Source organism: Mercenaria mercenaria, chromosome 3, assembly GCF_021730395.1.
Source record: "Mercenaria mercenaria strain notata chromosome 3, MADL_Memer_1, whole genome shotgun sequence".
NCBI classification, from domain to species: Eukaryota; Metazoa; Mollusca; class Bivalvia; order Venerida; family Veneridae; genus Mercenaria; species Mercenaria mercenaria.
In genome coordinates this window covers 95591174-95663262 of record NC_069363.1, presented here as the reverse complement: position 1 = coordinate 95663262, position 72089 = coordinate 95591174, and the positions used below count along the sequence as shown (strand labels likewise).

The 72089-nt window shown below is 35.7% G+C and overlaps 3 protein-coding genes across 3 annotated transcripts in view; 2 read left to right on the top strand and 1 right to left on the bottom strand.

Annotated features, from left to right (window-relative positions):
* The window catches only part of LOC128555982 (uncharacterized), a 4673-nt gene extending 3062 nt beyond the window's left edge, over positions 1–1611 (top strand). The window contains exon 3 of the mRNA XM_053539856.1: positions 621–1611. Coding sequence (XP_053395831.1) covers positions 621–1284 — 664 coding nt within the window. The 3' untranslated portion in view covers positions 1285–1611. The remainder of the gene's footprint in view (positions 1–620) is intronic.
* Positions 1612–17019: 15408 nt separating this feature from the next.
* LOC123544659 (ATP synthase subunit delta, mitochondrial-like) lies at positions 17020–36055 on the top strand. The gene is made up of 4 exons (XM_053539855.1): positions 17020–17241; positions 33753–33909; positions 34447–34535; positions 35640–36055. Exons 1-4 carry the CDS (start codon positions 17020–17022, stop codon positions 35769–35771), a joined length of 600 nt encoding a protein of 199 aa, XP_053395830.1. The 3' UTR covers positions 35772–36055.
* A 7705-nt stretch (positions 36056–43760) lies between these two features.
* On the bottom strand, positions 43761–70178 carry LOC128555793 (diisopropyl-fluorophosphatase-like). The gene is made up of 5 exons (XM_053539365.1): positions 69994–70178; positions 58397–58537; positions 57394–57525; positions 51677–51893; positions 43761–49985 (listed from the first exon to the last, which is right to left on the bottom strand). The coding sequence occupies exons 1-5, from the start codon at positions 70165–70167 to the stop codon at positions 49720–49722; spliced, it is 930 nt and encodes a 309-aa protein (XP_053395340.1). The 5' UTR covers positions 70168–70178; the 3' UTR covers positions 43761–49719.
* Between the last annotated feature and the right edge of the window lie 1911 nt (positions 70179–72089).

Genomic DNA, 72089 nt, shown 5'->3' with positions numbered 1-72089 from the left:
CTTTGTCTATATGAAAAAACATGAAACTCCCGAAATCGTCTTTAAAACACATACTAGTACAATAGTGAAAATCACCGCATAAACGAAAAAAACACGTTTATGCGGCGATGCTGCTATGCGGCGTTACAAAGCGTGAATATATATTCAATATAGATCCTCTATGGTAAAAACTATAGCTTTACAGGCCTACCGAGATGTGTAAAAAAACAAAGGTTTTATGCAAAATTCCGAATGGTATTAGAATGAATAAAATTTGGCTAAGATTTTCATTGGATATATCTTCTTAAACCGGTTTCAAAAATACTGAAGATGGCCAAAGAAAAACGTTTTTTTTTTTTTTTTTAAATGGAACTAGATTCTCTATTTGATGATAAATTTACGAAGCACATATTATTATAGCTAAATTATATTATTAGAGCTATTATTATTATTATAAATTCAAATAGTCGAGCTAAAAAGCGTATATCCGTTTAAACATAGTCGGGTAAAACAAACTTAATGTGTCGGACCTAATTGTTTATAAATCAGTTGTAAGCAGAGATATTTTTATATAGTTCATGCTGAAAGCGCAAATGATATATACAATATTTGTTTTCTATTTCCCTTTTTTTACGTTACAGAACCAACATCTACGTCAGACGTCAGGCAGTGGTGGAGGATCTGACGACGGTGTTTCAGGACGACAACCTGGTAACTTCAGGGGTTCGTGTAGAAGTTCTAGGGGAGGATGCCGTTGATGAGAATGGAGTATTTCGAGACGTTTTGACGGAATTCTGGGGCTGTGTGTTTGGGTCGGCAGCATTTGAAGGAGGAGATCAGGCTGCTCCACATCCAGACGCCAACACCACACCAGCGATGTGGAAAGCCATTGGAAATATTTTAATTGTCGGTTACCTCCAGGTAGGGTACCTTCCCGTACGGTTTGCCGTGGCATCCTTGGCATGGGCAATGTTCGGAACAGTTTCAGAGGGGACTTTGCTTAAAAGCTGGCTGCACAGTTTAGATGGGGTTGATCGCGCAATGATGAAAGCAGTGCTACATCGAGGCCTCGAACCAGATGACCGAGAGGCAGTCGTCGACATACTGGATAGATTTCGCATAACGTCACTTCCGTCACCTAGGAATATCCGGAACCTTTGCATACGAGCGGCGCACCTACTGTTTGTCGAGTCGGCGGCATTTCCACTCCTTCAAATGAATATAAAACGACTTCGGCAAACAGTACCGAGATTGGAAGATCTCCTGGAAATCCGCCGAGCGCTAAAACCTGACGGGCAGAGGTAGCACGGATGATTTATGCCGAGGTGACAAGTGCGCGACAACAAGAGATTCTAGACTTTCTGGTTAGGAGCGTAAGGACGATGGATTCCACTACAATTAATCGATTTGTCCGTTTTGTAAGTGGTAGTGATGCCATCACATTTAGAACTATTACTGTTCAGTTTGTGAGGATGTCCGGGATTGAACGGAGATTTGTAGCACATACTTGCGGGATTGTTTTAGACGTGCCAATCACATATACATCTTACAATGAATTTAACAACGAACTCAGGACACAACTTTCATCAGGTCACTGGGAAATGAACTTTGCGTGAAACCTGCATTCCAGTTCTTTGGGATTTTTCTTGTATATCATGCAGCAAATGTCTTTTGTTGTCAGAGCATCCAGATTTTAATAAAATGGAAGTGTTTTCCCTATTTCAGGATTTTTACTCTAAATCAGATTATTATTGTATACCTTTTTCGAAAATATACCTTTTAAGATTTCTGTTACTTTCCTTTTACTGAAGGAATTTTTACATGCACACTGATTCAGTCAGAACAGGATATGTTTGAGTTTCATAAAATGACAACTTAAAGAAATAACTCACTAAGCAAAGCAGTACATGACTGAACTGAATTGTTTTCTAAACTTAAACCTCAGTGCCCTGAAATCCGCTTTAGGACGGATTACACCAAACCGGTAGTGACTACTCAGTGCTACATGCAAATTAGTCAAAAATGTTGTTTTATCTGATATAATGACTCGTATGAGGAGGTGACAGTTCTATTTGGCGTAGTAACATTGCTTATTGTATTGAAGAAAGATGTAGACCATTTTCACTGTGAATTTCCTGACATGTTTTATTCTTTGACAAAATATACGCGTGAATATGCGTGGGGTGTTTTTTAAAGAGTGATTTTTCTCAGAACAGATTATTTTTCAACAACAGTATGGCTTATTTACTATCAAACTTTTATTAAATGATTATAGCAAAGGAAAAAAATGTTGTTCAAACAGATTTTCAAATTCAAATTGTAACATGTTTTCAGGAAGAAAACAGGTTTTAAATTTTCAGGATATGGTTTGAGTTAAATAGTTTGTATTATATTCTCATGTGCATGTTTAATAATGTTATAAAATGGTTTACTGAACTATGCATGTATGTACATACTGTAAAATCATTTAATTTCGTGGGCATGAAATTTCGTGGTTTTGGTCAAAACAGCAATTTCGTTGGGATATGAATTCGTGGATTTCAACTTTTGAACATAAAATGAATGGGAATTTTACTTGTTCGTTGGGATTAAATTTCGTGGATTGATTCAACTTTTATTAAATGATTATAGCAAAGGAAAAAAATGTTGTTCAAACAGATTTTCAAATTCAAATTGTAACATGTTTTCAGGAAGAAAACAGGTTTTAAATTTTCAGGATATGGTTTGAGTTAGTTTGTATTATATTCTCATATGCATGTTTAATAATGTTATAAAATGGTTTACTGAACTATGCATGTATGTACATACTGTAAAATCATTTAATTTCGTGGGCATGAAATTTCGTGGTTTTGGTCAAAACAGCAATTTCGTTGGGATATGAATTCGTGGATTTCAACTTTTGAACATAAAATGAATGGGAATTTTACTTGTTCGTTGGGATTAAATTTCGTGGATTGATTCAACTACGAAATCCACGAAAATTAATCCCCCACGAATATTAATGATTTCACAGTATAACTGTTTTAATTTTAGTAAGAATGAACAAAAATGAAATATATTTATCAAAGAACCAACACAAAAGTATTTCTTCTCTTTTTAATGAGTGTTATTCAGATCGAACAAACAGGTATAATTATAAATATTAAAATACTGTTTTGCTACATTTCATATCTGAAAGATGGAACACTTCAACACAAAATATCTTGGTACACAAAATGTATGGGACATGCTTCCTTAAACAAGAGCCATGTTAGACATGGCTAATCCCCCAGCCGGGCATATTATAATTGAAGGCTAAGTTCCTGGCAAGTTAGTGTCTGAAAGTATTAATTTTGGGGAAAGCTTTGAAGAACCGTTTAGTCGTGGCCGCATCAGGGGTTTTAAAGATGTGAAAGAAAGAATAAGTCAATAGTGAGGTGGTTTACTGCTAAATTTTATTAATTTTCATGAACAGTATAGCTATGATGTTTTTCTATACGGCTACTGTAAAAAGAAGGAATGGAAAGCTAACAGGGAACAAGAGTCCCAGAATGTCACAATATACGCCCGTCACAGCAAATTTCTTTACTCTAGCAGCTGTATTTGCAAATGGAATTTTAATTTTGTGGTTGTTTAGTAATCATTCTAAGTCTTTTGTTTTTCTAAGTCCATAAAAAAACTCCTTACAAGGTAGAGTCCTTAAAATACACCTAAAATTGGAAAGTAACATCTATGTTGTACCACAGAAAAGTGAACTTGTTTTTTCCCTATGTTCATAATTTAAAAAAAAAAAATTGAAAGTCCACACAAAAATATTAACCAGGTAGAGATTGGTAAAAAAAACCACCTCAAAACTGGATGTAGCATGCACGTTGTACTACAGAAAAGTGGTCTCGATTTTTTCCTATGACTAGTAATGAAAAAGTTACAATAAAAGCTTTTAAAGTTACAACAAAGGTAGGTAATTCTAAAGAAGGGAACTGCGCATGACACTTCGTCTCATGATGGTGTATAATTGTGCCAAGTTACATCAAAATCTCTCCATGCATGAAGAAGAAATGCTTCTGACAAAGTCATTCTTGTATCTGACCTTTGGCCTCCGAGTGTGACCTTGACCTTAGACCTAGATCTTGCACAAGACACTTCGTCTCGTGGTGGTGAACATTTGTGCCAAGTTATATCAAAATCCCTCTATACATGAAGAAGATATTCTCCGGACAAGGTTTTCATTCTTGTATCCTTTGACCTCTGTGACCTTGACCTTAGACCTAGGGACCTGGTTCTTGCGCACAACACTCCGCCTCGTGGTGGTGAACATTTGTGCCAAGATATATCAAAATCCCTCCAGGCATGTAGAAGATATGCTCTGGACAAAATTTTTTTAAGAAAATATGATAAAGGGGAATAACTCAAACAAGAGGGCCATGATGGCCCTGTGTCGCTCACCTGAGTACCATTGCTCAAAATGATATGTTCGTTTTAAACCAATCTCATTAGAAGCTGCTAAGGTGTATTCATTTAGATAACAAGAGCTGTCACAGGAGACAGCGCGCTCGACTCTTTCGATGCTGGATAGTGAAACTGGGCACATCTGAGGAAACTAAGAGCTGTCACTGGAGTGTTTAATGACTCCAATTGTGGATGAAGATATTGCACAATAGCCTGAGTTTATGTCAAAAATATCAACTTAAAGTAATAAGAGAGGTAAAGATAAAATGTATCAAAACACTATATAAGTATATCCTAAGCAAAAAGGGGCATAATTCATTATGTATTGGTGCCAGAGTTATGCAGCTTGTGTCATATAGTGTGGGTTATGATGCTGAACAACTATTTTAAGTTTGAATCAAATCCATTCAGTAATAACAGAGACAGAGTGAAAGTGCATCCAAACTTTAACCTAAAATTCTAAGTAAAAAGGGGGAATAATTAATGAAAAATTGGTGCCAAAGTTATGCACCTTGCATCATATGGTGTGGGTGATGATGTTGAACAACTATTTTAAGTTTGAATCAAATCCATTCAGTAATAACAGAGACAGAGTGAAAGTACATCAAAACTTTAACCTAAATTTCTAAGTAAAAAGGGGAAATAATTCATGAAAAATTGGTCCCAGAGTTATGCACCTTGTGTCATATGATAAGGGTAATGATGTTGAACAATTGTTTAAGTTTGAATCAGATCCATTCAGTAATAACAGAGATAGAGTGTAAGTGCATAAAACTTTAACCTGAAATTCTAAGTAAAAAGGGGAATAATTCAGGAAAAATTGTGCCATGCCAGAGTTATGCATCTTGTGTCATATGATGTGGGTGATGATGCTGAACAATATTTTAAATTTGAATCAAATCCATTCAGTAATAACAGAGGTATAGTGAAAGTGCACCAAAACTTTAACCTGAAATTCTAAGTAAAAAGGGGGAATAATTTATGAAAAATGGTGATCTACATTGAAGATGAAAAAAATAATTTTAAAAAAATTAAGATGAAAAATGCAGGATTACAGGTATATTTGACCCAAGTTTTATACTTGAAATATTAACAATTACTGCAAGTTTTATATGTATTATGCATCAGATTTAAAATGATACATACTTATATGTACAGCTAAACACAGTAAAAATGGTACATTACCACTAAAACACTGGAGGCATTTTTAAACAAACGACTGGTACTGCATGACATTTGATTATGAATGTAGCTGCACAGAAACAATTAATTTACAAAATGTATATATTTAGTAAAATTAGATACATTCGAGGTAACTATCTAAAGATGAAGTCGTTTACTGGAAGTTGGGCACTACATATCTTTAAAAACATTCATAAACACTTCTTAGATAGTGAGTCATCAGAAAGGGATATAGTTATAATATTTGACGTTATAAGACAATCATTAGTTTATTTGTTGTCCAAAGTGCCCTTGAAACATGCTTTGTAGTTTTTGAATCAGAGCGCTTAAAATAGTTTATACGGAAATTAAATATTTTATGCACTCAAACTCACGGTTCCGTTTGAAGTAAACAACATAGTGTATGTAAAGAAGTAGATGTAGGATTGTATCAATGAAACAGTAATAAAACATAGGTAAACTCGGTTCCAGGTTCAAATCTCATTACATATGTGGATATCAGCCATATACAGCCAAACAAAACGCCGGTAAATGATCTACAAATGTTAAAGGTGTACACCCACATTGAAGCAACATTTTACGTAAATTTTCATTTTACGTATTTTCTATTAGAGATTATATAACAATGTGGAAAAAATACAAGAGTTCAAAAAAAAAACATATAAGAATTAAGTACGTGATAGCGGTGTAGTTTGGTGTGAAATTAGGTGAGAGGGAGCATACTAGGGGGATTTATGGAGAAACACAGCAAGTGAATGCGGAGGAAACTATAGTCGTAAAAAAGGTGTGTCTATGTCAAAGGGCGCATAATTCTGAAATCGCTCATGTGCATTTAGAGCAGCACATGTACATCATCATTTCATTTTGATCACATTTCGCGCCACAAACTCAGTTGTACCATATTTTTCCAAGTCCAAAGACGCTTCATTTTAAAATACTCTGAATGACGCTGAAAAATTCACACAAATCTACGCCATGATGATCACGGGTATGAAATTTTATTGAAACCCAACTGAAACTGTGTGGAAGTATAGCTAGTGCAACAAAATCCCATGTGCTGATAATGCCAGTGTCAACTTTTGGTGAGTCAAATGGCCAGTAACTCTTAATGCTTGATCCGAGCCTTAAAAATATGTAACGCACATTTACACCTCAAATAGACAGTGTTGGGAATCCGTGCAAGGTGTCTATCAATGCTTGAAACAGATCGGTTGTCCGATCGCAAGGCCTTAAGACCATACCAAAACGATATTAAAAAGCAGCACATGGTGTGCTGAAGAAATGGTAATTGGAGAAAGGCGATTTGAAACTGGTAACAGAGTATTTTCTTCGACTAAAGCATGTACAGAGGGTACCTCATTATTTGTTCTGTTAGCCCCGAAACCGAGTTTAGGGTTGTTAGTAGACCTGCAATAGCGGACAAAAACTATTATTTTGGTATTTTTGTTTTATTCTTACAATATGTACTTACATATCACCACGCTCTGCATATATATATCAGGTATAACTAATTCTTTATCAACTGATTCTGGGAAATACTGATATATACATTTATGTTGAAACGATACATTTCACTTTGTCATAAACGTTGATAGAATGCCCCTGAGTGCTTTTGATATCTATTTATATGTAGGCCGGTGTGAAACTAGTTCAACAATAGCTGAACTAGTTCAAATTTACTGAGACTATTTACATTTGAGAGCCCTAATGGTTTGAAACATTATTATTTCACAACTGTAGTCTGTGTATGTTAGTAAGCAATAAAATAGGGTTTTTACAACAGTAGCTCGATCTGGGATGCTGTATTCGGTTCGAGTGGATTTTTGCCAGATCGGATCTCACAAGGCGCGCAAGCGTCGAGTGTGATCCGACCTTGCAAAATCCACGAGAGCCGCATACAAAATCCCAGATCTAGCTATATACTGTTATAATGACCCTTGTATTATATACCTCTACCTTTTGTTTTGCTGTTTTGTTATTGAACGAAATCTTCAATGTTTATCGATATTAAAATGGAACTAATTGAAGTTTTTATGTGCGCCATTTATAGAGCTGTGTCAGGTCATGTATATTAATGAAAGTAGTCCGGCAGCATATAATACGGAAGGTACAATACGGAATTTTAAAGGTACAATACGGATTTTTTTCTGCATGTTCATATTTAATCGTGAAATAAAAGCCAAAGAGTTATATTGTTTACTAAAATGTACAGCTGCGAAATAATGATTCAAACCTTTAGTATTTAAAACTCTGAGAGACAATTTTAGTATAATGCACATAATCATTTGATTAGGAGCTGATATGATAACTGTTCCTAGAGTGTCGTTGATGTCGTCTGCCACTGTCCTCAGAAATGGACGCAGGAGAAATTGTCGATGTACTGCGCAGATGAAATTTATTTCTGCACATTAAAAGAGAAACAATCTCCTTTCGAAATTTTGAACCACTTACAACATACAACACGAAGTTAATGGACGCGTTAAGGTAACCAAACGTGTGGGTGACTGCTTCCCAGAACCACAACTTTTCTACGCCAGTTAAATAGCTTTTGATATCTGAACAGGCCATTTTGTTCAAATCGGCAGCTATGTAGGGATAATACACAAGATATATTGCCAAAGGTGTCTGTGAAATGAAGAAAATAGTATTTAAAAGTATCAAAATGATCATTAGCGTCCTTGCGTGATGTCCGTGTCGATGACGACTGCGTGACTTTCTTCCTTTTCCGGTTTCATCTTCCATCCATTTTTGACGCATGCGCATTTTTCGTAGTCCTCGAATGACGAGAGTATTACCAATGACAATAAAGAGAAAAGGTGTTGCAAAGCCGAAGATAAAGTGTACCCAAAACCAGTTGTAAATATAAAACTTGGAGTACTCCTCATAAATTGGCATGCATCTGCCAATCCCTTTGTACAAATCTGACGAAGAAATTCCGAAACCGTAAATTATGTGCGAATCCATTGCAAACACTGCCATTACAATTCCAATGGTTACAAAAACAGCTATCCGTTGCGTACAGCGGCGTTTCACTTTGTATGGCCAAATCACACTTACAACTCTTTCAACAGTCACTGCTACCAGTATCCAAGCAGACATATGAAAACTTGAGTAAGTGAGATACATATATATCTTACAGCCTATGTTGCTTTCAGTGCCTAATGCCACTCCAAAAACGCTAAATACAAAACGTTTCAATGGAGCATTGAACAGGAACAACGTGTCTGTGAACGCCAGTGACAGGAGATATACGGCAGTTGACGACAACTTCCGGAAGTTACGGAAAATCACTAAAGCTGTCAATACATTACCCACAGTTCCAAGCAAAATCAGACACGGCGGTACAGTTTTCCATATCCATTCAGTGGCTTGTGTATATGGGCCACTTTTAGGTAGAGGTAGCGAGTACGAACATCCAGGCCAGCCCCAAGGTGCATGTGGCGGAGGGTCGCTGCTGAACATATTTCGTGAACTTCCGTTTATTCCAGCATACAGAATTTCAGACGTATTCATCTTCCTAAAATTTGGTCAATATAACTGTATCAATTACAATTGCAAAGACACTCTAAGTTTCACATTGAAATCTACTAGTATATCCGAGTGCTTTATTAGATACTGCAGCAAAACTCCCAGGTTGCATACCAAGACAAACAATTGTAGTTTTTTGTTTACTAATTGATTATATAGCAGATACAATTCTAATTTAGGCATTAATTTGATGTTTTATTGTTCGCATTTTTGCAGAAATAAATGGTGCTATATCCTCAGTTAAAAACATTATAATAGTTCGACAGAAACCGATGACTCTTGTGTAGACACAATATGTTACAACCGTCGTGTCATTAAAGCAATTTCTCCAAACAAATGAAAACTATTGCAATGTAGCCCACATTAAAAGTGGATAAAACAAATAAATGTAACTCAGCCTCTTTAGAAAATATCGATATTACAAAATACTGAAAAAAAACGTTTCCAGTGACGACAGGACTGCAAGAAGAATACAAAAAAATTCATGTCAGACAAAGCCATAATTAGCACCAGATAATCGTAAATTTTAACGGATGCATGATGAAATTAAACTCTGATTTGTTGACTGCCATATATATGAAATTTGTGCAAAAGATTAGTATTTTGTCAAACATCTAAACTTTACCTAGCTATATCTTCATTCAGTTACTATTTTCCCGTTTATGCATGAGACAACTGCTTTCATAGCAATTTAGCAATATGTTACAGACAGCCCTCGTGAATCTTGCTTTATAAATCATTTTGCAACATTTGACATTGTCAACAACATATTTTGATTGCGCATGAAAAAGCGCCCGCAAGGTCAGCAACGAGAGTAAAACCATATCAAATATAAAAGAGTAAAAATGGAACCTTTTGAAGCATTGAGCACAGAATGCTGTAGCCATATAACAAAAGGCAGCCCATCTGCATGCTAAATACGTGTATTGCAGAAAACAGGGGTACGTGAAGCATCCAACAAGGTCATGTTTTATTTTCATTATATGTAAACGATATATAAACGTGGGAGAGTGAATGTGTAGGGGTAAGAATGGGTTAGATATGGGCTAGCAACACCACCATATTTCAAATCAGCTACATCACTTGTAAAACGGTATAGACAAAAAGCAAGTTGACAATGAGAAGACCATTTTTACAATGTCAATATGTCAATGAAAATATGTTTAAAAAAATCTTTAAAAATAAAAAGTTATATTTAGATAGATTTTTTTTTCGGCAAACAGCTTTAACAAATTATTTTCTTAATTGTATATGTACAATGTATTAAAAGGCAACAGTAATGCGTTTTTCAGAAATAAGATGATTTTGAAATGATCGTAAAATTCCGGAAATATGTAACTCAAGTTCGCCGTTATACGGAATCAAAACTGGGACATTAGTAAATTTAACGATTTTCACTGTAATTCTTTGTCATTAAGGTTTTTATCAGTTTTGTTTTTACAAAAGCGTTTGTCAATACTTGTTACATTGTTATAGTGCTACTTTTTGATAAACATCAACATCTGTTAATTAGATAAGTCATACTAATTGCTGCATCATATTTCGTATTTTCAGTAACAGCTGGTACAAATAGGTTCGCACGCTGCCATGTCATCCATAAATTGTCGTTAAAAATTATCTATTAACTTAGCATTGCCTGGTGAACTTGGTACCAAAACAATCATTTATCAACTTAACATCGGTGCAGTCAAGACCAAAACAAATATTTATCAACTTAGCGTAGGTGTAGTCAAGAACAAAACAAGTATTTATCAACTTAGCACCGATGTGCCCAACGATGTAGTCAAGAACAAAACATTTTTTATCAATTTAGCGCTGAAAGCAAGAAAAAAAAAACAATTATTAATCAATTTAACATCGGTGTAATAAAAAACAAAACAATTATTTATCAATTTAACATTTATGTACTCATCACCAAAACAATTTTTTCTCAACTAAGCGTCGTTGTAGTCAACAACAAAATAATTACAATAACTGTATACATCATTTTCAAATACATATATACAGTAGGCATAAAGAAATGCATATGCAAATTTTTACACCTCGCCTTTATTCTGATAGTTCCTAATCCTTTTATCTCTCAGTTGGACGTAGTAGTTTTAGTTCATCTGTCTGTTTTTTCTGTTCCTCACACGTGTCCAGACCGACAGTAGCATCCTGAACATTTTTAATGTACAATATAAATTATATTTCATTTAAATAGAGATGGCAAATTTATAGGGTTGGAAGTTGGTGTATTACTTTAACGAAGCAAGTGTGTTTATCATTTTGTTTGGCTTTTTGTCACAGTTATATTACTAAAGTATGTTTCATTCCATAGGTTTACCTCAACTTCGGTGTCATCTGACAAAACTACAACACTTATCGGTACTGATAATTCAGAAACGAGGTAAACGTAATAGGTGGAATAGACTTTGATAGAACATCGGTGCTTATATATTTTTCAATATTTGAAAAACTGTCATAAGAAGATTTCCTTATATATTGAAATTTATGAAATAGGCATCATAAAGTGAGGAGACACTAGTGACGAGGCATCTGTTCATTTGACTGTCACTCATGAAGTTCGTACTTATGGGATCCTGTTTGGACCGTGTCGTATGTTGTCCGTCGCGCTTTGACAACGCGACACGACACACAACAATGCGATGCGGCATCACGACAATGCGACACGACACACGACAATAATATCATAATGTCGTGTCACATTGTCACCTTTCAAAAGCGCGATATTTCGAATTGTCACGTCGCATTGTCGTGATTAGTGTCATGTCGCATTGTCGCGATGTCATATCGCATTTCCGTGCGTCGACTGCACGGGACGTCCGAGAACGTGACACGACACGCGACAACACAACGCAAAGCTCGACAATGTGAAGCGATATTGCGCAATGTTGTCTTGAAATGCCGTGCATCGTGACTGTGCCGGAACCGCAACACGTGATAATGCGAAATGACACACGACAACGCAACACGACAAACGAAACCCATATTGCAAAAGTCACAGAGACCTGCAGTTAAAACAAAACTAATTTGTTGCAATATTTCTGTGCAAAATAAAAAATGTAATAAAACATTTGTAGAGTGTTATCTTTATAGATAAAAAACAGATTCTTGTATATATTTCAGGCCAGTTAAAAGATTTGTCTGGGAAATGTATCTCGCATTTTAATTGGAACTTTGGTTTAACATTTTGAATTATTCGCCTTTTTTGTTTCTTTATTTGTGTTAGTTTATTGTTTAAAAGGTATGACTCAGTGTTTTTTTTCTAGAATTTATACATATTTATTTTGTCGGAGGTATGTTGTTTTTTTAACTTTACTTTCTTTTCCATTCTTTTGGGATTAATGAGATAAGTCTATGATAGTTTAAGAACTCGTTATTAGGAATGTTGTATTCTATCTGTAATTGGTTGAAAGTTTTGAAATCATTTGTGCCCATATTATAAATGTCTTGAATACGTTTTATGTTTTTACTTTTCCATAGCGTGAACAAAAGTGGAGAGTTATTCTTCTTTAGATATGAATTTTTCCAAACAATTTGTTCTAATATATTTTGAGGAATTTCAGTAAAATTTATTTTACTCCGGGCAACTAATATATCATTTATAAATTTCTTTTAAAGAATGAATTTTAATATGTCTTTTGTATTTATACTGCATTTGAATAGAGATATTCCTCCTAAATGCTGCAAGTGCTTCTTTATTATTTCTTTCCACAGTCCATCATTTGAATTGCTTAATATTCAGCTTGATTTTAACGAGTTTAAAAATATTGGTACGTCAATTATATTCAAGCCCCTGTTTTCAAATTCTTGTATTATTAAATCCCTTTTAACTTGATCCCTTTTTGAGTTCCATATGAATTCATAACAACTTTAAGTAATTCGTTTTATTATTTCATCCGAAGGATTAGGTAGAACAGAAAACAGAAAGGTCAGCTTTGGAAGAATTATTTCCTAAAATGTTGCAGACATCTGCGAATGAAAATGAACCTGTAAGGGGTGTCTATTAGAGGATTAATTCGTTTGGCACTGACTCCTAAAAGTTTGCGAATGTTCCTTAAAACGTTGCAGACCAGTAACAGTTAACGTTATCTATGGGAAAATGAAATAGTTTGGCACGACCTCCTAAAGGTTTGCGAATTTTCCTTTATATATCACAGACCAGGGCAAATAAACTGGAGCCTGCTGGTGTTGTCAACAGTAGAAGGAACTTGTTTGACAACACCTCCTGAAAGTGTGCGAGTGTTCCTGCAGGCGTCGCAGACCATTGCCAACGGATTCTTACCTTTTTGTGATGGATACGGGAGGAAGAACTCCATCGGCACTGCCTCCCGAAAGTCTGCGATTGTTCCTGAAAGTGTCGCAGAACAGTGCAAATGGATTGGAACCTGTTTTGGATGTCTTTATCAGGAAGAACTCATTTCATATCGCCTCCTGAAAGTCTGCGAGTGTTCCTGCAAGTGTCGCAGACCAGAGCACTGTGAAGAAATTGCTGTTCATTAGTTTGTAATCTAATTTAATGTGTAATATAACATTGAATACAGCATTGAACATGAGTTCCACGTGCACGTGTGACAGCGTTTACGCTTTAAAAATTGCAAAATAAAGCGCAATATTGCATCAGATTTAGTGAATAATAATAAATGAATAACAGACTTGTTGCATTAAAGTCGCAAGAATGAAATAATTCCTAATATGTGTGAGAAGTTTAAAAGTTCTTGAGAGCACATATATCTGAGAAATAATGTGAAGAAAAAAAATCGAAACAAAATGTTAAGTCAGTACTTTCATGCAAGAAGAACTATAATTCAAAAATGATTTTGGTGTTTGTTTATGTTTCAGTAACAGGTTTTCCGAAGGCTCAGACAGTTGAATTTCCTCTAATGACTGTCATCTCTCTTTTAATTCAACGAAACTCTAAACGCCCCTCTATATATTTTTGCAATATCTTCTATGCCATAAATAGTGCATTTATGAAATTCATCACGTTTAGAACAATTTGTAGTCACAAATATATTGAAATAGTACAGTGTCAGAGATCGGGGTTCGGGCAATACTGGTCAACTTCATCGGAGTGACTGAATACTGTTCCAGGCTGCGCCATATCAAAGACTTATCAAAGTATCGAAGTTCAAAATTATATAACCCAAAACAAAAAAATCCAATAAACACCATCAAAACCGTGTTCCAATTTTACATGCAAATGAGCTAATGGATAGCTAATTAACAAAAAATGTGTCATTTAACAACACGCTAATGGAGCGCACAATAGATCGCTCAATGGAACGCATAATAGATCGTATAATGGAACGCATAATGGATCGTATAATGGATCGCTTAATGGAACGCATATATAACAGATCGCTTAATAGATCACTCAATGGAATGCGTTTCATCAAACTGATAAATTCCTAACTACAAGCTGTATTTAATTGAAACCTGACGCATTCAGTTTTGGCAAATCGTTTATGTGACTGGGTATATATATAGCCTGGATTTGCAGAGATATGCAGTAACTGTTGAAAAGGTTTTTCTGTTAAAATTATTCAAATATTAATTTGTTAAATAATTTATATAGCAATCATTCAACATTTTCATGATCATTTGGGTGCAGTTTTATACAAATCATGTAATAAATCATGCAGCTAACAGAAATTCCATCTTAAATTTTGTGAAATATGGATAGACAAAGAGAAACATATATTTATTAACTAGTTTCAATATAAGAAAGTAATATACAGGTCATTTGAATCTGCATCTCAAAAACTATTGTGTTATGCATTTGATAAATCTTTGAATTCTAACATACAATGAAATCTATAAAGAATCACAAAGTTAACATGCATTTATTTATACTGAATTGTAAGTACATGTATTAAGAAAATACTTTTAGTTGTAAATCATAGAAATTAAATGAAATAACAACCACCATTTTCTCTTCAGTAAATCCATATGTCCAACCCCTACACTTACAACCTACAAAATGCACTAATTTCTGTCCCTCTATACTATACCTTAGATGAGATTACATAACATAGCCATAGCAAATAGAAGATCTGCTGTTACAGTACATTTGATGGATTAAAACCATATTTTTCCTGATAAAAGAGGAGAAAGCCTTCTGAATGGCTCTGTAAAGTTAAAATTTCGCTTCAAAATCGCGATCCATTTAATGGAACACGTTCCGTTAGCGATCCATTGCAACCATTTCTTGATTGTTTCAATGGATCACTAATGGAACGCACTAACAAACACCAAAAAAGCGGTTTTGATAGTGTTTATAAGGTTTTTTTATAGTGTTTATTAGATTTTTTTTTTTGGGGTGGGGGGGGGGGGGGGGTGGAAACCCAGCAATTGTTTTTGAATAATGATTTGCATGCGTATCATTAATATTTCTCAGTTACATCCCTTTTGGCTTTATTTCTTGCTCTTTATCCTTGTGGAAATGGCATTAATTTCTTCAACCTCTTCAAGTTATTTTCTTCTTTTCTTAATCAAACCTAAATGATTTTTGCCATACCTGGCAGTTTTCACCCTGGGTACTTCTAACGTATTTGCATACCTGGCAGTTTTCACCCTGGGTACTTCTAACGTATTTACATACCTGGCAGTTTTCACCCTGGGTACTTCTAACGTATTTGCATACCTGGCAGTTTTCACCCTGGGTACTTCTAACGTATTTGCATACCTGGCAGTTTTCACCCTGGGTACTTCTAACGTATTTGCATACCTGGCAGTTTTCACCCTGGGTACTTTCACCCTGGGTACTTCTAACGTATTTGCATACCTGGCAGTTTTCACCCTGGGTACTTCTAACGTATTTACATACCTGGCAGTTTTCACCCTGGGTACTTTCACCCTGGGTACTTCTAACGTATTTGCATACCTGGCAGTTTTCACCCTGAGTACTTCTAACGTATTTACATACCTGGCAGTTTTCACCCTGGGTACTTCTAACGTATTTGCATACCTGAAATTGTAAAAAGAGTCTTTAACGTTCTTAAATTTTCTGGTGACATATTACGAATTATTTTAACCCTTAGCATGCTAGATAAATTGTCGTCTGCTGGAAATGTCATCTGCTAAAATTGTAAAGTTCATTCAATTTGCTCCAAAATTGGAAGAAATATTGTCAGAGTAGCAAACAGCTTGGAACCTGATCAGACGCCGATTTAATCGGCGTCTGATCTGGTTCCAAGCTGTTTGCAAAGGCTGTTAAATTCGCCTGCAGCAGGCTAAGGGTTAAATGATAGTTTATTTTCAATATTCCATTAGGCCAAATGGCCCATGAGGATATACAATACATGATATATGGCAAGACAGTGTACATCAAATAAATCTATATGCAACTGAAGTTAATGTGCGGAGAAGGTTTACAATGCATTGCATAATAATATCCTTAATGCGTGATAATATCAATGCCTAATAAATAAATAATATTGAAAATTACAAAACCATGCGTTTTACAAACCACAGAATCTTATGATACATTTTCAGACGAGTTTTGTTTGAAGTCTAGTTTTGCAAACTCTTTAAATGTCACGGTATCAGCGGCAATAGTTCTGAGCCTACCTAAATGAAGCGATGTCATATGAACTTTGTTAAATAATGCGCATGTCGAGTGAGAGAGAGAGTATTCATCAAAAATAATCCTAAGTGCTATATATTGAAGTTTTTCCATTCAGTTTTTCTGTAGTACTTTTGCTACATAAGTGCAAGAGGAAAACTATTAAAGTTGGATTTAATAAATGTTTTCAAAATAACTAACCTAGCATCAAAATTTAAGAATTTACTTAGCCTAATCTTACTCAGGCGGTAAATACTGTTAAAACACTTTTTTGCTAAAAATTATTTCTTAATTACATTTGAGCACTTCCATGTGATACGAAACTAAAAGGTATGAAAAATATTGAGAACGAATGGAATTTGTGGTCCAAGAGTAAGCTCCCTTGCAGATGCCCTTCCTCCATTTTCTGTGCAAACATGTCTCTTTGTCGGCAGTTTTTAAGAGGACCTCGACTGCTTTCTCAGTGTCAGAGGCTTTCAGTATTATCTCAGCAAAAATGTAACGAAAGCACAGATCCAGACAGCATGTCATTCACGTTTGCGTCCCCAGGAAAAGTATGTGGTGACTTAATTTCTAAATGAATAACCGGTGGGTGGGGTAAACATAAATTTTTAATATCTTTAGGCATAAAGACAAAAAATAACTGTTTTTCTTTATTCTGTATAAATTTCAGAAACTTCCAGTGGCTGCCAGGACCCATTTTAAAATGCTGTAACTTACATTTTCTTGCAGAATCAGTTTTCCCACAGGCATTTAAACATTTTAACCAGTTAAAGTTTGGGGTGAAAAATTGAGGAGTTTTTCTTGCACATTTGCACCCCCTCACTAAGAGATACATAAACGCTGTCTCCAAAACTGGGGGAGTAAAGTACTATTTGGGGGTTTCTAGGAAAACTGAGAATATATATTGCCTGTGGCTGTACTGAATCACTGTGACAGGCACGAGTATCCAACCGGTATCAAGACGTTTCACCTCCTAGACGTTTCTCCCCTAGACTTTTCACCTCCTGGTTGTTTCACCCCTAGATGTTTCACCCCCTGATTATTTATAGTGATTAAATAGGTGTTAAAAGATCTACTGTTATACTTGATTGATCTTTGATTAATGGTCTACAAGGTATTGAGCAGTCTCAGATCAAAGAAGCATAACAGCAGAACTTGAGCACATACTTAATCAACATATTCAGCAACTTTGATTATTATTTGGAAATATAAAATGATGTTGATTAAGTTTTAAGAATAATTCTATAGTCTTATAAAAAAATGGTTTATAGGTCTATTGAATTAAATATGTCAATTGTAAATCAAAATAATTTAAGTATTTTTTTTAACAAAACTCACAAAAATATAAAAAAGTTAAATTATAATATTCCTTCTTGTAAGTTATTGAATAAAATGAATTGCTTGAATATTTATTTTAGGCAAAATGTGTAGAAAACTTTGAGTCAAACTGAAAAAAAAAATCAGTAAAAAATTGTTATTTATTTCACTACATAACTTAGAAACTTAGAAAATTTATTATACCTCTTGAATTACAGAATAATTTTGATTTTGTTTTTAATAATAATTCTGTAGTATTTAAAAAGTTGTTACAGATTATAGTTAAATTTGCAAATTATTCAATAAAATGAATTGCATGAATGTTTATTTTAGGCAAAATGTGTAGATAACTTTGAGTCAAATGGAAAAAAAATCGGTGAAAAATTAATTAGTTATATCAATACAATTGACTACATACTAGTTTCTGAAAAAGCATCATTACACAACCAGACATATTTCAATGAATGCATATTTATTTCAGAATATAGAATTAAAAAAAAAAAAGAAGCCAAAAATACCGAATTTTAATGGATGTTAAAGACAAAATGGCAAGCTTAAGGTTTTGCTAGTTGGGTTGGGGAGAGGCTACTCAGGGAGGTGTGAATTCCTATGAAATTCCTGTGAAATTAATGTGTCACTGATTGGCAGCTGACACTTGATACACAGTCTACATTCCAGACAAAGTATAACTAAAGACAGAAAGGGTCATTCTTAATTCATTATTGAATTAAACAAGGAAACAATTGTATTTCCAGATATTTTATTATATTACACATCACTGAACTATTTCCTTTAAAAAATAAGCACATTTGAAAAAAATCACATAAATATCTTAACAAGTATCACCACTTTCATTCATACACATAGTCCTTATGTAATCATCAATGACACATATGTAAGCGTATTTGAAAAAAAACAAAAACTTATATTTAATATCACATAATTTTAACAATATGACCACTTTCATCTATACACATAAAGGCCGTAAAGGATTGGTTGAGCTGGTCTACGATGATACCTGGTTCAACCTCAACATCCATTACCTCTAATTGTAACTAAATAAGTAAAACATAGGTCCTAAAAATTTTGATTATTCATTTTAATAATGAATTAATTCTACAAAATTGGCAGTGAATTCAATTTTACAGCTGAACTCTTCATAATTGTAACTTATACTACATACAGTGAAGTCTTCATTTTTTACAATTGTAATTTAAGGTATAATTTATCATCCACTGTATTTTCTACTTATCTTCAGTGTGAAACAAAATTCTTCAGACGTAAAAAAAAAAATGGTACTAGTAGCTTCCTCGCTTGGTGCTCAGCATTAAGAGGATAGTGCTAGGACTGGTCAGCCCGGTGTCAGTATAATGTGACTGGGTGGGGTATCATGCCACCTGTCTAAGACGTGATATTCCAGTGAGGCAGCACTATAAAGATGGGCATTGTGCTCACTGCTACAAGTAAGACACCATTGTTATATGACTGAAAAACTGTTGAAAAAGACGTTAAACCCGAACACACACACAAATTGATGGTCCCTGTCCTCATCTACGGCTTTCTTGTAATCAGCACGTGTGATACCTATGGTGGCATAGAGGTGACATAGGAAATGTTTTATTTATCACGTGAGCACGTGTTAGCTTCCACGTGCGAACGTGTTAATTAATACGTGCGCATGTGATAACTATCATGTTCGCACGTGTTAGCTATCACGTTCGCATATGGTAGCTAACACGTTTGCATGTGATACCTATCACGTTCGTATCTATATAGGATCTATTTTATTGATCACGTTGGCATAGAGGGGACATAGGACGTTTGATAAATAAAATATTTCCTGTGTCCCCTCTATGCCACCGTAGATACCTGTAACGAAAAAATGTGAAAATTGCCAAAATAATTTTTCATTCATATGCACTATTTAAAAAAAATTCAAATAACTCATTATACTAATCAAGAAACAAAGAAAAATCTGATGTGATTAATATTTTATATGATAGGTTAATATCAACTCAATAAGGGATCCGGACATTTGCCCCCCAGGACATTTGCCCCCCAATGAAAAAGTGGACAGCTGGACACTTGCCCCCCAGTTTAAATGGTAGATAGGACATTTGCCCCCCAGTGCTTATTTCTGAAACGGACGTTTGCCCCCCAATATTTTTGTCCCCCAGTGATTGTTTATGAACTTAATAGAAGATAATTATCATATTGCGGATAACAATGTCTTTGTTTCTTACAATTTTCTAGCACATAATTGCCAAATTAACAAGTTTGAGTGCTAAAAACATTGCACAAATTAAAAAATATTATGTTGTTATGAGCTCTTTTATAACTCAATAATAGGCTATTATTTACCTTAACACCTGGATGCAATTAACATATTCATCAAATTTTTATCAAATTAAAAAAAGTTTTTAGGACGAAAAATTGCCTTTTAGAGTAATTTTGATAATAAAACAACATAATACACAATCATATCTACTGGTATATAGGACATTGATATTGGGGGGCAAATGTCCATTCTAAAAATAAGCAGTGGGAGGCAAATGATATGACTGTGCAATGTTATCTGATCTGATCTGGGACACCGTTTCCGGTCTGAAATGTAAACAGACGGAAGTAACTTTTCTGTTACAAAATTGCAAATATTTGTTATTAAACGCACAATATAATCACGGACATTTATACAAATCATTAACATTATACTAGTGCAAACCACGAACGTTGAGTTTGGTGCTCTACTTCATCGCGCTGTCTGGCTACGACGACTAGAAGTTTCGCCCCACCCAGCTGTATCTACATGCTTTTCCTCCGTTTTATAAATTAGTAAATTTTTAATATATATGATCATATTGGATCTGTTAGGTGTGTTGAGCTTGTTTACCTGTAGAGTGTGTCTACTATTTTTCTTTCTTTCACTTCTTGTTTAATATATTATGAAATAGAAACATATTGTCAGTATAAGCGGCTGTGCCGTACATACACCAACACACAAAATATATATTTACACAGCGGCTGTGCCGCATTTGTATGATGCATAATAAAGTTGCACGAAAAGGTCCGGGTCGACATTTTCTTGATATTTCAAGAATTGTCGGTTCTACATTAGACCCAAAAGAGGAACATCATGTCCGGTATAGTGTGTCAAGGCATATTTGTACTATAAAGGGTAAAACCGTAAACCTCATACAAAACTTAAATTTGAGGAAGATAGCGTCGGATATAGGAAAAACCCTTAGTAACGTAACACGTGTCACACCATTGGCGTCTGGCAGTTTGCTGTTAGAGTTTAAAAGTGCGGAAGCACTGACTATGGCCTTAAACCTCTCTAATGTTTATATTGGAGGGGTTTTTTGTGATATTCAACTGCCGTCCTCAGTTCCGACATTTGATATTGTAATACATGGGGTGCCGGTTTCTGAAAATGCCTCAGATTTTGTCAAACAGTTAGAATTTGACACATCTAGAGGAGCTATTGTACTCAGAGCTCAGCGTTTAAAAACCAAATATGGTAAAGATTCTGGGGCTATCAAAATCACATTTAGTGGAGCGTGTCCCCTACAACTAAGAGTAAAAGATACAAATATAGTGTATCTAACTGAAACCTATATACAGCCCCCAACTCGTTGTTTTAATTGCCAGGACTATGGCCATACGGCCAGTGGCTGTAAAAGACCCCCCCGTTGTTGCCGATGCTCCGGGCAACATAGAACTGACTCCTGTAGTTCGCCGTATATCAAATGCATAAACTGCGGAGATGATCATGCGGCGTCCTACAGGGGTTGTGTTCAATACACAAAAGCTACGGCTATTACAGCCATATCAAAAAATAGAAAAGTCTCTTGGGGTAGAGCAGAAGCTATTTTAGCGGAAGAACTCGCCATTATTGAACAAGAAAACTTAGCCCGGGGTCCGGGGACTGACCCCTCCCCCACCTGTTCACCAATTAAAAAGCAGGGGGAGCAAATGGCACACCGGTTACAGAGCAGTCAAACAGTAAATGACCTGTATAGCAGCAGTGTGCGGGGGAGGGCTGGGTCCCCGGAAGCCAGGGATTCGAACCAGTCCGAAGTTGTACAAAATAATTCTTATGGCAACATACATAATACCGCACAAAAAGCATCTACCCCAGTGGGACCTAAATGTACAAATGAAAATCAGGTTCAAAATAAATTAGAAATCTCTATCCCAACAATAATAACAACAAATAAGAATATAGAGATAGATAGTGAAGTCCCATTTGAGGTACCGGACTCTCCGTCAGTCTCTACGGGATCTAAGGATATCACCGTCAGTGACGACGGAGGGTTCGACATCACAGATGAGGACTCAATAGTTTCCTTACATTCCTCACTTTTTAACTCTAGCACCTCTCCTCAAAAAAATAAGAGTAAAGTTAAAACAGAAAATTATAGTAATTTATCAATTTCTGGCTTGGTGGCTATTGAAGAAACTCCAACAAAAATGGAGTCTATAGCAGTTGACAGATCTGCACAAACTTCACCTCTATCTGGTCAAAAAAAATCTGTCCATTTCAAAATTCAACATCAAGAAAAAGTAAAACATACTACCATTGACGATTTGACCAAAATCATCAAGAACATCATAGCAAGCAAAGCTAGACCGGCAAAAAATAAGTTACACCTTTTTATTCAAAATAAACTAATCAGTAGTTTGGATTTAGAATCAAATAAGGAAGAGGTGCTAGATAGTAAAATCACCAAAAAAACCATATTTAGAGCAACATCTACCCGGGGCACGGCCATGATCGGTGGGGGATGTAATATTCCTAGCACCCCTAGAAAACTAAAATGTGGTAGACAGCAAATTACTAAATTGATCAAGTCTCCATTCATTAAAACAATATTAAGTAATAAAGTAGGGGGAGGTAATACCAACCATGTCTAAGTCTTTAGAACTTATTAGTTTTAATATACAAGGTTTGACCAGTGTCAAACATACAGAATTAAAGCTTTTTTTAGAAAATAACCATCATATTGATATAGTATGTGTCCAGGAAACAAAATTTACTAGTAATTGCATTAGGACTATTCCTGGATACTATTCAGAATTTAAGCACTATTCCAATCCAAAAACAGGAAAAGGGGTTATTGCAGGGGGACTAGCAATATATATTAAACATGGAATTAACTATGAGGTGGTCACTGTAGACAGCCCCAGGGACAAAGATGGGGAGGTGGTCTATGAAATACAATTGATTAAAATATATACACTAGGATCTCCTCTATTCCTGGTCAATTTATATGCAAGGGGAGGTAACCTGGAATCACTGAACAAGATAACAGAACATCTTGTTAAAGATAACAATCTACAAGACTGTGTGATAACAGGTGACTTTAATGCTTATCATGAAAATTGGGGGTCAAATTATACAGATAAGAGGGGTAGGGATATTTGGAACTGGGCAGAAAATCACAGTTTGGTTATTATGAATGATGGTACTCCCACAAGGTTAGACAAAAGTAGAGGTATATTCTCCTGTATAGACCTCACTTTGGCCAGTCCCAAGATTTCGGCACAATTGGCATGGGGAGTAGTTAATGATAACATGGGATCAGACCACTTCCCCTTATATATATCATTAAATACAAAAATACAAGAAAATATAGAACAGAAATATGGGACTAAATATAATTATGAAAAGGCAGATTGGTCTACTTTTCATCAGTTGTGCTTAGGTATTGAACCTGAGGATGTCTACAGTGATAACATTGACACCTTTACCACAAATTTAACGGAAAAGATACTGGACATGGCTGAAAAATCTATTCCTGTCTCTACCTCTGGACCAAGAAAGGACAGGTCAGTCCCGTGGTGGAATGATGCCTGTAAAAATGTGGTACAGGAAAGAAAACAGGCAATAAACCAATTTAAAAGAAACCCTAGTCCTGATAATCTTGACAATTTGACTCAAGCAGAAAATAAAACCAAACAGGTCATCTTGGAAGCTAAGAAACAGAACTGGAAAGAATTCTGTGAAAATATATCAACTAGTAAATGTAGTGCAAAAATATTTTGGCAAAAAATTAAAAGGATTAAAGGTATAGCTTCCAACCCTGTACCACTACTAAAACTAAATAATAATATCACAAAAACTCCCCTTGAAAAGGCTCAGTTTCTGGTGACGCACTACAAACAGGTCTCAAGTGACTCAAATATGTTACCGGAAACCCTTCAATATCAGGCAGATTTTGAGTCACGTCACAGAAATACAGTATATGAGCCGGGGGAAAATGATACCACTTTAAACCTACCTTTTACTCTTCATGAATTAAAAGATAGCATTAATAAAAGGCGTGATTCTGCGGCGGGGCTGGATATCCTGTCCTATCAAATGTTTAAGCACCTGCCCGATACTATATTGGAGTTATGGTTGTTACTATACAACAGGGTGTGGCAGGGGGGTGTGTACCCAGCAGTGTGGAGGGAGGCGTGTGTGATACCATTACATAAAAATGGAAAAGATAAAAACGACCCTAAATCATATAGACCAATTAGCCTTACCTCCCACTCAGGGAAATTACTGGAGGGGATGGTAAAGGCTCGTTTAGATCACTTTCTGGAATTAAAAAATATCATAAACCCCTTTCAATCTGGCTTTAGAAAGGGAAGAAGCACTTTGGATCAGCTTGCGCGTTTGCAGCACGATGTGATACAAGCCAAAAACAGATCACGTTCAGTGCTTGCAATATTTTTGGACTTAACTGCAGCTTTTGATTTAACGTGGCATTTTGGAGTACTATATAAACTTAAAGAATATGGCATCACAGGCGCCTGCTTCCAGTACTTAAGGTCCTTCCTTGAGGGCAGAAAAATTTCTGTTAGAGTAGATGGGGTACTTTCGGATCAAGAACCTCTTGAACGTGGAACTCCTCAAGGTTCGATCCTTTCACCGTTGCTCTTTTCTATTATAATCAACGGTCTCCCAGATACTCTCTTAAACTCTGGGATGGTCATCAGCCAGTTCGCAGATGATTCTGGAACATGGAAATCCAGGGGTCTAGCTAGGTCCAATTTTTTGGGAGAAGTCACTTCTCCCTCAAGCTGATTTAGGGAGAAGTGAGGAGACTTTAGGGAGAAGTGGGAAGACTTTTCCTACTGCAATGATGTTGAGTGATTTGAAAGGTGGCTGTAATGTTCTTGATAAAAAGTATTGATGTGACCATTCATTTCTTAGTTAGATCATTTCCCATACAGTGGTTATTGTTTCGTTAAAAAATTCTGAAAAAAGTCGTTTTCAAAATTCAAGCCGATTCTGTAAATGTAACCCGCCGAATTTTGGTTATATCTTGTATGAAGTGTTTATTATTAACACCGAGTCATTCACCGAGGAATGTCAGTATCTCACTCGAATAAAACTGAAAGTAAACTGTGTAATCTAGAAATACATATTCAAATAAATTCATCGATGGAAGTCAATTTAAACATAGTTTATACATTACATGTCGTTCTTTTATCATAGATAACAAATAATTGTGTACCAAATTCCAATTAATCGCATGGTTAATCAGCAGATTCTTTAAAAAAACTTTGCTTTTTGCACTCAAACATGTTGACAATTAAGAACGAAGTGTCAAAGATGTAAACGCGACGCTAATTGGCTGAACACAATCAACGAGGTGTATCGGATAATTTGATTCGCTTTCACACTAATCGGGAAAATCTCGCAAGTACCTGAAGTAGGCGGAGCTTAAATTATGCTCCCGGCGTGTGTTTGTGTATTCGGCACTCGATATGACACCGTGCAAATTGTAAACAGTCCGGGTAGCACTAATTAGTGAGTGCGGAAATCAAGAAAATCGGGCGACTTGCATTTCGCTTTGAGGTTAGATTTGAGCGAAGTTTGAAGTTCTAGAGCGCCTATTTCGCTCAAGTCGCCCACTCGCGAGAGCCCTGAAATCAGGGTCCAATTTGGTCAAACTAGCCCAGGATGCACAGGCAGGTTTGGACTCTCTATGGGGATGGGCTAAAAACTGGGGATTTAAAATTTCAGAAACTAAAACAGTAGCTATTCTTTTTTGAAATAAAATACAGCACACTTTGAACGTTAATTTAGGCGGCACACCAATAAAATTTGTTAAAGTTGCTCGATTTTTAGGAGTATTATTGGATAAAAAACTCACATTCGAGCAACATATATTAGATTTGGTTAAACGGTGCCAGAAGGACTTAAATGTTATGCGAATGTTAAAAGGCACAGATTTCGGGACAGATAAAAATAGCCTTTTACTACTATATAAGTCCCTTATACGTTCAAAAATAGATTATGGTGCTCAAATCTATTCTGGTGCTAGCAATACTCTACTCAATAAGCTTGATAGAGTCCAAAACAATGCCCTGAGGTTGGCCCTGGGTGCCCTCAGCTCCACCCCTGCACAGGACCTTGAGGTGGAGGCAGGAATACCTCCCCTGAAACTAAGAAGAATGGAACAAACATTAAAATATTGGACCAGAATTAAGGCCTCTAAAACTAATAACCCAGTACACACCTTATTAGGTACAGGCTATTTTGTTAAATCAAAGTTCAAAAATCACAGTCTTCCATTTGGGGCTCATTCCCAGGAATTGGCTGAGAATTGTGGCCTAAGAGATGTAAATGTTGCCGAACACCAGACCCTCGTGGTTCCGCCATGGACTCTCAAATTGCCAGATGTTGATATTCTATAACAGAAAAAGTGAACAAATCTGATTTGCCGCAATTCGCAAATACAGAAACAAAAATCTATTTCGAAAAATATTCAGGTCATGTTCATATATATACAGATGGATCCAAATGTCCGAATTCAGGCAAGGTAGCTTCTGCTGTTATAGTACCATCAATGAATTTCGAACAAATCGATAGGTTAACTAATAATACATCCATCTATACAGCAGAACTCCTTGCCATTAAAAATGCTATGTGCTGGATTTTGGCCAATAAACCAAGCAAAGTGGCCATTTTTTCGGATTCACTATCATCACTGACCTCACTGAAATGAAATAATAGTCAGTCGAGGCCAGAACTGTTGTCAGAAATAATTAATTTATATAATGAGGGCCTGAACGCAGGCCTAGAGGTCACCATAGTATGGTGTCCAGCACACATAGGTATATCTGGCAATGAGAGAGCTGACTTGGCGGCCAAGGCGGGACTGATGTTTGACAGAGTAACTAAACATATTGACCTCTCACCCACTGAAGTATACTCCAGGATTTGAACCTATATTCTGGCCAAGTGGCAAGCAAATGTTTCTATAGGTGACCCGAAAAATAAACACATTAAGACTTCAGTGGGGCTCAGCCGTCCAGTGGTCTATTCGCAAGATAAAAAGGTGGATAAGACCATAACACGGCTGAGACTGGGCACAAACCTGTTGCCCGGGAGTATCGGGCAATATATCAAGAAGATTGAACCGGTTTGTGCCCAGTGTAGAGTGAAATATGATACTAAACATCTGTTACTGGACTGTGGTGAATTTGGCACCAATAGAGAAGCCTTGAAACAATCATTATCATTCTGTGACCTCAATTATACATTAAAAAACATACTAGATCCACCAAAAATTAATAGAGTAGCTGTCTTTAAAGCATTAGAAAAATTTATTCTAGACTGTAGATTAACTGATAAAATCTAAAATAAACATTATCAAGGTTTTCTGCTTCCCACATGTGTTTCTTTTCATAACCTAAATATTTAATACAAAATAGTGTAAGATTTATACTGGATTTTCATACTTGACAAAAGAAAATATGTATAATACACAATATAACCAAAAGATCTGGTTATATAAAGCATTGCATAATTCTTTAATAACCTTTTAGAGTAAAATAATATTAATAGTACATGTATAAAAAATTTAAATAATAATGAGGTTTATACTTGACAACAAAAAATTTGTCAGTATTGTCAGAAATACCTGATATTTCTATATAATCCCATAGAGGGTTTTTTGAGGGAGTGCGGACTTGCCGTACATCCCCATTGTATTTAATATAATGGAATAAGTAAAACTGAAAATTAAATAGTATACTACATATTAATAAGATTGTGTCAGATATTCATTATCTTACTTTGATAATATAGAACACAAAGTTGGGTAAGCAGTAAACACAGAATAATAACAATAACTGAACAGATATAGGGGTGCTAGTATATATTATTCTATTCTATTCAATTTATAATAGATATCCATTGGATTATCAACATTTTACATATATTCGTTAAAAAAAAAAAAACTCTATAACAGTTAATTGGTATTAGAACAATTGTGAGAAAAGATGAAAGACAGTAAGTCTTTTCCTTTGATAAAGCAAAATTTTAGGTAATTACATATATTGTATTGGCATCAGTAGACAAATTATGGGTAGTAATATTAATTATTTCTATGATTTTTATTAAAGGGTACTAAAACAGTAAGGTTGATAACTGGTAAATGTAAGGATCGTGTGAACTGTCTTACATCCCTCTGCATAGCTGGATATCAACCCGAAACCAAACTATAAATAAATGGAAAACAAAAATATTCAGACGGTTAGGCTATACTGTCAACATTTTTTGGTCATATACTGATTGCTGAAAAATATATGTTAGCCGAGCAAGTTATTAGTTAGAATAGTTGAGCAACATTATACTTATATATAACCGGTCACCCCAGGAAACTCTAGTAAATTACCAATCAGCTATAATGGTTATAGCTGATTCAGCAAAGGAGATAAAGACAGCAATAAGCCTTAAAAAAGAACAATAAGAATCAAAAAAAAAAAATATGTTTGTTGCTTCTTGTCCTATCCACCCAATAATACAGTACAGACGCCATGGTATACACGAATTCATATGCTATAACTGTGTAGGTTTTAATTGTTGCCATATCATGTGACCCTCAGGTTTTATCTGTATATATGCCAAATGTAATTATTTTATATAAATTGTTATTTTTTTAACAGTGGCCCTAAAAAGTAAGCCATGAAACGGTGTTTACTATATATTGGATTGTTTTTATTATTCATATCTTAAACAGGGTCACATGAAAGGCATTGTCTTAAATATTGTTTGATTGATGACCATTATTATTCATATGGGAGGAAGGGAGCTACATGTTGCCTGATATGTTAAAAAAGTCTCCATATTGTACATAAATATATACTATTTCTCTTTTATAGTATAAGTAATTTTAGCAGTTTACTGCAGAAATGGGCTCAATGTAAATAATATGGAGCAAAAGTCATCATGAGCCCATTCAAGAGTGAAACTATATTATATATGTTCAACAAGACAGTTTCACCACATACCAGGCAATACAGACATTACTGATAGCTAAATGGGGCTTTAGTCTACAACTCAGATTTTTCAGAGTTGTTAGAATCTCAATGTGATATCTGGCAACATTGTTATTCTTATATGGTCATCATCAATATTCAGTAATAATAAAGTCCAGATAATAGTTAAGTATGCCAAAAATAAAATTTAGGCTAAATGACAGAGGCAGTATATAAAAATGATTATGGTTTACGTAAAAACATATTATTTAACATCAAAAATGATTTATTTTCTATTACAGTAACAATCAGGTGGTTAAATTCGTTTTTTCTGTTTTTCAGAAAAATCGGATTGACCTACTTGATTTGTAAACAACTTTAGGACAGCCAATCACGACAAAGCAGACAACGCGGTTTTAACCAATCAGCGTTGGCCTGCCAAAACCGTGGTTCGGCTGAAAAATGTAAACAAACAGAAGTTTTTCAATAAATTTATGACTTTGCTGTCTCTGTCACACTTATAAATATAGTTTTAAATATAAAATATGTTTTTATAATTGATATAGTATAAATTGGGGAAAACAAAATGCCTTGACACACTATATGAGGTACATGAAAGAAGATACACATATAAAAATGAAGAAGTGAAATAAGTTAGTCTTTTCTTCTAACTGTAGTTTTTATGATAAATGTATGGGATTAAGTTCCCATCTTATTCACAGTCCACTGGAGGTCACTTTGACCTACTTTAGACTGTGAATTATGGTACACACTGTACACGTAGCCTATAAAGTGTTGTTATATAATTGAAGCTATGCTCGCCCATATGGTCTTAACCGGTGGCGAGGGTAAACAAACTCAACACACACACACAAATGTCCTATCTGGCATTTCAACTGGGGGGCAAATGTCCAGAAGTATTTATAGATCTAACTCTTTAATCCCAGAAATATCAAAATTTATTTTATATAAATAGCTCTCTACTCAAGTAGTAAATTGAACTCAACAATTTATGAGCACAATCCATGTTAACATAACTAAATTCTTCAGTCTTGAGAAAAACACTAAACCAATAAAATATGTCTGATTACAGGGTACAATGTGCTAATTATTATCAATAATTTATCAAATTTGAGATCGTGTTTTTCTCAGATTAATTTATTATTTATAAATAATACTGTTTCCTGTTTCTTTCATTTACTATGTATCTAAAACGATGAAAAACACTGTTAACATTTCATATTCAACAAGCCTCAAACCTGAGAGAGAGCTATTTATCAAATATTTACAAAAAACACAAAATATAACGGCAACTTTTTTTCACGAGCACAATCCATCTCTTAAATACTAAGGAAAACAGTAAGTATATTATTTTAATTCATCGGTCCCGAGAAAAGCAAGAATTTGATAAAAGCTTCCAGTTTCGGCGTGCAAATTGCACTATTTGTGGAATTTGCGATCATATTTTTCGCAGGATTAAAGAGTTATAAACACTTCAGAAATACTTTGGTTTGAAAAGTAAAGAAATCGGTTGAAAATATGTTGGTTGAATGACTTCAGTATGGGAGAGCCGTACATGCTAAAGGTTTAAATCCCGATTATGTCATGAATTGGCCAGAAATTCAAATAAAACATGAATCAAAAGGGGATTAAATTCCTCATTGATTTATGTAAAAAAAAATACAAATTTTCTTGTGATTTAAACCTATGTATGTACTGTACACTATTAATGTTTACTATGTTTACGTGCAATATGTGCAAGCAACAAAACCAATAACTTCATATTACTGTGTACTATGATTTATCCTCCAGTATTTTGGTCCTTTGAAGTTTTAGTTTTTACATAATTTATTTTAGTTTGATCGTGAAGGAAGTTCTACAACTTATATTAATCACTCTCGACACCTAATTCCTGATGGAATCCATCGCCACAAGGGTATGAGAGAAGAGGCCAGTTTCCCTTTTAATGCTGAGCGCCAAGCAAGGGAGCTACTGGTACCATTTTTCACGTCTTTGGTATGACGCGGTTGGGGATCGAACCCACGACCTCCCGCACTCAAAGCGGACGCTCTACCACTAGGCTATCGGGGAGGTAGTAGAGGCTTCGAAGTTTTGACGTTTCAATTGCCCATCACAAACCTAAAACAATCAGAACATTGAATTATTTTGACTAAAGAGAGAAGTGACCTCCCAAAAATTGGTCCTAGTTTGAGCTCTGCACTATATACAAATCAGACAGTTGGTGAACCAACAAACTGGCACAAGTCCTATTTTACATAACTTGTTGAGCTAAACAGGCATCATCATAGTGCATTATTCTGCTGCCTAAATTTCCAGTGTTTAAAATGTCAAATCCTATGGGAAAACTTGTTCTGCAGTTACGATCATGTAGCACAATGTGGGTATGCATTTGCAATGAGAAATTTCTGTAAAAAGAAGCCATTGATTTTCTATTTATTGTTTAGTTATAGGGTAAAATATGTGATGCCTTTTTATACCCCCACCAAACATGTTTGAGGGGGGTATATAGGAGTCAGTTTTGCCGCGTCCCGTCCCGTCCCGTCCCGTCCCGTCCCGAAATCTATTATCTCAGTTATTACCAAATGGATTTGATTCAAACTTAAAATACATGTTCCACCTTATCACCCACATCATGTGACACAAGGTGCATAACTCTTGACACCAAGTTTTCATGAATTATGTCCACTTTTACTTAGAATTTAGGGTTAATTTTGCTGTATTTTCACTCTATCTCAGTTATTACTAAATGGATTTGATTCAAACTTAAAATAGATGTTCCACCTCATCACCCACATCATGTGACATAAGCTGCATAACTCTGACACCAATTTTTTTTATGAATTATGCCCCTTTTTACTTAGAATTTAAGGTTGATTTTGATGTATTTTCACTATATCTCAGTTACTACTGAATGGATTTGATTCAAACTTAAAATAGATGTTCCATCTCATCACCCACATCATGTGCCCACATCATGTGACACAAGGTCCATAACTCTGACACAAGTTTTCATGAATTATGCCCCCTTTTAACTTTGAATTTAGGTTAATTTTGTTGTATTTTCACTATATCTCAGTTATTACTAAATGGATTTGATTCAAACTTAAAATAGTTGTTCCACCACACCACCTACATCATGTGACATAAGGTGCTTAACTCTGACATAAATTTTTTATGAATTATGTCCCCTTTTACTTTAAATTTAAGGTTGATTTTGATGTATTTTCACTATATCTCAGTTATTACAAAATGGATTTGATTCAAACTTAAAATAGATGTTCCACCTCATCACCCACATCATGTGACACAAGGTGCATAACTCTGACACCAATCTTCATGAATTATGCCCCTTTTTACTTAGAATTTAAGGTTAATTTTTATGTATTTTCACTATATCTCAGTTACTACTGAATGGATTTGATTCAGACTTAAAATAGATGTTCCACCTCATCACCCACATCATGTGACACAAGGTGCATAACTCTGACACTAATTTTTCTTGAATTGTGTCCCTTTTACCTAGAATTTAAGGTTATTTTGATGTATTTTCACTATATCTCATTCTGATTGGCTTAGAGCCAAAGGGAAGTAACCTTTTTTTAACTTTTGTATGGAGTTTCTTCACCTTAAATTCCAGGAATTAGTCTATTTTTAGAAATCCTATTTTTAGATTTTCAATATTTTAGGTATTTTTCTAACTTTTTTATTATAAGTCCTATGTAAAAAGTAAATACATTTTTCTGTGGTAACATGGGTCGGTAAGACACTTTTTTGTATTCACTTTTAGTGTATCTCTAATATTAGAGATTTAATATATTTACTAGTATTACTATACTAGCATTATACTAGTATTACTTACATGTGGAAGCCCAGGATGAAGTACTCCAAAGACTAAGTTTTTTTAAGATTTCTTATGGTTGCCATTCTTCTGTGACAAGACCGTATGGTGGGGGTATGAGTCACTCCTGTGACAGTTCTAGTTAAATTTATAGGCTGTTTTGAAATTTAAGGACTACAGAAAAGCAAGTACAATGATGTTTGAAAGCAAAATTTACTGTACCAGAAGTAACTTCAGGGCTTTTCATCCCAATTAAAAATAAGGTCATTTTTCCCAAAGTTCAGTCATGTCAGTGGCACAGGAACTTCCCATAAAAAAATAAAAAAAATTGGCAATTATATTTCACAAATAGGAAGCAATGAGCTCATTTATGATTAGAAACCACCAATTGTGTCCTCTGTTACATGCCTCTTTTGCAGAAGGAAAAAAGACCCTGTTTCAATAAAATGCTCTTTTCCCAAAATTAGCAGTTATCATGTATGAATTTCCCAATTTGAAAGGTCAGGGCCTCTTCCCAATTTCCTGATGAAGAGCCCTGAACTTTTAACCAGTTGAAATATATAGATATAAATTGTTTTGGTGTATTTACTATTAGTTTTACACTGTAGACATTCTACTCTTCAGGTATATTACAATGCTGAGGTTGTGAAGCAAGTGGACGTACCAACACTGAGTGGTGTTTTTGGTATTCTAGCGAGACATGTGCCCACAATAGCAGCTCTAAAACCAGGAATTGTATCTGTCTTTGAACAAGATGGTGTCGCTCCAAAGAAAATATTTGGTGAGTCAGTTTTTTTATAACGAAAAGATGAGTATATTGTATAATTTGTAAGCATTAATTAAACTTTTTGTACCTTTCTGTAGGTATATATGCCCATTAAAAGAGTATTTGTAAACTCTTTCTTGTGAATTTCTCTGTGGTTTTTATCCGTAATTGCAATCTTGGAAAAATATAATGCCTTTTGTTGGTGTAAATTGAACTAAGCTTGAAAATGGTGAATGGAATTTCTTTGGAATGATACAATAAAAGTCCTGTTTTGTGAAATGTTAGTAAATATTTCAGGAAGTCTGGTTTTCCTTTGAAGATTTTGCAAGACATGTAATAGAGTCAAAATATTCCTCAAAGTAGGAGTTACATGAATTTTAATGTATTCTGTAAAACAACCAACCATTTATGTTAACAACAATGGAACAATTTGATACAATTTACAGACATTGCTTGAGGTCACTTTTCTTGGTTGCAGTGAATAGAAATTCATGATATGCCTGAAGTTTTTGATACCAAGATATTATGGATTATTTAATGTTTATATTTCAGTTTCCAGTGGCACAGTTACAGTAAACAATGATTCATCTGTACAAATTTTAGCAGAGGAGGCCCATCCATTGGAAAGCTTCGAGGCAAAGGTAAAATGATAATTTTATGTTGCAATATATTATTAACATCTCCGTATGGTGAAATATTTAATAAATTATGGCAGTCTTATTATGGACTTAGGCCATGTTTACATGAAAAAGGAATTTAACATCAAATATCAATTTTGTAACCATCAGATTATAGATAATATGCAAATATGACTTGGAATATTTTACAGATCAGTGAGTGTGCAATAACTACAATGTCCTTGTGGAGGAATTTTTGCAACAATATTTATAGGTTATTAGATTTGTATCGAGAAATTGTGACAAGTTCTACAGCAGAAATATTGACTTTAGGAGAGAAATATTATTCTGCGAAAGGATGAGTGCATATTTCCCGATGCAGATCTAATAATCTTTTTATTACATACACATTTATACTTAAAATTATTATAAAAATGTGATAAAATTGTTCTTAAGCCTGAGTAAAACTGAAATATCATTGTAAAAGAACTTTTAAATGCGACAAGATAATGAAACTGACGTCGCAAATGACGTCACACCCCCAATATGAAAATTTAACTTCAGTGTTTTAGGTTCCATTGAAGTTTGACTGAGTTTATAAATGAGTATGTAATAAGATGAAATACAATTCATTATTAGTTACTTATTACAGGATTCCTTTGTAACCTTAATATTTTGTATATAACCAAGAATAAACATGTCATTATGTTCGATAGGACTGTCTTGAAATATTTCTAAATTTTAGTATTTTAAATTCTCAGTCAGTTGACGTGTATGATATTTTCTGTTTCCAAGTATGCAACTTTGCATTTATTTGCCTAGTAATATAAGTAATCGTCCAAAAGTTGTGGAAATTTGTTTATTTCTCAATCATATGATATTCTGTATGACAGCCCTTTTAACAGGATGACATACAGGTGTTGAATTGTAATTTTATACCAAGAAAGAGTGGTGTTCGGTACTTTGTTAGTAATTGTAAATAAAAACATATTTGTGTAACAGTCATACTCATGCACAGACTTAATAAAAAAAGTTCTCTTTCAGTTTGACACAGTACATTCTGTACTTTCAGGGTGTCATCTTGTAGATTAATTTTGATTGTAATAAAGTTGTTCTATTTCTTGACAGGAAGTGCAGCACAATCTTCAGGAGGCCCAGAATGCTGTGAACTCAGCAAAAACTGACCAGGATAAAGCCGAGGCTCAGATCGCCGTGGAATGCCTAGAAGAACTTACTAAAGCCATGGCCACTACTCATTAAAATCACAGAAACTTAGATCTTCTCATTTGTGTTAGAAACAGATTTTACTTGTTGAAAGAAGAATTTAATGTTCTAGAGATTACACGAGAGGGAATTTAAAAAGTATTAAAAGATGTTTTCCCTATAAAAGAGTGTTAATTATATCAGGGCCATGCATTATCTTTTAAAATGCATTTTCCTACCATCAGGAAGTTTATTGGTTGAAGTTTTGGAATTTTTGTGTTGAATGCTGTTATTGTAATCTACTAGATTAATATTACAGTGAATAAATTATAGACACACAATTGTTCATGTCATATTCATACCAGAAATGTGATTATATTGCTTGAGTGAAAGCATATGTTGTGTATATATAACATGGAGTACTGCCTTGTTCTAGGTGCACTTTCATCTACTGAGTACAAGTATGATGCCCCATGTCTGAGTTTTCTCTTTTTGACTCCACATAGATTATCATGGGTTTTCTATTTTGACTCAACATTGATTATCTTTGGTTTTCTCGTTTGACTCTACATAGATTATCATGGGTTTTCTTTTTTGACTTCATATAGATTATCATGGGTTTTCTCTGTTGACTCCACATAGACTATCATGGGTTTTCTATTTTGAATCCACATAGATTATCTTTGGTTTTCTCTTGATTCCACATAGATTACTGGTATCATGGGTTTTCTATTTTGACTTCACATACATTATCATGGTTTTCTCTGTTAGCTCCACATATAATATATGAGTTTTCTCTTAACTCCACATAGATTATCATGGATTTTCTCTGTTTACTACACATATATGAATGTTTTATGCTTGTGTATTTCAACTTTTATCAAAACATCACTGTGTATCGGCAGTCCTCTTGATAGAAAAGTAAAATCCCCCGAAAAACTTTACAAACGCATCAGATACTTCTGCTAGTGTAATGTCGTTGTCATCCTCTGACAAGTGCTATGAAGTATTTAATATGAAACTGCATTATTCGCACAAGCTACTGTTGTTTTAGAGTGATTGGACAGGTGCCATTCATAAAAATATTTCAGCCACATGTTTTAATTTAATAGGTCCTTTGTTATTTTGTAACACTTTACATAACCATTCTTTCAATTAACAGCAGTCATAAATTGGACTGTCCTATTTTAGCTCACCTGAGCCAAAGGCTCATGGTGAGCTTTTGTGACCACTCAATGTCCATGGTGCGTCATGTTTCCGTCAACATTTTTAGCTCATCTGATTTTTTGAAAAAAAATGATGAGTTATTGTCATCACTTGAGCGGTTGTCGGCGTCTGCGTCGGCGTTGCCTGGTTAAGTTTTATGTTTAGGTCAGCTTTTCTCCTAAACTATCAAAGCTATTGCTTTGAAACTTGGAATACTTGTTCACCATCATAAGCTGACCCTGTATAGCAAGAAACATAACTCCATCTTGCTTTTTGCAAGATTTATGGCCCCTTTTGTACTTAGAAAATATCAGATTTCTTGGTTAAGTTTTATGTTTAGGTCAACTTTTCTCCCAAACTGTCAAAGCTATTGCTTTGAAACTTGGAATACTTGTTCACCATCATAAGCTGACCCTGTACAGCAAGAAACATAACTCCATCTTGCTTTTTGCAAGATTTATTGCCCCTTTTGGACTTAGAAAATCAGTTTTCTTGGTTAAGTTTTATGTTTAGGTCAGCTTTTATCCTAAACTATCAAAGCTATTGCTTTAAAACTTGCAGCACTTGTTCACCATCATAAGTTGACCCTGTACAGCAAGAAACATAACTCCATCCTGCTTTTTGCAAGATTTATGGCCCCTTTTGGACTTAGAAAATATCAGATTTCTTGGTTAAGTTTTATGTTTAGGTCAACTTTTTCTCTTAAACTATCAAAGCTATTGCTTTGAAACTTGCAACACTTGTTCACCATCATAAGCTGACCCTGTACAGCAAGCAGCGTAACTCCATCCTGATTTTTGCAATAATTATTGCCCCTTTTGGACTTAGAAAATCATTTTCTTGGTTGAGTATTATGTTTAAGTCAACTTTTCTCATAAACTATCAAAGCTATTGCTTTAAAACTTTCAACAGTTTTTCACCATCATAAGTGGACACTGTACATCAAAAAACATAACTCTATCCTGCTTTTTGCAAGAATGATGGCCCTTTTTAGACTTAGAAAATCACGGGTAGGACAATATTTCTATCACACAAAAAAAATCAGATGAGCGTCAGCACCCGCAAGGCGGTGCTCTTGTTAAAAAAATCTTCTTCTTCAAAAACCACTGGTATCGGAAAAACTTTGAAAACCTTCATGTCCAAAACAACGGGTCCTTGGGTTTTGATATTTGATATTTAGCATCATCTAGAGGTCCTCTACCAAGATTGTTCAAATTTGCTCACCTGAGCATATGTCTCACTGGGGGAGACATATTGTTTTTGCCCTGTACGTCTGTCCGTCACACTTCATTTCTGGGCAATAACTGGAAAGCCATTTGACCGAGAACCTTCAAACTTCATAGGATGGTAGGGCTTATGGAGTACACGGCTGCTATTGTTTTTGGGGTCACTCCATCAAAGGTCAAGGTCACAGGGGCCTGAATATGGAAAATCATTTCCGATCAATAACTTGAGAACCACTTGACCCAGAATGTTGAAACTTCATAGGATGATTGATCATGCAGAGTAGACGGCTGCTATTGTTTTTGGGGTCACTCCATCAAAGGTCAAGGTCACTGGGGCTGGAACATGGAAAACCGTTTCCCATCAATAACATGAGAACCACTTTACCCAGAATGTTGAAACTTCATAGGATGATTGGACATGCAGAGTAGATGGCCCCTTATGATTTTTTGGTCACTCTGTTAAAGGTCAAGGTCACAGCGGACAGAACATAGAAATCCATTTTCGGTCAATAATTTGAGAACTATTTGACCTAGAGCCTTCAAACTTCATAGGGTGATAAGACTTACAGAGTAGATGACCCCTAATGTTTTTGGGGTCACTCTATCAAAGGTCAAAGTCACAGGGGGCTGAACATAGAAAACTCTTTCCAATCAATAAGATGAGAACCACTTGACCCAGAACCACCAGGCCCAAAATGTTGAAACTTAGTGGTATGATTGGACATGCCAAGTAAATGATCCCTATTGCAGCCAAGCATCAGTGTCTCTTTGACTTTCGCTCTTTACCCCTATTGACTTCTTGCCTATACGACTATGCACTGGGGGAGACATGCACTTTTTAACAAAAGCGTCTTCTAGTTAAAACTGTAAATTTGTTATATTCAACTTATACAGCTCTTGTGTAAATTAAAAACGTTTTGATGGCCTCAAGTAAGGTCTCATATTTAAAGAAGTGTACCAAAGGCTGCATGCATATACATTTAAGCTTGCACTTTTGGAGGATACAGTTGTTTATTTGTTGTTGTTTTTTTTTTCAAATTAATCAGTCTTTTGTATCTTTTTTACAACAATATTCCAGTTGCAGTCCCACATTTGACACAAGGAACCTGCTGGAACAAGTACTAGCCCATTCTACTTAAAAAGTATCTCATTTCTTTTGAAGAATAAGACTTTGAAATTGAAATACACTAACTTAAAGCCCTTTGGCATGATCAAACATGAACCCAGGAAATCTGCTTGAACTTAATGGGGACCACCAGCAAATGCCTGTCTGTGAGCTGATAAAGCAGCTAAGATAGGATTGATGCAGTATATGTGATTGTTTTATTGTCTTATAAGCAGGATTTGGCTATGAACCAAAACATCAGGTCTTTACCAGATGAATAAAATGGTTAGACCTTCTTGCAGGCCAAAAGCAATCTTTTAGATGGGCTAGGAAATGATTAACCTATACTTTTTATTTGGCCATATGATTAAAATAGGTAAATCTACAACTATGAGATGTTTCATAAAACTCTATGGAATTTTTTTTATCAGCAAAAAGGATTTTCCCATAGAAGCTCATTGATGACCAATTTTTTTTAAAAAAAAGAGCTGTCTATAAGACAGCCAGTGCTTGACTATTCGAATCATTGTCCCAGAAGCAGCAATATTACCCTAAACGTTGAAATATCTATAGAGTTTCAATCCAGTATTTGCATTAGTTTTGAAGGTGGTAACTTGCATGCAAAACTTTAACCAAAAGTTTAAAGTTGAAAAGGGGACATGATTTGGACAAAATACATGTCAGAGTTATGGGACTTAAGGCCATTAACTAGTTGTATAAGCCTGAAGACACTTAAAAAGTTTCAATTTTATATCTGCACATGTTTTGCAGATAGTAACTTGCACACGAAACTTTATCAAGAGTAAGTCCAAAAGGGGACAGAATTTGCCCAAAATACATGTCAAACTTGCAGGACTTGACCCAGTGAGGTTGGTAATTGATCTAGAAAAAGAAAAAATAAGTTTCAAAGCTATATGGCTTTAATAATAGCCATATGTACTTGCACATAAAACTTCCAAAAAGGGGCATAATTTGGCCAAGTGCATGTCAGAGTTATAAAACTTAATGCAATCAACTAGTTTCATAACCCTAAAGACATGTGAAGTTTCAATTCAATATCTACATTAGTTTAGAGTTAGTAACTTGCATGTAAAACTTTAACCAGGATTTTCTAAGTCCAAAAGGGGGCATAATTTGGCTAAAATACATGTCAGAGTTATGGGACTTGACTCAGTGAGGTTGGTAATTGACATAGAAAAAGAAAAAATAAGTTTCAAAGCTATATGCTTTGCCATATGTACTTGCATGCAAAACTTAAACCAAGGTGTGATGCCAAGGGTGAGTAGAATAGCTAAACTATTCTTTGAATAGTCGAGCTAAAACTTCAAGCAAAGGTTTTGGCTGAATATATTTGTATAAAATAATGCTTTGAAAAAATACAATTTAATAAAATTCTACATTTTAGAATATATGTTTATTTGTTTCAAACATGCAGAACTACCTCGTGTAACAAAAGTTTTGCTTATTAGGTGGACATTTATTAAACTCCCAGAAACAAAGTACATCCAGGCTATGCTATGGCTTTCCATTGTTCTGTTCTTCTGTATTCATGAATGCTGCATAGATTTAACTGCAAAGAAGATTTTCATTAAACTTGCATCAGCTATTAGCCTCATCAAGACGACATGCTTTGGACCAAGGTCAAGGACAAATTTGGAGGTCAAAATTCAATCTGCTTAACTCCTTGTCCTTGAATACATAGGAAGTTTTCACACAACTAGCATCAATTACTTTGCACATTAAAATGACTTGCAGAGTGCCCAACCTAGGCCACTAGATTCAAGGTCAGGTAGCTTAAATTCGTCTCACTTTCTATCTTCTTATCCATTAGAAGGGTTTTCATACAACTAGTATCAAATATTACCTCATAAAGGTGTTTCTAAGAGGTAAAAGATGAAATAGCTCAAATTTGTTTCTGCTCAATTTTTAACCACTGGAAGGGTTTTCACAAAACAAGCACAAACTGTTCACCTCAGCAAACGACATGCATTGTGAACAACACAGTTCATTAGGTTCAAGGTCAAGGTCATACCTGAATGTCAAATGTCCTCACATTTTACATTTTTAGCTCACCTGTCACATAGTGACAAGGTGAGCTTTTGTGATCACGCAGCGTCCGTCGTACGTCCGTGCGTCCGTCCGTCCGTAAACTTTTGCTTGTGACCATTCTAGAGGTCACATTTTTTGTGGGATCTTTATGAAAGTTGGTCAGAATGTTCATCTTGATGATATCTAGGTCAAGTTCGAAACTGGGTCATGTGCCTTCAAAAACTAGGTCAGTAGGTCTAAAAATAGAAAAACCTTGTGACCTCTCTAGAGGCCATATATTTCACAAGATCTTCATGAAAATTGGTCAAAATGTTCATCTTGATGATATCTAGGTCAAGTTCGAAACTGGGTCACGTGCCATCAAAAACTAGGTCAGTAGGTCTAAAAATAGAAAAACCTTGTGACCTCTCTAGAGGCCATATATTTCAAAAGATCTTCATGAAAATTGATCAGAATGTTCATTTTGATGATATCTAGGTCAAGTTCGGAAGTGGGTCACGTGCCATCAAAAACTAGGTCAGTAGGTCAAATAATAGAAAAACATTGTGACCTCTCTAAAGGCCATATTTTTCATGGGATATGTATGAAAGTTGGTCTGAATGTTCATCTTGATGATATCTAAATCAAGTTTGAAACTGGGTCATGTGCGGTCAAAAACTAGGTCAGTAGGTCTAAAAATAGAATAACTTTGTGACCTCTTTAGAGGCCATATATTTCATGAGATCTTCATGAAAATTGGTCAGAATGTTCACCTTGATGATATCTAGGTCAAGCTTGAAAGTGGGTCACGTGCCATCAAAAACTAGGTCAGTAGGTCAAATAATAGAGAAACCTTGTGACCTCTCTAGAGGCCATATTTTTCATGTGATCTGTATGAAAGTTGGTCTGAATGTTCATCTTGATGATATCTAGGTCAAGTTCGAAAGTTGGTCACGTGCCATCAAAAACTAGGTCAGTAGGTCAAATAATTGAAAAACCTTGTGACCTCTCTAAAGGCCATATTTTTCATGGGATCTGTATGAAAGTTGGTCTGAATGTTCATCTTGGTGATATCTAGGTCAAGTTCGAAACAGGATTATGTGTGGTCAAAAACTAGGTCAGTAGGTCTAAAAATAGAAAAACCTTGTGACCTCTCTAGAGGCTATACATGTGAATGGATCTCCATAGAAATTGGTCAGAATGTTCATCTTGATGATATCTAGGTCAAGTTCGAAAGTGGGTCATGTGCCATCAAAAAGTAGGTCAGTAGGTCAAATAATGAAAAACGTTGTGACCTCTCTAGAGGCCATATTTTTCATGGGATCTGTATGAAAGTTGGTCTGAATGTTTATCTTGATGATATATAGGTCAGGTTTGAAACTGGGTCGACTGCGATCAAAAACTAGGTCAGTAAGTCTTGAAATAGAAAAACCTTGTGACCTCTCTAGAGGCCATACCGTTGAATGGATCTTCATGAAAATTGGTCAGAATGTTCACCTTGATGATATCTAGGTCAAGTTTGAAACTGGGTCAAGGGCTTAAAAAAACTAGGTCAGTAGGTCAAATAATAAAAAAACCTTGTGACCTCTCTAAAGGCCATATTTTTCATGGGATCTGTATGAAAATTGGTCTGAATGTTCATCTTGATGATATCTAGGTCAAGTTTGAAACCGGGTCAGCTGCGGTCAAAAACTAGGTCAGTAGGTCTAAAATTAGAAAAATCTTTTGACCTCTCTAGAGACCATATTTTTCAATGGATCTTCATGAAAATTGGTCAGAACTTTTATCTTGATAATATCTAGGTCAAGTTCAAAACTGGGTCACATGAGCTCAAAAACTAGGTCACTATGTCAAATTATAGAAAAAACGACATCATACTCAAAACTGGGTCATGTGGGAAGAGGTGAGCGATTCAGGACCATCATGGTCCTCTTGTTTGTATGAAAGGGATGTCTGGGTGTTATAATTACTTTAAGTTATAGCTTTAGTTTGCATATGATTAAACTGAAACAAGAGCTGTCCATAAGACAACTTGACTTTTCAAATTGTTGTCCAAGAAGCAGGAATACTACCCTAAATGTTAAAATATCTATTTATTTATCTATTCCAAGTCCAAAAGGGGGCACAACTTAGCCAAAATACATGTCAGAGTTATGGGACTTGACCCAGTGAGGTTGGTTATTGACCTAGAAAATGAAAACTAAGTTTCAAAGCTATATGCCTTTAAATAATAGCTTGTGCTTCCATGCAAAACTAAACTTACAACGAAAATAATTAAGTTTCAAAGTTAATGCCCTTAAATGATAACTGTATGTACTTGCATGCAAAAAACCAAGGTGTGATGCTGATGCTTACACCAGGGTAAGTAGAATAGCTCGAACTGTTCTTTGAATAGTCGAGCTAAAGATAACAGTGTCCATTCTGAGGTTGCTTTAAAAAACAGTGATATCAGGACTACGAAACTATAACACGAACAGTAAACAAGTTTGAATATTTTGTTTATTATAAAACTATTCTCTGAATATTGTAGATGCCAGTCATATGGCACATAACACATGTATATCAAATAATAAAAAACAACATAAAAATACTTTCCTTTTGTAAATATTAGGGGACTATTTTATCAAGTTTGTATTCTGATGATTCAACAATGAAGACGGGGAATGAAACGAATTGTATTATCATGCATGTCGTGTTTTCCCTCACTTAGTCATGGCATTAATGTCAAGGAATGTTGCATTTTCTCTATCACATAAACATTATGACATTGTCCAGTCTACATGTAAGTTCCTGGAACCAATTCTCCACCCTGGACTCTGTTAATGATATATATATATTTTTGTTGGGTTTAACGTCGCACTGACATATTTATAGGTCATATGGCGACTTTCCAGCTTTGATGGTGGAGGAAGACCCCAGGCGCCCCTCCATGCATCATTTCATCATGGGGAGAGGGGGGAGAGCACCTGGGTAGATCTATCAGCCTTAAGTAAGCCAGCTGAATGGCTTCCCCACATGAAGAATTCAATGCCCTGAGGGAGGCTCGAGCCCACATTAGTGAAGGGCAAGTGATTAGAAGTCAGCAACCTGAACCACTTTGCCCCGTAGACCCCTGTTAATGTTATATAGGCGAGAGTATGTAGCATATTTGTATCTTGAATATTATACACATACAAGCAGTCTCTCACACTGTAACATGACTAGAACTATTCGGAAGATACAGAAATTTTCTCTTTCTGTACTTCATTAAAACATATTAATATGTTAAATTAAAGTTTTGTATTAACACAAAATGTGATATTATCATTTATGTCCACTTAATGAAAGTTAAATAAAATTTAACTAAACATTCAATGTCCGAGTCAATGTAAAATGTTATCTGGTATGTGTATTTCTCCGTAAAGAATTTGACTAGCACCATATTTTCTTTAAACAAGAGGACCATGTTGGTCCTGAATCGCTCACCTCTTCCCATATGACCCAGTTTTGAGTATGACGTTTTTTCTATTATTTGACATAGTGACCTAGTTTTTGAGCTCATGTGACCCAGTTTTGACCCTGACCTAGATATTATCAAGATAAAAATTCTGACCAATTTTCATAAAGATCCATTGAAAAATATGGTCTCTAGAGAGGTCACAAGGTTTTTCTATTATTTGACCTATTGACCTAGTTTTCGAAGGTACGTGACCCTGTTTTGAACTTTATCTAGATATCATCAAGGTGAACATTCTCACTAATTTTCAAGAAGATCTCATGAAAAATATGGCCTCTAGAGAGGTCACAAGGTTTTTCTATTTTTATACCTACTGGCCTATATTTTGACCGCACGTGACCCAGTTTCGAAACTGACCTAGATATCATCAAGGTGAACATTCAGATCAATTTTCATGAAGATCCATTGAAAAATATGGCCTCTAGAGAGGTCAAAAGATTTTAATAATTTTAGACACACTGACCTAGTTTTTGACAGCAGTTGACCCAGTTTCGAACTTGACCTAAATATCATCAAGATGAACATTCAGACCAACTTTCATACAGATCCCATGAAAAGTATGGCCTCTAGAGAGGTCACAAGGTTTTTTTTATTATTTGACCTACTGACCTAGTTTTTTAAGGCACGTGACCCAGTTTCAAACTTGACCTAGATATCATCAAGGTTAACATTCTGACCAATTTTCATGAAGATCCATTCAAGGGTATGGCCTCTAGAGAGGTCACAAGGTTTTTCTATTTCAAGACCTACTGACCTAGTTTTTGATCGCAGTTGACCCAGTTCAAACTTGACCTATATATCATCAAGATAAACATTCAGACCAACTTTTATACAGATCCCATGAAAAATATGGCCTCTAGAGTGGTCACAATGTTTTTTCATTATTTGACCTACTGACCTAATTTATGATGGTACGTGACCCACTTTCGAACTTGACCTAGATATCATCAAGATGAACATTCTGACCAATTTTTATGAAGATCCATTAAAAAGTATGGCCTCTAGAGAAGTCACAAGGTTTTTCTATTTTTGGATCTACTGACCTAGTTTTTGACCGCACATGACCCTGTTTCGAATTTGACCTAGATATCATCAAGATAAACATTCAGACCAACTTTCATACAGATCCCATGAAAAATATGGCCTTTAGAGAGGTCACAAGGTTTTTCTATTATTTGACCTATTGACCTAGTTTTTGACGGCACATGACCCACTTTCGAACTTGACCTAGATATCATCAAGATGAACATTCAGACCAACTTTCATACAGATCCCATGAAAAATATGGCCTCTAGAGAGGTCACAAGGTTTTTCTATTATTTGACCTACTGACCTAGATTTTGATGGCACGTGACCCAATTGCGAACTTGACCTAGATATCATCAAGGTGAACATTCTGACCAATTTTCATGAAGATCTCATGAAATATATGGCCTCTAAAGAGGTCACAAAGTTATTCTATTTTTAGACCTACTGACCTAGTTTTTGAAGGCACATGACCCAGTTTCGAACTTGACCTAGATATCATCAAGACGAACATTCAGACCGACTTTCATACAGATCCCATGAAAAATATGGCCTCTAGAGAGGTCACAAGGTTTTTCTAATATTTGACCTACTGACCTAGTTTTTGATAGCACGTGACCCAGTTTCGAACTTGACCTAGATATCACCAAGGTGAACGTTCTGAATAATTTTCATGTAGATCTTGTGAAATATATGGCCTCTAGAGAGGTCACAAGGTTTTTCTATTTTTAGACCTACTGACCTAGTTTTTGAAGGCACGTGACCCAGTTTCGAACTTGACCTAGATATCATCAAGATGAACATTCTGACCAATTTTCATGAAGATCTTGTGAAATATATGGCCTCTAGAGAGGTCACAAGGTTTTTCTATTTTTAGACCTACTGACCTAGTTTTTGAAGGCACGTGACCCAGTTTCGAACTTGACCTAGATATCATCAAGATGAACATTCTGACCAACTTTCATAAAGATCCCACAAAAAATGTGACCTCTAGAGTGGTCACAAGCAAAAGTTTACGGACGGACGGACGAACGCACGGACGACGGACGCTGCGTGATCACAAAAGCTCACCTTGTCAATATGTGACAGGTGAGCTAAAAATATTAGAACAAGCCCTGCTTGTTCAGAAATGGAATATAAGTATGAATAGTGATGTCTAAATGAATAAATGATGAGTAAAGTACAACAAGAGGGTCATGATGACCCTGCATCACTCACCTGTTAAACTTGGCCCTGAAATCAAGATAAACATTCTGACCAAGTTAAATGAAGGTAGGGTCATAAATATGGCCTCTACAGTGTTAACAAGCTTTTTCTTTGATTTGAGTGGTGACCTAGTTTTTGACTCCACATGACCCAGTTTCGAACTTGGCCTAGGAATCATCAAGATAGACATTCTTACCAAATTCCATGAAGATAGGGTCATAAAATATGGCCTAAAGATCATCAAGATAAACATTCTGTGTAACTTTGTATCAAATCAAAGCATAAATGATACCTGTCTATATGGGTGAAAGGGCCAAAATTGAAGATTTTGTCCCTTTCAGGGGCAGTAACTCTAGAACCCATAATCTCTATCGTGTTCACAAGGTAAAAGTAAACAAATTTTGGCTCTTTCAGGGCTCAATCTGGGGCCGTAACTAAGGAACCTATGATTGGATCTGACAGATTCATCATGGAATCCAAGATCTATTGTTGTTAAAGATATTTTGCAAGTTTCTACAAATCAAACCATTATGGCTGCAAAAGCCAAAAATAGCAAATTTTGGCATTTATGGGGCCATAACTCTGGAACCCATGATGGGATCTGGCCTGTTTTCCAAAGGAACCGAGATATTATGCCACTACAAGTTGTGTGCAAGTTTAATTAAAACTGATAGCAAAATGTGTTCTCTATCGTGTTCACAAGCCAAAATAGTAAATTTTGGCCCTTTAAAGGGCCATAACTCTGGAACCCATGATGGGACCTGGCCAGTTTTCGAAAGGAACTGAGATATTATGCCAATACAAGTTGTGTGCAAGTCTGATTAAAATCGACTGCAAAATGTGGTCTCTGTCGTGTTCAAAAAAGGAATTGTGGACAGACGATGACGGACGAAGGGTGATCAAAAAAACTCACCTTGTCACTATATGACTGGTGAGATAAAATGAGCTGTCACAGGAGACAGTGGGCTTGACTATTTCGAAGCTGGATAGCGAAACTGGGCACATCTGAGGAAGCTGGAGCTGTCACTGAATTGTCTAATGATTCCAATGGTGGATGAAGATATTGCACAACAGCTTGAGTCTGTGTCAAAAATATTAAGTTATAAGAGAGATAAAGATAAAGTGTATCAAAACACTAAATAAAGTATAATTCCAAGCAAAAAGGGGACATAATTCATAAAATATTAGTGCAAGACTTATACACCTTGTGGGTTATGATGTGGAACAACTACTTTAAATCTGAATCAAATCCATTTAGTAATTACTAAGATATAGTGAAAATGCATCAAAATTAACTTTAAATTCTAAGTAAAAGGGGGCATAATTCATGAAAAATGGTGCCAGACTTGTGCACCTTGCGTCATATGATGTGGATGATAAGGTGGAACAACTATTTTAAGTTTCAATCAAATCCATTTAGTAATAACTGAGAGTGAAAGTGCACCAAAACTTTAACCTGAAACTCTAAGTAAAAAGGGGAGATAATTCATCAAATATTGGTGCAAGAGTTATGGCTCTTATGTCATATGATGTGAGTGATGACGTTAAACAACTATTTTAAGTTTGAATCAAACCCATTTAGTAATAACTGAGATACGGTGAAAGTGCATCAAAACTTTAACCTGAAATTCTAAGTAAAAGTGGGGGATAATTCATTGAAACAAATCCATCAAGTAATTACAGAGATAAGGAGAAAAAAGAGAAAGTGTAAAAAAAACTAACCAAGGTGGGGACGCGGAAGGATGCCGACGCTGGGTTGAGTAGGATAGCTCTCCATATACTTCGTATAGTCAAACTAAAAATGACCTTAAAAGGTCAAACCTAAACAAGTAGGTCAAAGAAATCAAGGTCAACTCAATAAAATTCATCTTACAAATCCAACACCAAAAATATACAGATTACTACCAAAGCATAATAAGATCCCACTAGCAAATTTGTGTGTAGAGGTATGCTTCACATAGATTCACTGAATTAAGTCCTCTTGATCAATTTTGAATATCTTAATTTACACAGGTGTTTTATAGAAGATATACAAGGGTTGATCAAGAAGCAACGTCACTGCCTCCACAGAACATTTTTTTTTATTTTAAATTTGTATTATGATAAAAATCCTCAAGACATACTTTACATGGGGTTGTTTTAACTAAAATGTACATAGAAATATAAAGTATACCACTGACACCATTTTGCCACATGGTAAAATATTTTTTTATAAATGTAAAAAACAAATCAAAAGACAATGCCCAATTACATATGGAACATGGCGTAAACACAATGTCATGTTACTGCTTTGTGACATGTTTTTCTTATTTCTGTCATAAGTAACATCTGTGTAATGCGGGATTTGCCATTGACATGATTTCCACTTAATATTGATGTCTCCAAAAGTATGCAATACAATTTGATAAAATTTTGGGGAAATACTGTAAAGTACATAAAGGTATTTTTGTTAGAATTATTGTTTTTCTTTTACAATATACATATTTTTATGGTTGCAGTGACATTTGGAGCAACCCTCATATAATTATGTGATATAGTGATTAAAATTACACAGAAATGAAAAGCATATAACGAAATATTAATTAAATAGCACCATTTCAGAATGAACACAATGAATCACAGTAAAATCACAGTCTTATTTTGATATTATAAGAAAATCTACAACCTACTCTAAATAAGATAATAATCATGTAAATAGTAATACGGTAGTCATTATTTGGTTTCACAGTATTGTTTCTTGCCTTTGTGTTTCCACTCAAACTTCCACACCCCGTTAAATTGGTGCTCTGTCACAAACACAGTATTGGAACCTGGCTTGAAATGAACGTTACTAGGTTTATTAAAAGGACATTTGATCCTTGTCACAGGATCACCTCCAGTTGAGCAAAATACTTCAAGATGGCCACCACCCCAGTTCGCCACAATTAGGTTGTTGTGTTCATCAAAATCCATACCATCTGGCCCTCCTTCATGGTCACCTGTTGACAAAACCATAACCTTTTTTAGGATTTAAAAATCTATAGGTAAGCCAAATTCAAGAAAAATGCTTTAAGTCATTAAAATTGTAATTTTTTTCTCTATGCAGAAAGTAACTAAACAAAAACGTTGTTGGGGAAAATGAGATGCAACCATTTAGCATTTCAGAATATGATCCTACTGGAAAACATTTTTTTTTTACTGTTTTTAAAAATGAACTGACTCCATATGCCTCTACATAGCTACATTGCCGCTAGACTAAATCAACTGAAGTATACCCTCAATGTAAAGATTTTCTTCTTAAAATATTTTAAATCTTTAACTGGGTAGTGTAAACAAGAGGACCATGATGGTCCTGAATCGCTCACCTATCCCCACATGACCTAGTGTTGAACTGAGTATGACATCGTTATTTCTATTATTTGACATAGTGACCTAGTTTTTGAGCACATGTGACATAGATATCATCAAGATAAAAAATTCTGACCAATTTTCATGAAGATCCATTGAAAAATATGACCTCTAGAGAGGTCACAAGGTTTTTCTATTATTTGACCTAATGACCTAGTTTTTGAAGGCACCACTTCTGAATCTGACCTAGATATCATCAAGGTGAACATTCTCACCAATTTTCATGAAGATCTCATGAAAAATATGGCCTCTAGAGAGGTCACAAGGTTTTTCTATTTTTCGACCTGCTGACCTAGTTTTTGACCGCACGTGACCCAGTTTCGAACTTGACCTAGATATCATCAAGAGGAACATTCTGATCAATTTTCATGAAGATCCATTGAGAAACACGGCCTCTAGAGACGTCACAAGGTTTTTCTATTTTTAGACCTACTGACCTAGTTTTTGACCGCACGTAACCCAGTTTCAAACCTGACCTAGATATCATCTAGGTGAACATTCTCACCAATTTTCATGAAGATCCATTGATAAATATGGCCTCTAGAGAGGTCACAAGGTTTTTCTATTTTTAGACCTACTGACCTAGTTTTTGACCGCACGTGACCCAGTTTCGAACTTGACCTAGATATCATTAAGGTGAACATTCTGACCAATTTTCATGAAGATCCATTGAGAAATATGGCCTCTAAAGAGGTCACAAGGTTTTTCTATTTTTAGACCTACTGACCTAGTTTTTGACCCCACATGACCCAGTTTCGAACTTGACCTAGATATCATCAAGGTGAACATTCTGACCAATTTTCATGAAGATCCATTGAGAAATATGGCCTCTAGAGAGGTCACAAGGTTTTTCTATTTTTAGACCTACTGACCTAGTTTTTGACCCCACGTGACCCAGTTTCGAACTTGACCTAGATATCATCAAGGTGAACATTCTGACCAATTTTCATGAAGATCTCATGAAAAATATGGCCTCTAGAGAGGTCACAAGGTTTTTCTATTTTTAGACCTACTGACCTAGTTTTTGACCGCACGTAACCCAGTTTCGAACTTGACCTAGATATCATCAAGATGAACATTCTGACCAACTTTCATAAAGATCCCATGAAAAATGTGACCTCTAGAGTGGTCACAAGCAAAAGTTTACGCACGCACGCACGCACGGACGACGGACGCCACGCGATCACAAAAGCTCACCTTGTCACTTTGTGACAGGTGAGCTAAAAAATGTAGCTAAATGGAAATAAAATATGTGCTAGAAAACAAGACAGAGTATACATACCTGGCAATTTTCCCCAGATACTTCTCTCCCCTACTTCACCAGGACCTTTTATATCATACTGCCACAGAAGTTTAGTAGGGGTTTCTGCCACAATCAGTTTGCTTGGCTTACCATCATCTGTATGAAGAACAGCTATACCATTGGGAAATCTTAAGTTACCTTCTATTCTTACAAGCTTCTGATCTTTGGTAAGGCAGTATACTGATCCAAATGGTTCCTGGTGATAAACACATCAAAATGATTAATACTGTAGAGATTTTTTTTTTCACAAGTTAATGAAATAGTATTTAGATATTCTTCCTCGATAACATAAAAGTGAGAAAGGTTTAATGCAATACCCAAACATTAAGCCAGACCAGAGTCATGGCCCTTGACTTAGTAAAAAATATGCATAAAAGGACATGAAGGTTTGTGTCACAAGTATCTTAAAACTTATCTGACCTAGTATCATAAAACATAATAGAAAAATAATTCAACAAGTGAAGTTGTGCACCTTTGAAATTTCTGTCCTTCAGACTAGAGCTATTGCCCCTTGAGTCAAGAATATGCATAAATAACAAACAAGTTTGTGCTGCAGATATCTCTTGAAGTATTTAAAGTAGAGTCATAAAAGATTAGGAATTGCTGTATAGGATGTTCGTGCACCTGGTGTTTTGTTTGGGTTTTCACTCAGCTAGACTTGAGTTATTGTTCTTGACCGAGTGAAAAATACCCATAGCGTTTAAAAGTTTGTGTTGCATATATTTTAAAAAATATTTCACCTAGAGTCATGAAACCATGCAGTAATATTACTTAGTATGTGAATTTGTGCACCAAAGCTTTTTGTTTGGATTTCACTCTGTAAGACCAGAGTTATGGCCCTTGACTTAGTCAAAAATATGTATTAAGGGCATAAAAGTATGTGCGCCATGTATCTCAAAATTTATTTCATGCTAACTAATGAAATACTGTATTCAATCAATTAAATATTTTCATATCTCATCACTCACACTGTGAAAATATGAAATCCATATTTTCACACTGTGAGAGATACAGCTCCGCCCCCGCATGCATTGTGTATGAATTTTAAATTATTTGCTTAAAACAGGGTGAAAATTGTGGTCGCACTTTGCTGTTTAAAGTATATTTCTCGATTCAAATTATTTTACTTCATGAGAATTTCATAACGTTATGCAGCAAAAAATAAAAATTAAATGGAACTTTATGTTGTGTGCGTCTTTTTAACGTCATAACACGTCTGACGTCATGTCTGTTTACGCGTGTCTGTTTCCCGCGCTGAGATGAAAAATATTTGCAAAACACACATCTCAACGTAACTGAGCATAAAATAAAAAGAAAACTTGTTTGTTTTTCGTGAATATGGAATATATCTCACCTCGAAGTCAGAAAATGTCAAAATATTTGAAATTTTCTCACTTCTCAATGAGATATTTTCCATATTCACTCAAAACAAACAAATATCCTCTATGTACTTGACACAGAGTCACAAAACATTAGAGGGTTGTTATACAGCATGAGAAATTGTGCACCTGGTGTTGTCTTTGGGTTTTCACTCCTCTACACCCGAGTTATGGTCCTTGAGTAAGTGAACAAGAGCTGTCTGATGACAGCGCACTCGACTATTCAAAGAACTGATTGAAGAATGGGGTCAAAATATTACCACATATATTCAGACAAAAGAAAAAACAAGAGCTGTCTCCATAGGATGACACATGCCCCCGATGGCACTTTGAATGAATAGTTATGGCCGACGTTCGAGTTTAGGACCTTTGACCTATGGAGCTGGGTCTTGCGCGCGACACGTCGTCTTACTGTGTCACACATTCATGCGTAGTTATTTTAAAATCCATGCATGAATGACAAAGATATGGACCGGACACGCCCATCAATGCACTATCATGAAAAATGACCTTTAACGTCTAAGTGTGACCTTGACCTTTGAGCTACGGACCTGGGTCTTGCGCGTGACACGTCGTCTTACTGTGGTACACATTCAAGCCAAGTTATTTGAAAATCCATCCATGGATGACAAAGATATGGACCGGACACGCCCATCAATGCACTATCCTTTAAAGTCTAAGTGTGACCTTGACCTTTGAGCTACGGACCTGGGTCTTTCGAGCGACACGTCGTCATACTGTGGTACACATTCATGCCAAGTTATTTGAAAATCCATCCATTGATGACAAAGATATGGACCGGACACGCCCATCAATGCACTATCCTTTAATGTCTAATTGTGACCTTGACCCTTGGGCTACGGACCTGGGTCTTGCGCGCGACACGTCGTCTTACTGTGGTACACATTCATGCCAAGTTATTTGAAAATCCATCCATCGATGACAAAGATATGGACCGGACACGAAAATTGCGGACAGACTAACAGACTGACAGACCGACAGACTGACAGACGGACAGATGGTTCAAAAACTGTATGCCTCCCTCCAGGGGCATAAAAAGATTAGACAAACAATGTTCCTGTATTTGTGGATTTCGGTAAGTCTTGCACTAAATGGCAATGTGTGAACCAATTTCAAAGTCCAAAAAGGACCATAATTCAGCCAAAATAGTTGTCAAGTTATGTACTCTTGCCTACAGATTGAAATCATGATGATAAACAAGTGTTCAAAGTTTAAAAGCAATATGTCAAATAGTTTTGACAAAACGTGGACTTGTATGAAAACAACAAATTTCCAAGTCCAAAAAGGGCCATAATTTAGCCAAAATAGATGACAGAGTTATGTACTCTTTCCTACAGATAGAGACTATTATACTGAACAAGTGATAAAAGTTTCAAAGCCATATGTCAAACACTTTACACAAAATATTAACTGGTACGAAAAACTTAACTAAGATTTTAAAGTCGAAAGGGGCCATAATTCAGCCAAAATCCTTGATGGAGTTATGTATTCTTGCCTATAACTGGATATGGTGATGGTAAATAGGTGTTGAAAGTTTCAAAGCTTTATCTCAAAAGACTTTGTCAAAATATAAACTGGTACGAAAAACTTAACGAAGATTTTTAAGTCGAAAGGGGCCATAATTCAGCCAAAATTCTTGATGGAGTTAGGTACTCTTGCCTATAATTGGACATGGTGATGGTAAACAAGTGTTGAAAGTTTCAAAGCTTTATCTCAAAAGACTTTGTCAAAATATAAACTGGTACGAAAAACTTAACGAAGATTTTTAAGTCGAAAGGGGCCATAATTCAGCCAAAATTCTTGATGGAGTTAAGTACTCTTGCCTATAATTGGACATGGTGATGGTAAACAAGTGTTGAAAGTTTCAAAGCTTTATCTCAAAAGACTTTGTCAAAATATAAACTGGTACAAAAAAAACAACAAAAAAACATTTCAGTTATGTCATGAAACCATGTACAGTGATAGAAAGTGAAGCACCTGTGTCCTATGGATACACATCTGGTTCAACTGTTTAAGAACAATGAACTTCCCTTTGACTTGTCCTAAAACTTGCCATTCAGACAGAATTATTGACAGAGGATTTATAACTTATTTAAGCAAGATAAAGCCTTCTCATATAATACATTTTACAAGACTGCTTTGTGGAAAAACCTCATGGCAAAAACACCAAAGCTACTTCGTACTTTACATGTCTAAAGACTACTACACCAGCATAATTTATCAAAAGCAAAATGTAGCCTCACTCTTTTGGCTAAACATGGCCTATTGTATGACCTGATACTTTTAATTAACATCCCAGCAGCAACCAGTATAAACTAGAAGATGCTTTTGTAGAAAAGCACATGTCTCCCCCATAGCATAGTAGTAATAGGTAAGCAGTCAATAGGGAACAGGAGCGGAAGTCCTGCAATAGGGATCATCTACTCAGCATGTCCAATCATCCCATTAAGTTTCAATCTTCTGGGTCAAGTGGTTCCCAAGTTACGGATTGGAAACGGTTTTCCATGTTCTGGCCCCTGTGACCTTTGACTGAGTGACCCCAAAATAAATAGGGTTCATCTACTCTGCATGTCCAATCATCCTATGAAGTTTCAACATTCTGGGTCAAGTGGTTCTCAAGTTACTGATCAGAAATGGTTTTCTATGTTCAAGTCCCTGTGACCTTGACCTTTGCTCGAGTGACTCCAAAACCAATAAGGGTCATCTACTCTGTAAGTCCTACCACCATATGAAGTTTGAATGTTCTGGGTCAAATGGTTCTAAAGTTACTGATCAGAAACAGTTTTCCATGTTCTGGTCCCTTTGACCTTGATCTATGATCAAGTGACAAAAATCAATAGGGGTCATCTACTCTGCATGTCCAATCATCCTATGAAGTTTCAACATAATGGGTCAAGTGGTTCTCATGTTACTGACCAGAAATGATTTTCCATGTTCAGGCCCCTGTGACCTTGACCTTTAAAGGAGTGACCCCAAAAACAATAAGCCCTACCATCCTATGAAGTTTGAGGGTTCTTGGTCAAATGGTTCTCCAGATGTTGATCGGAAATGAAGTGTGCTGATGGACGGACAGGGCAAAAACAATATGTGGTGGCGGGGGGGGGGGACATAATTATGTCCATTAGAATATATTTTGTTGTGCCAGTGATGCCAAGCATACATATTCAACATTTTTGAAATATTGGTAAGACAACAAGAGCACCGCCTTGCGGGTGCTGACGCTCATCTGATTTTTTTTGTATAATAGAAATATTGTCCTACCCATGATTTTCTAAGTCTAAAAAGGGCCATCATTCTTGCAAAAAGCAGGATAGAGTTATGTTTCTTGATGTACAGTGTCCACTTATGATTGTGAAAAACTGTTGCAAGTTTTAAAGCAATAGCTTTGATAGTTTATGAGAAAAGTATACTTAAACATAATACTCAACCAAGAAAATGATTTTCTAAGTCCAAAAGGGGCAATAATTATTGCAAAAAGCAGGATGGAGTTATGTTGCTTGCTGTACAGGGTCAGCTTATGATGGTGAATAAGTGTTGCAAGTTTCAAAGCAATAGCTTTGATAGTTTAAGAGAAAAAGTTGACCTAAACATAAAACTTAACCAAGAAATCTGATATTTTCTAAGTCCAAAAGGGGCCATAAATCTTGCAAAAAGCATGATGGAGTTATGTTTCTTGCTGTACAGGGTCAGCTTATGATGGTGAACAAGTGTTGCAAGTTTTAAAGCAATAGCTTTGATAGTTTAGGATAAAAGCTGACCTAAACATAAAACTTAACCAAGAAAACTGATTTTCTAAGTCCAAAAGGGGCAATAATTCTTGCAAAAAGCAAGATGGAGTTATGTTTCTTGATGTACAGGGTCTGCTTATGATGGTAAACAAGTATTCCAAGTTTCAAAGCAATAGCTTTGATAGTTTAGGAGAAAAGTTGACCTAAACATAAAACTTAACCAAGAAATCTGATATTTTCTAAGTACAAAAGGGGCCATAAATCTTGCAAAAAGCAAGATGGAGTTATGTTTCTTGCTATACAGGGTCAGCTTATGATGGTAAATAAGTATTCCAAGTTTCAAAGCAATAGCTTTGATAGTTTAGGAGAAAAGCTGACCTAAACATAAAACTTAACCAGGCAACGCCGACGCCGACGCCGACGCCGACAACCGCTCAAGTGATGACAATAACTCATCATTTTTTTTCAAAAAATCAGATGAGCTAAAAATGTTGACAAAATGTGTATAGAAAAGAAATCTTTGCACATAAACATGTAATGATAATTAGATTAAAATTGATCATATTACCTCAAATGACCGTTTAAGCTCTGCAGGTGCTATATCCCCAGCCGGAGCAGTGACCCATAAATTACCATCATAGTCAAATGCACAGTCGTTACAACCTTGCATTGTACGTCCTGAACTGTCCTCTTTAAACATCTATCAATGAGAAAAAACGAGTCGACTATGCTAAATGCACAATCTGACTAAAGTACATCTCCTATTACGCTACGCATAGGATCTGAAAACGACCTATTCATGGCCTCGTTCTGACGACCCTTTCGCTAGCCAATCAGAGCATAGCTTACAACATGTTGCAAATCTACCTGTAGCCTTGACTTTTGATATTTACAATTCATATGTCATATTGTGTCATATAGCCGGTTAGCTCAGTCGGTAGGCCACTTGCTTTGTAAGCGAGGGGTCCCGGGTTCGAGCCCTGGAATAACTGCATATTTTTCTTACTCTTTGGCATTCGAACAAGTCGTCTGATTGGTTAAAATAAAAATAGCAATACTGGAAATCCAAAATATACAGAAGACGTATGTGAATGGGTCGTTCTCAGATCTTCGTTTAGAAGATCAAGTACTTAAGTCAGATTGGCTAAATGCATTAATTGATATAATTATGTAGTAAATTATTTTGGATAAAAAAATGTCTAAAAGTCAAAGTAAAACTTAATCTAAATGTTATGCAAAATGCAAATGTATCAGAAGCCTGAATATGAACTGATTATAAAAAGCTTTATAAAAGGACAAATACACAATTAGGCATCACAGTATAAGATGCATACTTTTTTCTTTACTTTAATTCAAAATGACCATCACCCATTTGATTGGCTGACTTTGACCTGACATTATTGTAAATGACCAATGGCAACACGGCATTCTGAGACTGGTCACCAATCTTGGTTGAATAACCCTGGAACCTGGTAACTGCACATGAAAGAATACAAAGCTAAGAGGGCTCAAACCAACAAAGGTAAAGACTTTACCATTCATCTGAAGAGCCAGCTGAAAAATATAACCACCTGTTGGTATTTTCCTGATGTATCCATCCTGAGTATACCAAGTGCCATATCAGCTATCCAGATGTTGTTGTCAAGGTCACACTGACAGCCGGCAGGGATCCCTCCTCTGTCTCCATCTTGTGGTGAACACAGAATATCTACCTGAAACAACAATATATTCGAAAATCTTTACCCTTTCAACAGAATTAAAAGCTTTGACTTTACATCCCAGCAAAAAAAAAAAAAATCAACATTCGGCATCAACTGTTACTAAAGGAACACTTCTTCAAAAGCATTTTCAAATTTCGAAGATGAGGTTTGAAGATTTTTTATTTTAAATTATGACCACCTTGTTTTTTGAGGATTCAGAATACCAGGCTGTACAATTTCCTACTAGTGTCCGAGGGAAAAAGACTTATACCAAAAACTTTTAAGTTATAAAGGGGCATAATTCTGTCAAAATTCAAATCAGTTATGGGGATTGTTTCTCCTGGTGTAGACTTTGATAGTAAATAAATATTTCAAGTTTCAAGTCAATAGCTTTGATTGTAACAGAGATATTTGACTTCATCAAAAACTTTAACCAATGGTGAGGCCGATGCTTGGGCGAGTGCAATAGCTCTACTTTTTCTCCAAAAAGTCAAGCTAAAAATTGATTTAAAATGAAAAGCAGTTAGTTTTTGCAACTCTAAAATCTGCCCAGCTACATTACAGTACCACATTACGATTACATTTGCTAGACATCCAATGGTCAAAAACAAGATTCCAGTATTTACTGTTTTCATTGACTTTCAACACACTTTAAACTGGATGCTGTCTGTAAAAATAATGTTTTCTTAGTAAATTGCAGGATGACTTCAAATTGTAGCAAGACAAGTGAAAATTCGCGGCAGTTTGTCTGTATTTATGTATCTAACAAGAGGGCCATAATGGCCCTATATCGCTCACCTGTTATCATTGCACTTAAGGACAAGAAGGTCAAAAAATCATAATCAAGATCAATCAAAAGAATCATGAGAAAATATAGTTGAAATTTTCTTAAAGGTACAGATATGTCAAAACGCAATTAAAAATTGAAGGTACCAGCCATGTTGTACCACAGAAAAGTGGTCTCGGATTTTCCCTACAGCCAATAATAAAAAAGTTACTAACAGTGACTAAATAAGCTATTTATAGTAACGTAAAAGGGAAGTAATTAAAAAAAATTATTGTAAGTGAACAAAAGAAGGATCTGTCAAATAAAAACAAGAGCACTGCAATGCAACGCAAATGCAGAGCAATATACACACAAAACAAAGTCATATGACCTTTGACCTCTTAGCTCTGCACAGGTTTCTTTGAAATCCTTCAAGGGGTCCAAGAGTTACAGAGCGAAGCTGCTATTGTGCAGACAAGGTCAAAATAGCTAATTCTGGCCCTTTCAAGGGGCCATAACTCTGGAACCTATTATGGGATCTGCCCAGTTCAGGAACAGAACCAAGATCTTATGGTGACACAAGTTTTTTGCAAGTTTGATTAAATTCAAATCATAAATGAAGCTGCTATTGTGCAGACAATGTCAAAATAGCTAATTCTGGTCCTATCAGGGGCCATAACTCTGGAACCCATTATGGAATCTGGCCAGTTCAAGAAAGGAACCAAGATCTTGTGGTGATACAAGTTGTGTGCAAGTTTGGTTAAAATCAAATCATAAACTAGAAAATGCTTTTGTAAAAAAGCGCATGTCTCCCCAAATGCAAAATCCTATAGGCAAGAAGTCAATAGGGGTCAGGAGCGAAAGTCAAACAGACACTGATGGTTGGCTGCAATAGGGATCATCTACTTGGCATGTCCAGTCATCCCGCTAAATTTCAACACTCTGGGCCTAGTGGTTCTCAAGTCACTGTTCAGGCTCCTGTGACCATGACCTTTGATCAAGTGACCTCAAAATAAATAGGGGTCATCTACTCTGAATGTCCAATCATCCTATTAAGTTTCAACATTGTAGGTCAAGTGGTTCTCAAGTTATTTCCAAAAAATGATTTTACATGAACAGGCCACTGTGACCTTGACCTTTAACTGACTGACTCCAAAATCAATAGGGGTCATCTACTCTGCATGTTCAATCATCCTATGAAGTTTCAACATTCTGGGTCAAGTGGTTCTCAAGTTATTGATTGGAACTGGTTATCAATGTTCAGGCTCCTGTGACCTTGACCTTTAACGGAGTGATCCCAAAAACAATAGGGGTCATTTACTCTGTATGAACAATCATCCTATGAAGTTTCAACATTCTTGGTTGAGAGGTTCTCAAGTTATTGATTGGAAATGGTTTTCCATGTTCAGGCCCCTGTGGCCTTGACCTTTAATAGAGTGACCCCAAAATCGTTAGAGGTCATCTACTCTGCATGACCAATCATCCTATTAAGTTTCAACATTCTGGGTCAAGTGGTTCTCAAGTTACTGGCCGGAAATGGTTTTCAATGTTCAGGCCCCTGTGACCTTGACCTTTAATGGAGTGACCCCAAAATCAATAGGGGTCATCTACTTTGCATGTACAATCATCCTATGAAGTTTCAACATTCTGGGTGAAGTGGTTCTCCAGTTATTGATCGGAAATGGTTTTCCATGTTCAGGCCCCTGTGACCTTGACCTTTGATGGAGTGACCCCAAATCAATAGGGGTCATCTATTCTTCATAATCAATCATCCTATGAAGTTTCAACATTCTGGGTCAAGTGATTCTCTAGTTATTGATCGGAAATGGTTTTCAATGTTCAGGCCCCTGTGACCTTGACCTTTGACGGAGTGACCCCAAAATCAATAGGGGTCATCTACTCTTCATGACCAATCATCCTATGAAGTTTCAACATTCTGGGTAAAGTGGTTCTCTAGTTATTGATCAGAAATGGTTTTCAATGTTCAGGCCCCTGTGACCTTGACCTTTGACGGAGTGACCCCAAAATCAATAGGGATTATCTACTCTTCATAACCAATCATCCTATGAAGTTTCAACATTCTGGGTCAAGTGGTTCTCTAGTTATTGATCGGAAATGGTTTTCAATGTTCAGGCCCCTGTGACCTTGACCTTTGATAGAGTGACCCCATAATCAATAGGGATCATCTACTCTTCATGACCAATCATCCTATGAAGTTTCAACATTCTGGGTCAAGTGGTTCTTTAGTTATTGATCGGAAATGGTTTTCAATGTTCAGGCCCCTGTGACCTTGACCTTTGACGGAGTGACCCCAAGATCATTAGGGGTCATCTACTCTTCATGACCAATCATCCTATGAAGTTTCAACATTCTGGGTCAAGTGGTTCTCTAGTTATTGATCGGAAATGGTTTTCAATGTTCAGGCCCCTGTGACCTTGACCTTTGACGGAGTGACCCCAAAATCAATAGGGGTCATCTACTCTTCATGACCAATCATCCTATGAAGTTTCAACATTCTGGGTCAAGTGGTTCTCTAGTTATTGATCGAAAATGGTTTTCAATGTTCAGGCCCCTGTGACCTTGACCTTTGACAGAGTGACCCCAAAAACAATAGGGGTCATCTACTCCAGCAGCCCTACAACCCTATAAAGTTTGAAGGTTCTAGGTCAAATGGTTCTCCAGTTATTGCTCGGAAATGAAGTGTGACGTAGGGACGGACGGACAGACGGAAGGACGGACAGGGCAAAAACAATACGTCTCCTGGGGGAGACATAATGAAGCTGCTGTTGTGCAGACAAGGTCAAAATAGCTAATTCTGGCCCTTTCAGGGTCCATAACACTGAAACCAATTAAGGAATCTGGCCGGTTCAAGAAAGGAACTGAGATCTTATGGTGACACAAGTTTTGTGCAAGTTTGATTAAATTCAAGTCATAAATGAAGCTGCTATTGTGCAGACAAGGTCAAAATAACTAATTCTGGCCTTTTCAGGGTCCATCACTTTGGAATCCAGGGCTCACGCTGTCAGTCGCCATTATCGCCATTTGCGATTATTTTATTTAACTGGCGAATATTTTTTCATTTTGGCGACAGGAACTGGCGATTATTTTATTTAACAGCTGCATAAATAATTATGCCAAGTGAGACAGTAACCCGCGGTCTGCTAGTGTAGAAAATCGATAGAGCGGACTGTTTATTACCTCGTGTATTCCAAACACGTGTCAACTATGCCGATAACATTGCCTAAGGCGGTAGGATGCAGACGACAATTAAAGCGGTTATAACCGGAAGTTAATCTTACTTATCTAGCTGTCAATCAGATTGAACTGGCGGGCTACTTTTTTTGGAACATTTTAAAACGCCAACACAAATTTTCTTCAACTCTATTCGGCAGACGACAATTAAACCAATTTGTACGGGCAGTTTCCTGATGAAAAATTAAATTGCAATCTATAGTTACCGCTAATTTAATTATCTTTAAAAACATATTATAAACTGACCTAACTGTCGACAATTTCAAAATATCTTTAATCCAGGATCTAGGTTAGATCTATATGTGTTTTTAATCTGAAATGAAATTGTTTGAAGCGAAAAAAAATTTTGTTTTCGAATTTTCAGAATTTTTAAAGAACTCGAATTTGTTGAAATATTACAAGCCAGATATTTTTAATAGTCTATTTTTTACCAAGACAATTCTGGCATAATAAATGTTTGTTTTGCACATTAATTAAAATATTATCGGGAAACCCAGTCTTGTTTCTATTTTTAGAAACATGGCTGATACGGGCAAACTAAAAAAAAATCAACAAATAAATTTGCTTGCATACTGTAATTAGCGTAAGTAAAAACATTCTAAAACTCTTAAAAATTAGTATATTTATTGAATAAACCATCAAAAACTTGTTGACAAAAAAGCTGTAATTCATATTGTGCATAGATGCCAAATATCACGTATTTTCGCGACCTGATTGTATTGTACTTTTCAAGACTTTTAAGTGCAGTTATGGTCAAAAGAATCATGAAAACACTTTTGATATGTATAAAGAAAAAGTTTAAACATGGATGATGCTCAAAGACTTAGTAAACTTTCCATTGTGTGCAACTGTGTCCATATTGTGTGTGCATGAATGGGGCTAATTGAGCCATTGCCCTGTCCATAATGTCAGTAAGTATCAACCATTTCAGCTGCCTTACACAAACTAAATATGTGTCCTGTAAATGCCTTCAAAACCCATCAGAATATAGCATTTTAAACATTTATAGTGGACCCCAACACCAATATTTGGAGGTAATTTCCCTGAATCCCTGATTCCCACACCCCCTGTAGGGGTCTACTGCTTTTTAAAGCAATTAAGAAAATATATATTTTAAAATTTATCATTTTTATTTTTATAAAAATTGCATGCAAAGATCCGCATCAGTTTTGGCTATTAATTATTCATAGGTTAAAAAGTTGGCTATTATTTTTTGGAGGCCAGTGTGAGCCCTGGAATCCATAACAGAATCTGGCCAGTTCAAGAAAGGAACCAAGATCTTATGGTGATACAAGTTGTGTGCAAGTCTGGTAAAAATCAAATCATAAATGAAACCACTATCGTGCAGACACGAAATTGTGGATGGATGACGGACGAAGGGCGATCACAAAAGCTCACCGTGTCACTACGTTACAGGTGAGCTAAAAATAGCAAAAAATGATTTATCATTACAGGAGTTAGCAGTTTTTCAAAAATTTTCATAGAATATAGTGGTCACACTTCTATTTTTTTCCCTTACTAAACTTTTGGTTAAAAATAACTTCTGCAAGTTGTATAACCCAAATCAGCAAGCCATCAAGAGTAATTGGAAAATGTTTAAGATAAATTGATCCATTCCTGATTCTGCTAAATTAACTTTCCACTTTAAGGTTCATGTATTAAAGTGTTTTAAATCTGCCCCTCGGGTGAATTTTTGTTTTATGTTTTTTGCCTCATAAGCCTTTGTTTTTCATAAAATGTATACCAAACTATTCATAAAATATAGAAGTGTCTTTCAACAGAAGTTGTTATGGATCCTATGTTCGGATAATAAATTTTCATATAAAATCACAAGTACTTTGCTCGTCCACATTCTGTTTTGTAGAAATTTAAATATCAAACTTCATTTTCAAAAATATTCTGACATGTCTATACTTATTGTGTGCCTACCATATTTCTCCAGGTACTCCCAGTGTTGAAAATGTTACAAAACATATACATTTCAAAATGTTGCAAAAATTACAAAATGAAAATGAAAGTAGAGTTGTCAAAATAACAAAACACAGTACACTGTTTTGTATGTGCAAGAAAATATGTAAGTTAACAATATTTCATTAAGAGTTATCTTTCCTGCAGTTGTTGCTATCTAGGGAACCAGTTCCGGTTCTCTAGCCACTGCCATTAACAAAGAAGAGCTGTCCGTAAGACAACACACTCGTCTTTTCTCAGTGCTTGACTCTGAACTAGAGCTTTTCAAGTAAAATGGGCATAAATCTGTCAAAATTCTAATCAGAGTTATGGGAATTGTTACTTATGGGGTAGTCTTTGATAGTAAATAACTATTTTAAGTTTCAAGTCAATAGCTTTGATAGTAACAGAGATATTGGACGTTATATAAAACTTTAATTAAAAAAATCTAAGTTAAAAAGGGGCATAACTCTGTCAAACTTCAATCAGAGTTATGGAGATTGTTTTTCCTGGTGTAGACTTTGATAGTTAATAACTATTCTAAGTTTCAAGTCAAAAGCTTTGATAGTAACAAAGATATTTGACTTTATCAAAAGCTTTGAAAAAAAAAGTAGTAATCAGAAAATTACTTATGGGGTAGTCTTTGATAGTAAATAGCTATTTTAAGTTTCAAGTCAATAGCTTTGATAGTAACAGAGATATTGGACGTTAAATAAAACTTTAATAAAACAAGAGGGCCATGAAGGCCCTGTATCGCTCACCTGACCTACTGACCTAAAGATAATCAAGATTAACATTCTGAACAAGATTCATTGGGATATGGTCATAAATGTGACGTCTAAAGTGTTAACTAGCTTTTCCTTTGATTTGACTCGGTGACCTAGTTTCTGACCCCACATGACCCAGATTGAACCTGCCCAAAGATGATCAATATTAACATTCTGACAAAGTTTCATAAAAGATACAGTTATAAATGTGGCCTCTAGAGTGTTAACAAGCTTTTATTTCCTTTGATTTAACTTGGTGACCTAGTTTTTGACCCTACATAACCCAGATTCAAACTGGACCTTAAGATCATCAAAATTAACATTCTGACCAAGCTTCCTGAAGATACAGTCATAAATATGTCCTTTACAGTGTTAACAAGCTTTTCCTTTGATTTGACCTGGTGACCTAGTTTTTGACCCCAGATAACCCAATATCAAACTCAACCAAGATATTATTGAGGGTAACATTCTGACCAAGTTTCATTACAATTGGGCCAAAATTGTGACCTCTAGAGTGTTTACAAGCTTTTCCTTTGATTTGACCTGGTGACCTAGTTTTTGACCCTAGATGACCCAATTACAAATTAGTCCAAGATTTTATTGAGGGTAACATTCTGACTATGTTTCATTAAAATTGAGCCAAAATTGTGACCTCTAGAGTGTTAACAAGCTTTTCCTTTGATTTGACCTGGTGACCTAGTTTTTGATCCCAGATAACCCAATATTGAACTCGTCCAAGATTCTATTGAGGGTAACATTCTGACCAAGTTTCATTAAGACTGGGCCAAAATTGTGACCTCTAGTGTTTACAAGGTTTTGCTTTGGTTTGACCTAGTGACCTAGTTTTTGACCCTAGATGACCAATATCAAACTCATCGAAGATTTTACTGAGGGTAACATTCTGACCACGTTTCATTAAAATTGGGCCAAAATTGTGACCTATATAGTGTTAACAAGCTTTTCCTCTGATTTGACCTGGTGACCTAGTTTTTGACCCTATATAACCCAGATTCAAACTGGACCTTAAGATCATCAAAATTAACATTCTGACCAAGCTTCATGAAGATACAGTCATAAATATGTCCTCTACAGTGTTAACAAGCTTTTCCTCTGATTTGACCTGGTGACCTAGTTTTTGACCCCAGATAACCCAATATCAAAACTCAACCAAGATATTATTGAGGGTAACATTCTGACCAAGTTTCATTAAAATTGGGCCAAAATTGTGACCTCTAGAGTGTTTACAAGCTTTTCCTTTTATTTGACCTGGTGACCTAGTTTTTGACCCTAGATGACCCAATTACAAATTAGTCCAAGATTTTATTGAGGGTAACATTCTGACTATGTTCATTAAAATTGGGCCAAAACTGTGACCTCTAAAGTGTTAACAAGCTTTTCCTTTGATTTGACCTGGTGACCTAGTTTTTGATCCCAGATAACCCAATATTGAACTCGTCCAAGAATCTATTGAGGGTACCATTCTGACCAAGTTACATTAAGACTGGGCCAAAATTGTGACCTCTAGAGTGTTTACGAGCTTTTCCTTTGATTTGACCTAGTGACCTAGTTTTTGACCCTAGATGACCCAATTACAAACTCATCGAAGATTTTATTGAAGGTAACATTCTGACCACGTTTCATTAAAATTGGGCCAAAATTGTGACCTCTAGAGTATTAACAAGCTTTTCCTCTGATTTGACCTGGTGACCTAGTTTTTGACCCCAGATAACCCAATATCGAACTTGTCCAAGATTTTATTAAGGGTAACATTCTGACCAAGTTTCATTAAGATTGGGCCAAAATTGTGACCCCTAGGGTGTTAACAAGCTTTTCCTTTGATTTGACCTGGTGACCTAGTTTTTGACCCCAGATGACCCAATGTTGAACTCGTCCAAGATTTTATTAAGGGTAACATTCTGACAAAGTTTCATTAAATTTAGGCCAAAATTGTGTTAACAGTCAAATTGTTGATGACGGACGGACGACTGATGACGACGGACGGACGACGGACACAGGGCGATCACAAAAGCTCACCTTGAGCACTTCATGCTCAGGTGAGCTAAAAATCTAAGTTAAAAAGGGGCATAAATCTGTCAAAATTCAAATCAGAGTTATGGGGACTGTTTCTCCTGGTGTAGACTGTGATAGTAAATAACTATTTTAAGTTTCAAGTCAATAGCTCTGATTGTAACAGAGATATTTGACTTCATAAAAAACTTTAACCAACGGCGACGCAGATGCTCAGTGGGGTGAGTGCAATAGCTCTATATTTTCTTCGAAAAGCCGAGTTAACAAGAGGGCCAAGATCACTGACCTGAGAAACACACCATGACAGTGTAAACATGTTTTACCTAGGGATTTCATGGAAACAAATGTTCTGGACAATTTTCATTAGGATTGGACCCAAACTGTGGTCTCATGAGTTTAAACAAGTATTTTCTTTGATATGACCTAGTTTTTGACCCCAGATGACCCATATTTAAACTTGACCTAGATTTCATCAAGAAAATCATTCTGACCAAATTACATGAAGATCAATTGAAAAATACAGCTTCTATGGTATACACAAGGTTTTTCTTTCATTTGACCTAGTGACCTACTATTTAATCCTAGATGACCCATATTCGAATTTGACCTACATTTCATCAAGGCAATCATTCTGACCAAATTTTATGAAGAATCCAGATCAGTTGAAAAATAGAGCTTCTATCACATAAACAATGCTTTCTTTGTTTTGACCTAGTGCTAGTTTATGATCCCAGATGACCCATATTTAAAGCTGACCTAGATTTCATCAAGGCAATCATTCTGGCCAAATTTCATGAAGATCAATTGAAAAATACAGCCTCTATTGCACACACAAGGTTTTTCTTTGATTTGATCTAGTAACCTAGTTTTTGACCCATATTCGAACATGACCTAGATTTTATCAATCATTCCGACCAAATTTCATAAAAAATCAATCGCAAAATACAGCCTCTATCGCATACCCAAGGTTTTTCTTTGATTTGACCTAGTGACCTACTTTTTGACCCCAGGTGACCCATATTCGAACTCAACTCGACCTAGATTTCATCAAGGCAATCATTCTGACCAAACTTCATGAAGTTCAATTGAAAAATACAGCCTCTATCGCATACACAAAGTTTTTCTTTGATTTGACCTAGTGACCTAGTTTTTGATCACAGATTACCCATATTCAAACTTGACCTAGATTTTATCAAGGCAATCATTCTGACCAAATTTCAAGATCAATTTAAAAATACAGCCTCTATCGCATACACAAGCTATTAAAATGTTGACAGACGACAGACAGACGCCGGACGTCGAGCAATCGCGATAACTCACCTGAGCAGCGATCACAATAACTCACCTGAGCAAAACATTCCAAAAGAAGCTTACCTTTGAATTAAGAAATTCCTTCTACCATTGAACAATTCAGTATATTAATTATAAATGGTCTACGAGACCTGCATAAATGTCCAAAATTAATATTCACTTGAGGGGTGGTCTCCAAACACTTTTGATGAACCTTAAAAAATGTGTTTACTCAAAGAGCTATAAAAATAAATAGATCGGCAACTTGAAAGGCATATAGAGCAAATCTCGCCAAAAAAAAAACGTGACAACTGAATGAGATCTCGTTTACCGGAAGTGACGCGTTCTCCACGCGCCATTTTGTATGCGAAAGCAATTATTCATCGGTAAATTAATTATCACCGTATGACCACGCTTCTTTTGATGGTAAGAAACGTGTACTTTGTGTCTTAAGACTATTTCACATTAAACTAATGTTACTTTAAAAGCTAACATGTATTTTAAATGTAGTTTTAAAGGAACAAATTGTAACTCCATGCTTGCCGATGTTCGTTTTTCTAAGATAACGCTGATTCACGCTCTGACACAAGGTCATGCGAGATTACAGCCAGTTGCCATTCTGTGTATTTTATAGCGAGTATAGCTCGCGAGCAATTGCGCGAAGCGCAATTGCGAGCGCGTAGCTCGCCTTACGGCAATGTGTAGGCAAATATAACAAAGGTGTGCCGAATGGGGCAAAGTGATGTAGCTGAAAAATTTTCCTCTCGTCTGGGCGCCGCCATTTTGGGTGCCGCCATTTTGTTCTACTTCCGTCAAAGTCGGGAAAATTGTTTTTGTTTTTTTTAATTTTATATTTGAGTTACAATCTCTATGTTCATTAGGTGTCTTTATTTTTAAAAAAGTTATGTTATGGAAATAATTTCAATTTTGCTTTTATTTACAAAGTGCGTGTCCCTAGAGGACAGGTGCTCACAGGAAATGCTTTGTTGGCAGTGAATACAGAACTTCATTTGATTGCTGAATATTATCCATCACTCAAAAATAATGCAAGAAAGATTTCCAGTTGGTAGAAAAAAATATGATTTTCTTTTAAAAGATCAAGCATTGGCCAGAAAATGGGATAAAATGTCATAAATAAGCATAAAGCCATAAGAACACCACAAACTGGTAATGACGTCACCATGACACCGGCTTTCCATAAATTTTGCAACGTATGATATTCGCTGTTACAGGTATAATGACACTAAAATTTTGTTTCTTTTCAAGTGAATAGGTTCTCGGAATTGTTTTAAGCAGTGAATAGTTTCTTTGCTGTTTAAGCTACGCTCGCTCAGAGGCTTTGCCTTTTTCATATTACTTCTTTGGTTTACTTTAAGGTCAAGGTCATTGCCTATTATCACATGACATGCATGTTTTACCTTTCCACTTTCTACGTCCACTTTCAAAACATCACCTTCAGGCTTTTTCTCGCTGTTATCTCTTCCTAGTGGTGCAACCATGTAAAAGCTTCCATGTTTGTCAAACACAGGACCTTCTGCACCTTCCAGATTTTCTGCAATTTTAACAAAACTGGGCTCAATTATTTCCGACATGTTTTGGTCCAAAAGTGGTCGTGAATGTGTCGTAATTTGACATGACATTTTTTTAAAAATTTGTAAAGGTACATTTTTCATCGGTGATAACGAATCAAGAATTATTTAGTTGTTGTTTATTTTTCGTCAACCGGCCTGTTATCTTCGTTTCTAATGTTAAAACCCAGACATGTTTACGACATGCCGAAAAACAACTGTCGTATTTGCCGAAGATGGCGGCTGCTATGGTCCGCCAGCACAGCGGACAGCGATTTCGTAGCGGAAGATTTAGAGGTAATACGCTTTAGTGTATTATTTTCAATAGATATTTAGTTATGGAAGAAATATTCTTCAAATTTTATGTGTATCTCTGTACTTTTTCAGGAAGACATGGTAGTGGAGAGGAAAATGTTCAGCTGGATTTTGCCAAAGGTGAGATTGACTTTCAATATTTCCTTGTTGGAAATTTTCAAATTTGATATCTTGTTTATAAAGAACAGCCCTAAATTTCACTGTTGATATGAAATGAGGCATTAATTTTCCAATGAGAAACCCCAGTCATGTAGGAAGTGGTTAACCAGGTTAACTGGTTCACAGGAGTCTGAAAATCATTCTACCGGTAAGTCTTTAAATAAGAAAATACACTTATAGGAGAGATCTTGTTTGTATACAAGTCTGTTGTATTTTCTATTTTTAGAACTGATAAGACAGTGATCGGGTGGGCAATTGCCAAACGTCCCACTTGCACCAGAACAGAAAGAAAATGCCTCTCTACATGTTAAACCCTACCCCTAGGTATTCTATAAGAACCATGGTCATGAACGGGAAAATATACTAACCCGTTTCAATCACGCATTTCATACCTAAAGCACGCAGTTCGGTAAATGGTACTATGGATATCAAACAAGTGGTAATTTATCTTCCATTGTGTACCGGTCACATTTCTTCAATACATCTTACCTTAGAAAAACAAGGCGTAGTTTATAGTTATTTCAACGTTACACAAAAAACTTGCTTGAACTTCCCTGGTGAAGTTCCGTTCTAGATACATAACTATGTTGGTTGGCTGTTGTGAAAATGTATGTCAATAGTCATCATGTTCGCTAAAATGTGAAAATGCAGCATAAATGTGCAAAATGAATCAAATAAACAGAACTGATGCAGACCAGTATGATTTCAAATTAAATATCGTATACAAGATGAATTTCATTCATCATTTCGAATTTTAGTGTAAAATCGTGATTTTTTTAAAATTCTGTTTTTGTTTGTTTACATTTCGCGAAACATGTGCACACTGCCGTGACCTCTAGACCGGATGTTCATTAGGCAAGGTCAAGCAAGTTTTTTCTGTAACGTTGACGAAAGCATAAAATATGTTGATAATCTCAGCAATATGAAATATTGAGACAATGTGACTGGTGCACGATGGAAGATAAATTATCGCTTGTTCAATATACTAGGTACCCTTTCACCGAACTGTGCGTTTAAGTTGAGAAATGTATGGTTGAAACGGGTTAGTATATTTTCCCGTTCATGACCATGGTTCTTATAGAATACCTAGGGGTAGGGTATAACATGTACAGAGGCATTTTCTTTCTGTTCTGGTGCCAGTGGAATGTCCATGTTTTTTGTAAACAGTGATGTTTTTCTGACAACCAAAAATTTCGTAAAATCACAAATTATATCAATACTTTTTGTCAGTGGAAAGGTTATAAAACAAGCAATTAATTAATCACTTTTAATTATTATTTCGAAATAAACTTGATTAATTAAGGATGCTTAACTTACAGTGTTTTTCTAAACGTTTTGAACATCACTACGCGCGCTATTAAAATTATATGTCATTCAAATGGGTTATTCATTTTAAAAAGATATTTGAATACAACATATGAAAATTGTAAGTATTTCACAAATAAATTGAGAAAAATATCACATGTTACATT

Coding starts and splice junctions, on each gene's coding strand:
- LOC123544659 (XM_053539855.1), top strand. CDS start 17,020: ATGAAAAATATTGAGAACGAATGGAATTTGTGGTCCAAGAGTAAGCTC. Junction 17,242..33,752: donor CGTTTGCGTCCCCAGGAAAA/GTATGTGGTGAC, acceptor TCTACTCTTCAG/GTATATTACAATGCTGAGGT. Junction 33,910..34,446: donor CGCTCCAAAGAAAATATTTG/GTGAGTCAGTTT, acceptor TTTATATTTCAG/TTTCCAGTGGCACAGTTACA.
- LOC128555793 (XM_053539365.1), bottom strand. CDS start 70,167: ATGTCGGAAATAATTGAGCCCAGTTTTGTTAAAATTGCAGAAAATCTG. Junction 58,538..69,993: donor TGGACGTAGAAAGTGGAAAG/GTAAAACATGCA, acceptor TTGTTGTTTCAG/GTAGATATTCTGTGTTCACC. Junction 49,986..51,676: donor TATCTGGGGAAAATTGCCAG/GTATGTATACTC, acceptor TTTTGTCAACAG/GTGACCATGAAGGAGGGCCA.